This window comes from Trematomus bernacchii, unplaced genomic scaffold (assembly GCF_902827165.1).
Source record: "Trematomus bernacchii unplaced genomic scaffold, fTreBer1.1, whole genome shotgun sequence".
Classification (NCBI taxonomy): Eukaryota; Metazoa; Chordata; class Actinopteri; order Perciformes; family Nototheniidae; genus Trematomus; species Trematomus bernacchii.
In genome coordinates this window covers 3,803,212-3,857,830 of record NW_022987803.1, presented here as the reverse complement: position 1 = coordinate 3,857,830, position 54,619 = coordinate 3,803,212, and the positions used below count along the sequence as shown (strand labels likewise).

Sequence of the window (54,619 nt, the reverse complement as noted above, 5' to 3'; positions counted from 1 at the left end):
GGATAATGGCCCATTTCAGACTAATATATAATAAATGACTGTATTGTGATTGTTGATGCATCACGGTTGGTAAAGATGGAGTTAATTGAAATTACTTTGTATACTGTTGCTGGATATTTAAACCTATAATTGTATGTCAATGTTTATTTATTAGTTTGTTTATATTTAGTATTAGCTCAATCTGAATCTGGTCACTAGCAACTAAACCTGTCCTATACATCTAGTGAAGTAAAAAGTACAATATTAGCCTCCAAAATGTAGTGAAAGATAACTACTTAGTTAAAGTACAAGTATTTCTACCTCAGTACTGTACTTAACTCCAATATCTGAGGAGGAATGTACTTCATCACATCCCAACAAGGCATTCAGACATGAGTCAGTCTTGAAATCCACCTTCGTCTTGCAAAGACAGGAACAGCTAGGTTATAGCGCCCTCTAGTGGACACGGAGGTGATCACCAGAGGCTTGAAAAGAAACACACCTGGTTCCAGTTATTGTGATTGCTGCTCAGTTCAGACTACATCAGCCTGTGCTCACTCAATCTGAGTGTCTCTGGGTCAAAGGAAGGATCCCTCAGTAGACAAACACATCCACACCTTAGTCAGAGTTTTAAAATAAAGAGTCTGTGTGAGAGACTGAGGCGCTATGGATCAATGTGACTGCACAAATGAAGACATTGGAGGCCATGATGGGAGCAGTGACTCCCTGGAAGAGCTTCAGGATTCAAGGTAAGGACCGCATGGTGCACTTCGATAACTAAGTTAACTTTATTTGTAGGATTGTGACGATGAAATATCTTTGTCCTTTTAGATCCCTCCCATAGACGTATCTTTAATTTGGGATTTGAAACCTAGTAGCCAGCAAACTAGCTAGAGGAGGACAATCCAGAATTGTCTGTATTAATAACATTTTAAACGTTTTAACTAACTGTGAACTGCTTTATTAAACCCAGGGCAGCAGATACAGCTGAGGAGGAAGAGCTGAGTGTGTCCTTCCAGTCAAAGTACTTCAATTTATGTGAGTGTATCTTTCTCTGCGCTATTGAGTGGTTTAATAGTGTAACCTACAGCCATGTCATGTGACTTTCCTTCATTTCCTTGTTTGCTCTGAAGACCCTCTGTACCAGGACTACCAGGACTACTGTGCAGGCGGAGAGAGTGATGATTTGAACAAACCATATAACATTTTTTTTGTGCTCACTAACAATCCCCGAGGAGCTACAGACTCTATCAGACTGTATCTGCCACAGCAGCAGCGCTGCAGTAGCTTTCAAAAGCAAAAGCTTTCAACTATCCATTGCTGCGAATATAGGATGCTTGACTGTTCGACCCTTTGGCAAGATCTAGAGGAGGTGAAGGCGTCTGGCCTGCTCAGAAGGTTGACAGACAGAGAGATTCGCCTTCAGGAGGTGAGTGGAAAATTCTGCATCCAATCCTCCTCAGAAGCAGCTCACAGATTATTGTTAAAGGCCCAGTAACTTCATTAAAAGCTGGACACTTTAGTTTTTTGGAAATGTTCCCAAAACGGGATTAAATATACTATTTTCCAGGGAATTATTTTAGCTGTGAAACTATACAAATTTATTGGTGAGGTTTATTAGTCTTGCTGACAATAAGAAACCAAAATATCCTCCTACTTTTGCAGAGAAATTCATTGTCACAGAAATGTATAAATAATGAATTCTTCTCTTTTTCTCCCTCTGAAGTTGATGTTTGAGTTGATCGGCTCTGAAGTGTCTTACCTAAACAGCCTTACTATTGCTGTCAAACACTTCTATGCTTCGAAGGAACTGAAACAGTCCCTGACTCCAATGGAGCATCACAATTTGTTTTCCAACATTTGTCAAATAATGGCAGCCAGTAAAAAGTGAGAACTCCACATATCACTACATCTTTTTTTTTTAAGTGTTTACGTCTGCTAAATTAGAGTTTTTGTCACTTATAGGTTCCTTATGGATCTGGAAGGCCAACTGGAGGAGAGTGTGTTGACTTCTCAGGTGGAAGACATTGTGCTGCAGCACTGCCCTGAGTTTCACAGGGTCTATGTGCCGTATGTGACCAACATGAGGTACCAGGAGACGATGTTCAATCAGCTGCTGTAAGTCTCTGTACATTACATTACTGCTGGCGCTCCACAACACCAATAACTATACATTCAATCTCTTCCATTTCCAAGGCAGCAGAACAGAGATGTTCTGCATTTAATCAAGAACATTGAGTCACACAGACTGTCAAAGACAGATCCTGAAGTCATTCCTTGTACTTCCTTTCCAAAGAATTACACGTATTAAACTCCTCCTTCAGGTTAGCGTCTCATGATATTTTAATTGTTTGCATGCATATACATATATTTAACCAGCACAATGTGTTTCAGACGGTCTGAAACACATTGTGCCTTAGAAGAGGTCTAAATCAGACCTCCTCTAAGGTTTGTATTGGGTTGTCTTTCATTTCAGAGCATCCTGAAACAGACCAAACCAGACGCCGACTCTAAATCCAATCTCGAAAAAGCAATAGCAGCCATCCACGAGGTAAGAGTTTTACAGGGTCTGTGAGCAATCGAAGGCATGTGATCAGCAAATAGACTCCAAAAATGTGAAATGTTATGCATCTTCTCTGACCCACAGATTGTAACAGAGTGTGATAAGGGGGTCTGAAAAATGGAACACATTGAGGAGCTGGTTTATCTGGACAGGCTGCTGGATTTTGGCAAAATGAAGGTGGAGAGTTTCTTAACACAGGTTACAAAAAACAGGATTAAGTCTTTTATCAAATCTGACTGAATGTCTCTTCCTCGTTGCAGTCTGTCCCTCTGGTTGTAAGCGGGCGTGTTCTGCTGCACCAGGGTCCCATGAGACACAGTTGCTTCTCAAGTGTATACCTCCACCTCTTTAATGACCTTTTGGTCATCTCATCAAAGAAGTATTGGTTCCAACACGCGGGGTTCAGTTATGGATCATGCTGAATTCCCCAGACATGTGAAAGTGAAGCATGTTCAGACTGAGCTCCTGGGTCTGCCCCAGACTCCTTCCTGTTGCATCTAAGTCACACCGGACAACCCACTGCCATGAAACTTGCTGCAGAGTGGACATTTTGTATATGTCTTTAATACTAATAAATATCCTGTAGTTGATGATTAATTTATTATTAGCTTTTTATGATTTGATTGCAGGTGGGATACAGAGGTGTGGATGAAGTTGCTGCAGTGTAAACGGTAGAGGATTCATGACTCTGCAAACTAATTTTAAACTTCGATTTGTGGTTGTTTTAAATTGCACATTTCTAATATAAACATTTGATAACAATTATTGTATGACTTTTTAAATGTATCTTCCACTTAACTCCCCCTTTTTATAATCTTAATAAGGGCACCATATGGCATAAGGATTTAAACATGCACTTGTTTTTCACAATTTGACACAAGGCAAGTAAAGGGAAACTTTTTGTATTACTTCTTGAGAATGTATTTATTCACTTGTATTAAAATGCTACTTAAAATTGAGAACTGTATGTGCTCAAACAGGCATCCAGTGACATGAAGAACACAAAATAATAGACACGTCTGCAGGTTAATATAACCATAGTCTCAGACAATCTATTATTTCTCAGTTTAAACATTCTCCTTATGTTCCTCCGACCTGAAACGTGAGCGATGGAGATGGAAGGTGCGAGGAGTAGAGGCAACGGGCATAAAACGTGATTCAAGTTGTCATATTGAATTGAAAAGCTTTATCAGTACATTGTCATGCCTGTGCATCCTCGCTCATGGCTCCTCCACTGAGCTTATTCTCCTTGAGAAGCATTTTAGGAATGTAATCATCCTTTAACATGGCGTGCAATGTTCACAGGCAGGAGAACAGACGAGACAACGAGGCACATCAGAGAAACTAGAGAATGCAATTCCTGAAGAAATTGCTAGTGGGAATGCTTTATGCTGAAAAGCTGACGCTAAACTGCTATGCCGAAATGTAATGTGTAAGAAGAAAGTGAATAATTTAGATTGAAATAATACATGAACACTGGGGGCTTGAATGTGTGATGAGAGAAGAAAAGAAAGTAAAAGGCTTGGAAAAGCAGTAGAATATTTGAACTGCAAACCTTTGAACTAACATGATGGCGAATGATCTGTTGCCATGCCAACGGCATTTGATGACATCCCATAATACGCTTAGATGCGTTGATGGCTGCATCGTTACCAAACCTGTGAAGTTTTGGGCCGTTTGGAGCATTTTCACTGAAGTTATGAGAACCATGTTTCAAGGCGAGCATTGTGTTGCCATGGCAACGGCATTTGAAGAAATCTCAAAACTCTCACGTAGATGTCGTCATGGCTGGACTGTTAGCACACGTGAAGTTTGAGCACTTTTTGAACATTTTCATAGGAGTTATACATTACATTAGGAGATTAAATTACTCTCTCTTCTCTTGATCGCCCTCTCTCTTCTCTTGATTGCCCTCTTGATCTTCGGCATATGATGACACCCCATAATTGACGTAGAGCTGTTGAGGGCAGGACCACTAACCTTTATCTGAAGTCTGCTGCTCTGAGCATGTCAGTTGGAGTGATGACATCGTGTTCCATTACACAGGTGTTTATAGTTGAGCTAACGAGCTCTGTAGAGATCATAGGTTTCCATTGTTCTGAATGAGAGATAAACCTCTTACATGTGAACGTTTTGTGGAAGAACAGTAACAGATATCTGTGAAATTTCAAAACGTGAAGCATGTCAAGGAAGTTGAGTATCTGAAGTGTAATGTTTGTGTACTTTCGGGTTAATAATGTGGCCTTTTTGGCAGTTTAGCTAAAGGTGTGCGGCTGCTGCTGTGAGGAAATATCAGCCTGAAATTACAATGGGCTTTAATGGAGACATGTTGAACGTTTTTGTCACTTCATGCCCTCAAGAGGCATTTTGTTTAATTATTTTGCTTAATTATTTGTCATTTTTCAAGCTACGAGATGTTTTCCTACGTTTGTCATGAAAAATTATGTCTCAGGAATGTAGGGTTTGGGAATTATGGCAGTTTAAAAAAAAAATATGAAGGCAAATTTCAAGATTTCCTACACTCTAGCTGTGACAGTCCGTCACTGACCTCCCCCCCCCCCACACGCAGCACTGGTACGCTCCACGTCTCCTGGAAGTTCCTCACATCTCTCTCTGCCACGTCACAGTGCATGAAAAGGTCAAATCTGAAGAAGACATTAAGGCCATAGCAGTTATAGAGTAAGTATTCAGATTAACTTTCATAACATTCATATTTTGTTAAAGAATGTTAGAGGATACTTGGTGCCAACCATTTAGCGATTTGGTTTGACAGATCATCAAAGGAGGTCCTGTCAGTGAAGGAGAACAGGAAGAGGACGGCGTCCACCTGCTCCTTACAGGCCTGGAGACAGGAAAGTGTGATTTAACATAACGTCTGACAGAAGACATCAGGAATGTATGTTTAGTCCATTATAGAATAATGTGAGCGTAGTGTGCAAACACACTATATCACCAACACACTGGCAGCAGATGGTCGAATCTACGCAAGGCATTCTCCCCACAGTCCCACAGCTGCAGACGGAAGAAAAACACTCTCTTAGTTTTACCGGCCTGTACACCACCGTTGTCTCAATACCTTGAACATAAATAAAATAAAATGTGTGGTCTCACCTGATCAACCCTTTACATGTGTAAATTATTCTTTAAAAAGAACTGACTCTCATTGATCTGGGTCTACCTGTGGTTTCATAGTGCATGTTAGGAATATTCAAGCCTGCAAGACGTGCAGCCAGAGCAGAGCAGCCTTCCCCACTCCACTCTTGCCGGAGAGGAAGATTTTATAGTGAACGGTGTCCACGGCTACATGTGGGGGCATCACCGGAGACTCCAACAGGCCTGTAAAATCATTTATAAAAGAAACATCTAAATACTTACATTTGTAAGATACTGATATTCCTACTTTTAAAGTGTATTTATTATACGTACATACATGGATCAATAATTGTGTTATGTTGCAGGTTTATGTCCATTTGTTTACTTTCACTGTTGAATTGGTGTGTCACTTTTTGTATAATTCCACAGGACAGCATGTACGTTTTGTCTTCTGGTTTTGAGTGATAAAGTTCATATGCCAAATAAAATAGTAGGCTACACTTCAGCACTTTTTAGTGTGTCTTGTAACATCCTTTTTGAAGTGTTTTATTCTTTTTTCCTTCTGCTTGCCCGGTAATTCAAACATTAATGTGTACTTTGTTGTTGCATTGTATTATTAACACTTCATGGACACCTTATTTTGGTAGCCAGTGTAGATTTAAAAAAGAGAAGGCAACTGTATCTGCCAGCCACTTTGTTAGATTGTACACCTCATTTGTTTAGTATGAAATGATAATGATTGTATCTGGTTATGTCTGTAACATGTCAGACAGCATGTATTTTCTTGGTCACAAAAATGTACTGTAGAAATAATTCCTTGTGTTGTATAATCAAACGCTGGTTACACAAATGGCATGCTGCTTTAAAAAAACAAAACAGATTTCAACTAAAATGCTAAAGTTTATTTGTCCTACCGAAGTTTTTGCGCCTCTTCTTGTGCAGTATTTTGCTGAAATATTCTTTGCTGTCTTTACACCAATGCCAGTCTGCCACAATGATTGATCCGGAGGAAGGAGAAACGTGTGCCATGTTGTTGCTGCTGCTGCTAGAGTTAGCATCACATTGCTATGTTCAGTTTATCATCCAGAAAGGACGAACTGTAGCGGAACAAGACAACTCGTGAAACCGGAGATGCTATCAAAGAAATGTAAACAGTCTTTTCTCACAACGAAGTGCTTTAAAACTTGCAAGTAGAGCCGACAAAACAACATGTTTTAATCTTAAAGTGCAGCCAATCAATTAGAACTTCCGTAAACTAAAACATCCCTTGACAACCGCTTGACGTCACTTCCGTTCCCCATGTAGTTTAGGATGTCTCCTTTAGGTGCTTCGATAAATCGTGTCTTTGGGCTTTATCTGCCACTAACATAAATACAAAATAAAGAGTCGTGCCTTAAACAAAGCAGGCACTGCTTTTGAGTATGCTTAAGGTTAACCTCATAACGTTTTTGCAGACCTTAAAGGATAATTAATAAATGTTACGCTGCATGAAACATTAAATAAAGTTTTTTTTATCAACACAGTTTTTACATGTTTACACACCAAGAAATGCTGGCAAGACTTTTTGAATATTCGTCATTTAGTGTTCGGGTTTCTACAAAAACCATGACAAAAACTCAACAAAAAAAATTAGACAGTTGTGTTTTAATTATAAATTTGATAAAGTTGTTGGCAACATTTTTCATTCATATTTTTGTTTTTTTCCCCTGAAAGATGTTGATGTAAAAATGTTGATCAAGACCCTTTTCATAAATCTTTATTTCTTTTATGTTTTGCCTTTTTTTGGTCATATCAACTATATAGACTGACTTTGTATTACTTTTTTTGGTTAATAATTTAAACATAGGATGAGATAGATAGTTAAGATAAAATAATATATACTTAATTAATCCTAAATTGGGAACATTTTTAAATTTCCCAATTTGGGATTAATAAGGTTGTTTTGCAGCAGACATGTTGATACAATTAACAAATGTTGTGCGCATTTATTTCAACCGTCATTGACATGTTTGACCTACATGGTTGTATCGCTTAAGAGTATCATTGAAAATCACTCTTTTTTTATAATTGAGTGCATTGACCAGTATTAGCAGAGGTGGGAGTAAGTCCTACATGTGCAAGTCATGAGCAAGTCTCAAGTCTTGACCTACAAGTATCAAGCAAGTCCCAAGTCACTGTGGTGAGAGTCAAGCAAGTCAAGTCAAGTCATTGCTCAGGTCAAGTCAAGTCAAGTCAAGTCATACGAAATTCTGATGAATAAGCCCAGTTTCCGCATTTAAATCAGTTAAAAGACAGTGGTTATGAAAATGGATTTAACCCACACTATGATCTTCATTACATACACAGTTAATCATTTGAAATCTAATTTAGACCGATGACAATCATATTAGATTAATATTAACCCTAGAACTGCAGACAATATAGCTAGGATTTAAAACTCAGTTCATTGGGTTAATTTTGAAATTGCTTCAGTTTATCATCATAACAGATCAAAAAGTTCAGATTCATTTTACAATAAATCAAGGAATTATGCACTTCTACAAACAAAAACAACATAATTAAAACATTTAAACAAACTACTAAAAGTAGATGAACTACATTATTCAAAAGTTTACAGTAACTTCTGATAATAACACAGGGGAAATAAACGAGGCATCTCTTTTCCTCTCTCTCTCTCCCTCTCCTGACAGCCCGTCAGTATCGGGGTTAGTACAAATGAATCCCTTGGCGGTTCTAGTGTTCATTTACTGTTTTGTCTTCTCTTTGTAATGCTTAATCGATTTGAAACCAAGTCTAACGTAACTTAAACTTAACGTTAGCTTTCTAGCTAACACAACACATTAACTTACCTTTCTCTGGGTTTGTTTTTGTAGTGACGAATGAAGTTGGATGTTGTGGTGGTCGTGTCACTGATCTTTATGCTGCAGACCCTGCATACCGCTGTTCTCTTCTTATTAGCATCATCGACAACATAATCCTTGAATCCAAACTTGACTATTTGTGGAGTAACGCTAGCCGCTGCCATGTTAACTGACACTCCTGCGGTCTAGTGGGTTGCCAGGTTTGCGCGCACACACGGCGCTATAATCACCCAATCACATTTTTCGAAAAAACTAAACGTAATATCTCACTACAAAAACAAACGCAAATATTTAATTTTAAACAGTCAAGTCCTTTCAAGTCATCTGTCTCAAGCTTAAGTCAAGTCTCAAGTCATGAATACCAAGTCAAAGTCAAGTCAAGTCTTTTATCAATGTTAGTCAAGCAAGTCTCAAGTCAAAAAATATGCGACTCGAGTCTGACTCGAGTCAAGTCATGTGACTCGAGTCCCCACCTCTGAGTATTAGGGATCTTTAATATGTTCAGTAGTACTTCTCGTCCACCACCAGAGTTCACTAAACTCCAGCGTTGAGACGTTAAACACAGGGAGGAGATGAAAACAGTCTGTGAGCTCTGACAGTCAGGGCCCCGCTGCTCTCCATGCTCATGGTCACAGATATCTGGGGTCCACACTCAATGGCAGTTTGCATCGATGGCAGAAAGTGTGTGTGACTGCAGTCACTGCACCATCTTCTCCCAGCTGCAGAGAGAATGAGGACAGAAATTAATGAGTTGTACTCAAACCATTGTTTAATTTTACACATTTCTTTAATCATATCTCTTAAGTATGAGAGGCTTATGCTTCTAAATTGAAATGTATTAACATTATTTTCCTATTTCAAATGTACATGGCCAAACAAAAAGGATTTAAAATTTGGAGATGTTCTGTAGCCCATTTCCAGTAATCCATTGCATTAAAGCCATTATTTTAACTTTATTATTTTTGAATTAATCTTGATCAGCATGTATTAAGCCTTAAAAGAACAATCTACAGTGCAATACAAAATACTTGAATGACCTTACATATATCAAACAACTGTTTAGTGGACACATGAACAGGTCTGTTATTTACCTAGCTAGGCCGACTGTGTGGCTCACCTTCTCCGCTTCCACCTTTATCCGGTTGTTCGAAGTTGTGATGACAACATCTTCTGGAGAAAATCCACTCACATCGAGGGTGAACTGGAAAAGGTCTCCCATGACCTGGATCTTCCCTGTTGGATATGAGTGCCCTAAAACAAAACACAATAATTACTAACAACAGCAATCTAACAATTACTCATCTTATTAAAAACCAGGTGAATCAAACATACAATATAAAAAGGGCAAAAAAGTAGTACAAATATTATCAGTCTTTGTTTATCAGACCTGTTGTTGTTTCTATAGGTCTGCTGAGAGCCTCCATCTTTCTCTATGAAGCTCAGCGCAAGTTCTTTCAGGAAGACTGGGTATATACCCATTCAGGTCATTCCAAAATTGGAGGACATTTCATGTCCCACATATAAAAAATCAAATAGTCCATGCCCAAAAAGCTAAAACATGCACTTGTGTATGTTAAGTAATGTAGCCATTCAACCCTTATGCAACCCTGTTACTCTAATTTCAACCCTGTTACTGTATCATTTTCTATTCAAATAATCAAATTAAACCAGTTTTATCCAAAAACGACATGAAGATTTAATGTAAATGTGACTTTCTTTACTTAAAGGTGGGGTAGGTACGGTATTTGTTCTTTCTACAGTTAAAAAGCATTTCCATGTGTAGATTATAAACCTGTTCGTTGTAGCTCCTGTTTAGAAATTCCTTTTTATTTTGTGTCAAACACAGTTTGTGTTCATGCCCTTTTAAAAACACCCATTTTCATTTTGTAATCTGTTAAGATATTGTCATGTCGGTGCATCATATATCAAGGATGGATTTGAATGCCTTTATTTGGGTCAATTGATCAATGAAAAAAGTTAAGAATCTGAATTTCCCAGAGCACTGATGTTGAAAAATTGCTAGATTTGTTCAGAAAACTGTCTGAAACTGAAAAAAAGGACAAACATTCAACCACTTATTCAGATTTGAACTAGTTTGTATTGAACTGGGACACAGCTAGAGATCACATCCCTCAGTGTGCACGCATAGACGTGTGCACGCAATGTTACCATGGCAACCAGTTATCAACAGGCAGCTTTTGATGCCGCGTTAGCTGTATCAGCACACATTAAAACTAGGGTAGTGAAATAACTTTCTGTCGGTCAGAATGTCTGGGGCTCACGCAGAGAGCGTGATTAAAAACATTATCCGTGAGATAGTGCAGCAGTGTGCCGCGAGAGGGCACGCGGTGTCGGACACTCTGGTGGCTTTCATGGTCAGTAAAGTGTTTACTTACATGCTAGTCAAGTTAGCTACCGAGAGTTAGCTTTACCAGTGACGTCAGCCAACGCCTGCTGTATGTTAATGCTTTAGTACCTTAAGTTAGTACTTACTTACACATTGTAAGCAGTAACGTCAGTAGCGGCTCCAGAGTATTTTTGTTGGGTAATCTATGGTAGGGCTAACCCATACAGTGGTGGGGCTCAAGTCAGTATTTGCAATGTAATTACATACACCCTTGACAGTGAAACGCCACGCGTGAGGTTTAGATTATTTCCCTGTCTCAATCCAAATTGAACTGTATGAAATAAAAAGGCACATTTGTCTTGTAGTAAATAAAAAGGGCGACCTGGAGCCAATCCTGCAATTTCCCCACAGGTGAAAGAGTTGACATGCTGAAAACCCAACCCCTGCAGGGGGGTCTGGGGGGATTCTCCCCCAGGAGATTTTTTGAAATACTAATGTACACTAACATAAAATACACATTCTGGTACTCTCTTGAGAAGAAAATAAATAAATCTATTACTACAGATTTAATCTTTCCAGATCTTCAAAGACTTTGTAGTCGATGTACTGGGAAAAGTACCTCATTGACTCCAGTCGGCACGGGCTGTAGAGTCATCTTGACTAGTTTTATGGATGTGGTCTCCACTTGACCATGCTCATAGAAACAAAGCTTGCATTCCTGAGGCAATTCTCATTTTTCATGGCTCCACTTAAAATAAAAACAACATTAAGACATGCGTCTTACTCTGGGCCCACAGAGGGCCAAGTCTTTCCTGCTCGTCCCTGTCTGTCTATATATCTATATATATATATGGGTATATATATTGTTTATGACTATGAGATAATGTTGTCGCGTCAAGTAGCATTTTACTCTTGTAGACAAACAAAGTTCTATAACAAAAAAATATTGACTTTTTTAAATATTTAGGATAGTTTTACAAATTCGTACCTTACACAGTTAGTCCGCTTGTGGATTCTTTTAGAGATGCATTATGTAAAAGTTCTGAAAGGTAGCTAACGTTTTTAAATTAAATGTAGTGGAGTAATAGAAATATATTTTACCCCCCCCCCAAGCAGTAAACCTAGGGGAAACTCTGAAAGTACTTCAAAAATGTACTTAAGTAAAGTATTTGAGTAAATGTACTTTTCACAACTGCCTGTAAGGATATAATGTCTTTAAACGCTCCTCTTTATCCTAGCCTGGCCCATAGGTGACTCTTTACTCCAAACTGAAAACGTTCTTTTCTTCTTCTTTGAGGTGAAAGCTGTTGTGCTGGACCCAAGGAATGGTTTCAATGTCGATCGAACACTGACCAAACAAGATGTCCAGAAACTGGAAGAGGTGAGATACTAAACTGGACTTAACTCCGACAGCCCCATTTGAGTTGGTAACATGGTTGGGAGGGTCACTTTAAACATGTATTCTGTTACAATGACTAGTTACCTGTGATCTGAGTATCACAATATACTCACATAAAAGCTATGTCATCTGACCTTACGTCTCCAAGAGAAAATATATATCAATAAGATGTTTTTTCATAGTGTTATTATGTAAGACAAGAGAACAATGTGAACAAGTGAAGTGTTTACCAGCCGTCTCCACACTGCCAGGTAGAACATGATGCTGTTCTCAGGGCTGGAAGCAACCGTTTCAACATACTTTCATGTGTTTCTAATATTCATCTGCAATATATCCTGCAGCTGTGTCTGGGTAAACTGATGGAAGAGTGCAGCCCGTCCCTAGACACAATCAAAATGCAAGTGTTCTTCGACATGAATTACACCTCCCGGCGTAAGTGTTACCCACGACATTACAAACTGATGCCATCTTTGTCATTATGAATTGAGTTTCTGGTGCATGGGTTGATCCTTTTAAAAAGTAATGATAATGATCAATTCATTTTTGGGATTATTTGTTTGATTAGTCTATATCTGAAATGAGGGAGAAATGCCCAACCAACATTACAAATCCCAATAAAACAGCAAACAGAGATAATATTTATCTTTGTCTTTAATAAATGACTTAAACAATACATTTATTATCAAAATGGTTGCTGCTGATAGATCTTCGGTTAATTCTACCACTCGTTTGTAAGCGTGAAGAGCATTATATGTTTTTCACTTCTGTATGCAGGTTGGTTGAACCATGCTGAAATCAAAAATCTAAATATGACCAAATCACCCTGATGTAAATCCTGCTGCCTCACTTTATACCTAAGCATATTTCCTTTGAAGTGATGCACTCTGTAAAGAACTGTCTAGATGTCAAAACCACATTTATTTTTATTTATAATCGGTCAAGACTTTTATATTTTGAACAGGTATTACAAGCACATAGCTTAAACATGATCATTACATTCAGTGTATTGTTCCAGGTACAGCTCAGATTTGATTTATGCTTAGGTTGCAGACACTGAATGTTTGATAGACGCCTTTATTTGGTCATGTTTGGTTTATAGAAATGTCTTCATCAATAAGCTGTGGACAGGCTTCTGACTGTAGAAAGATCTGCCTAAGGGGAGCATACGTATAACAAATGTTTTTTTCCCCGAATGGCTTTAGCTTGGAAATAATTAGATTTCTTTATTCTTAACTCTTAAAGATGAACCCCCGGACTAAGCAGGTACTTGTGTTTGTGCAGGAGAGTTTCTAGAGGAGATCCACCGGGTGCTGGAGTCCAGGCTGAGCTCAGTGAGCAGAGAGATCACTGACAGCAGAGTGAAAACACGAGAGGAATTTGACGCCTTGTATTGTAAAATCATCACGTACATCCAGCTGCGCTCCGGCATGGGCTCACCTACAGATGACACCGCCCTGAAAGAGGCTACAGGTTTCACTTCCCAAAGTCTTTTCAGTTTCTGGGGAACTATTGGCAGTTAAAGTGCAGTGACAGCGTAACACCTTGCTGGAATGCAGGCTAAAGGGCGGTGCCACTTAAAAAAGAATTAACAAACGATGTTTCAGTCGATTAACCAGAGGAGGGAGAAGTACTCAGATCTTGTACTTGAGTAAAAGTAGAAGTACCAGAGTGTAGGAATACTTTGTTACGAGTAAAGGTCCTGCATTCAAAATGTTACTCAAATAATAGTTAAGAAGTATTAGTATCAAAATATACTTAAAGTACCAAAAGTAAAGAACTTATTGTGCAGATTGGTCCATTTCAGAATAATATGATATGTTCTGATTATAATGATTGATCATTTAAGTGTTATCAAAACTGGTAAAGGTGCAGCTAGTTTTAATGACTTTGATTTTTTGTGATCAAAAGGCAGAAACACAGAACAACATGGTACAACACACAAACATACTGTACCACGTGAAAGAACATACATACAGCTCCCTTACAAAACAAACAAAAACATAATTAGACAAAAAAGAAAGAAATAAACCCACCAATAGGCAATGAGTAGCATTAAATGACATACACAAGCAAAATACTGTAAGTAGACATAGGAATCACAGCCGACTTTTCAAAGCCGCCGCCGCCCTGCAACCCACACACTCAGACCATCCTCTCTCACCCCACTGATACGAGCTGTTATCAGTACGCACTTTGAGTTGCTCTCAGCTTTATAATCAAGCGTTGCCTTGTAAACAATAAATGGCATGCTCGTGTTTAAATGTTGAATATTTGACAAAAGGTGACTTGCCAGCTTTTCAGGCTGATTTGAGTGTATCCTGACTCTGAGTGTTGTGTTCCAGCCGCCTTGCAGAGCGTCTTCCCTCAGACTGAGCTGGGAGCCTTCATCGTCCTCCTGAAGAGAGACAAGGAGCAGCAGCTCAGAGAGCTCACCATGATCGTCACAGGGATCAGACTGTTCAACAAAGCCAGCAAGAAGGGAGGCGAGGAGACTGACCTCCAGGAACTGAGTATAGTACACCATGCTACACACAAAAATACCTGTTATCACCGACAATGTTATTCAGGGGGGGGGGGGGTGGGGGTGCTAGTGGAGCCCGCGCGTGAACTGGGAGCACCGGAGCCTTGCTGCGGCGAAACTGTGGCACGCTTAATTGCGCCGCATTTGCGCATCAGATGAGCCTCCCTCCGCAAGGTGAGGCCCCCTCCGCGAGGTGAGGCCCCCTCTGCGAGGTGAGGCCCCCTCCGCAAGATGAGGTCCCCTCCGCGAGGTGAGGCCCCCTCCGCAAGATGAGGTCCCCTCCGCGAAGTGAGGCCCCTCCGCGAGGTGAGGCCCCTCCGCGAGGTGAGGGCCCCTCTGCGAGGTGAGGGCCCACGCAAGTATCTTGCCCAAAGGACTCTTCAAAGTCAAAATCAACTTATTTATCAATAATTAAACAAGAAGACCGAAATGCCTCTTCTCAGCGTCCCAAAGATTAAAATATATAAAAATATATACATATATGTATATATACATACACACAAAAAAAAAAATGCACATTGATTAATACATAGAAATAGCAGTCTGGTATATTAAAACAGATGAGTATATGACAGTGAATGAGTATATGAAAAGCAGTACAAATATATATACAAGTAGTCACTTTGACATGTTGAAGGACGAAGTTCAAATCTGAGCCCCAAGTGTTGATTCAAAAGATCTTACCAAATGAACACATCTTAAGTGAATCAGAAAGGTCCATACCTCATCCTTTAGTTGTCTACGATTTTTGGAATCCAGACCATAGAAGTGTTATGTTTCATCAAGAATAAGTTAGCTTTTTATTTTGTGTCATCAGTCTAGGTTATTTTCTCTGCTATGTCAATACTGCGTTTGGTAATTATAGTACCTCCTTTTCTTTCTCTCCTCAGTGCCTTCCATTCTTAATGAAGCTCTTCCAGTCACCAGTAAGAGCATAGAAAAGGAGCTGAGTGTGTCACAGACTCTGGCGTGGAGATACACCTCCGTGCTGGAGAAGGAGTCTGACAGTCAGCCTGCAGAATGTGACCCCCCCGCCGTCCTGCTCAAACAGGCTCTCTACAACGTCCGGCAGCATGAAGTCTTTCTCAAAATGTTACTGGTGAGAAAACATTAAAAAACGCTTTGTATCAATGTGGCATTTTAATTTATCGAGCTTACATTCATTACAATTATTCTGTCAATGAATATGATGAACAGCCATTTTTTGCAGCTTATTAAGTAAAAGAAGTAATTTGTTACATCTCGGAGTAGCATGTATAGTAAACAAATCAATTGTTTCCCTTTACCAACAGGCTGATGCATGTTTATGTGCCAAGCATGTAGAAATGCTGCAGACTGCACTCTCGTCACAAATGAAGCTGCTGAAAGAAACCATACAGGCAAAGACAGCTGTACCCACTGCAAATGTTTTTGTAAGTGTCTTGGTCTTGAAACTTAACACTTCAAATAACTTAAAGTGGAAAAATGTTCATAAAATGTATGGACATGTGCTGCAGTACCTCTTTTCACCCTCTGTCTGAAACCAGAGCCCAGTCTGCTCTGATTGGTTAGCTGGCCGGCTCTGTTGTGATTGGTCAACCGCTTAGAAATGTCCCGCCCCTTAACATATCACGTACAATGTGTTGAAGCGCTAGCCAATAGAAGCGCTACTGTTGCATAGGGATGTCACTCTGTTACAGAAGTAAACAAAAGAGTCAAATGGAGCTGTTTCAGGCACGGGGGGGGGGGGCTTTGCAGACCATTTACACACAATAGAACACACTACAGGAGAGGGAAACCCCCAAAAGCACAATAGAGCCTCTCTAACTTATTTTGTTTTAGCAGAAAGTTGATATTATGTTTTATATTGTTCATTCTGTAGATATTTGATCATATTTTAAACCCACGCCTTGTTAACATTCTGCTGTAACAAAACCATTTCCCACTTTTGGATCAATAAAGTATATCTAATGTAATTTTCTGTCACGTCTTGTTATATTATGTCTTACCCATTTCTGTCCTTGCTCATGTCTTCCAGCCGCGCTTTAAGTCCCTGTCAGAGCTGTGGTCTGCGCTGCAGGATGAGGCTCAGCTGCTGAACATCCTCAGGAGCATCCTGCTCAGCCTGCAGCCCTTCACTGCCTCTCAGGCCAAGATCTTCTCTGAGGCATGTGTGGACGGCCTGCTGGAGGCGGCAGAGGTGAAGACAGACCAACAGAGAATGGCTGAGTCGGCAGGTAAATAACAGTTATAGTATACCTGCCTCTAAGGCTCTGGTTCCCAAACTATGGTTCCTGCTCCCACTAGAGGCCCCTAAAACGTTGACAGGTTGTCGTGAGGCCTTTTGGATTAGAAGAATTGTAATATCTCATTCATTTGTGTGAAGAAAACTGAATGAAATTGTTATTAGGATAAGTATTTAACATTTAAACTGAAGATGAAGATCTGAACACAGTGTAAACACTTAATTTGTCATAAAAAGTATATTAATGATGATGAACAAGGAACATAACACAGACAGAGAATTGTAATAGTACATCCTAAAAAATAACAGGACATCTTGTCTATGATGCAGTGTGATGCAAACAGGAAATAATGTGCTCAAAGTGTGTCCAAATCACTAGATTTACACAACTTCCTTCAGTTATTTATTACTTTGAATATCACTGCCCCCACTATCAGTTGTTCTGTACTGATACTATTATGCACTTATTATAATATGAAATATGTATGAAATATTCTTACAAACCTGAGAGACAAACATCTCTGAACCATGTTTAAGTTAGTGCTGATCTTAAATGCATTTGTTTTCCTTGTTATTTTCCTTTGTTGTTGTTATATCTTGTTTTAACAATTACTTGTATCATTTTTATTTTTAATTATATGATCCTTATGTGAACTCTTATCTGTACTGTCCTGTATTTCACTCTTACTCTGTTGCTGCTTTAACTACTGAATTTCCCTACAGGCATCAATAAAGGTCCATCTTATCTTATCTTATCTTATCTTATCTTATCTTATCTTATCTTATCTTATCTTATCTTATCTTATCTTGTGTATTCCAGATGAGCGTATAGTCCCAGCTGAGATGAACACACAGGAGTGGCTCCTGCCTGAAACCACAGCCAGCTTTGATGAGCTGCCGCTGCAGTATAACGGAGTCTGTGGCTACTCTCTAGTGACCAGAGACGGGCTGCTACTCCCAGGTACTGTTCTCATGATACACCAGTGTGTAAGGAATATATGGATGTTGTCCAGTCTCTCCACGGCATTCATTGTGTTGCATTCGCTTTAACTCAAGATGTGATTTTAGACGCAAAAGAACAATTCTAACTTTGCCTACTTTCACACTTTCGCACATCTGGCCAATGTTTACATGAAGTGGACCTGATTGTTAAAATGTCTGTTTTTGTCATGTTCCTAGTTTTTTTGGTTGTTATTTTTATTTTTGTTTAACTTTGCCTGCCCCTGCAGTTTTTGTGTTTTTTAACAGCTTTTTATTTTAAAGGTCCCATGTCATGCTTTTCTGGTTATTACCCATCCCCTTGTGTGTTATGAAGGGTTTGGGGGTGCTAGTAGAGCTACCAGCGGCGAAACTGTGGCGCGCTTACACTGTAGGTGCGCCGCGTTTGGGGGTGCGGGTGCTAGTGGAGCCTCGCAGATGGGGGTGCTGCAGCCCCCCTCAGCACCCCCATCTTATCTTTGAAGGGTTACGCACCGTTTATGTAACTGTCTGTTCTTGAAGCCTGTGTCTCATCATTGACTCCTCTGTTGCAGGTTACCCACACATCGGAATCTTTAATCACAAGGAGAAGCTCTATGTGTTTAGCTCCAAAGAAGCAGCATTAAGATTTGCCTCCAGTCCGGGGGACTTCATTGCAGAGGTAGCAGAGAAAGCCAAGCTCTCCCCTGAACTCATCCAGCTCCTCCAACTCCACCGACAGTTCTCCTGCGTCAGTCCTTACTCAGAGGTCAGCAGCCTTCAAGCACTCTCAATGCACACACTCATTTATTCTGTTTATGTACATATGTGACATATTGCCAAGTATATTTGTCTCATTTCTAGTCAGAATATGTCTTTACACCTGATATCAGACATAATAATGTAAGAAGTAACATTGCAGTGAGATATAGGGTCTTGTTTTAGATGTCAAAAGGTTTTTAAGCTGCTGTGGTATTTGTAAAAGATGGATCACCTTGTTTCAAAAATAAATCTTACTTGATTTAAAAAACCACATTTTTATTGGAAATCCACCAACTAACATCATATGGCAGAACACTGCATTTCTGGCTAATTTTGTAACGACATTTCCTGATTCTGGTCAAATATAGTTCAAAATAAGTTTCCCCAGGTAATTGCAAGATCTGATTTATATACATATTAGGGCTGTCACGTTAACGCATTAATGCAATTATTTTTTAACGCCACTAATTATTTTAACGTGCGATTAACGCATGTGTATTTGTCCTCGGCCCGCCCCGTAGTTTCAGAGCCCAAAGGCTTGACGTTGTTGTTGTTGTTGTTGTTAGTTGGATGGTGGGAGATTCTAGCGAGAGATATGGATACAAAAAGAGCTGAAGTTACCTACTGTAACTCCAGCTTCTATGAGTATTGGCGTAGCCCTCTAAGGCTATCGCTATTGGGTAATCCCCTGCGCACCCGCGCAGCACTGAAACACTTGTAGTCCACGCCCGCCCGCAAGGTGGGCCCCACCCTCGGGCTCCCTTCCGGTATAAATAGGAAGGAGGCCCGACAATCTGCTCCCACACAAAAGAACTTTTCTTCAGCTATTCGTGGGGCCCAGAACTTAGAGGGCTACGCCAATACTCATAGAAGCTGGAGTTACAGTAGGTAACTTCAGTTCTATTTCGTATATGGCTTCGCCCTCTAAGGCTATTGCTATTGGGTTAAGGGCGAAGCAAGATGTAGTCTGCGCCCCACTGGGTCGCCCCGGTACAAGAAGCACAACCACACCTGCTCAGATAATAACCCATGCCTATTGCGCCAAGCGAATGGCGCATCACAGTCCCTGGAATATATCATAACATGAATATTTACCATGAGAGGACGAAGGCTGGGAATAATACATACCCGTCCGCTGTGAGAAAGTAGAGACGAAAGTCACACTTTGCCCAGTGACAGAAGGAGGGGGAATAGCAGCTCTCTGCGTGCAGACAGGCAGGAGAGCACACAGCTGGGTCCCCAACATCACACACTCTGACAAGACATTCCGTACGAAATGTGTCAGGGGAAAAAAGGGGGACGTCCCTCTCATAAGAGGGAAATACAGGCCACTCTCCGTGTGCCGAGGCAGGAGAGAGGCGCACAGCTGGATCCCTGACGTCACTCACTCTGACAGGACACTCAGCACAGGGTGTGTCAGAGAGGAATGGGAGACATCCCTCAAATAAAATTGAATAAATGAACAGGGAGAAGACCAAGAAGCAGCAGTGCAAATTTCTTCCACTGACATTCCTCCGTGCAAAGCCGTGGAGGAGGAAACATTCCTCTGGCTTTGAGGAGGGGGAAAGAAGCCAGCCAGGGTGATCACTCTTGACCTAAAAAAGTTTGTGATGACCTTAGCCTTAGGCATGAAGCCGGTTTAGCATAAACGGCTGTCCTCCCTGGCGATTGAGGTAGGCTGCCGTGGCCTGTTGGCTGGGCGAATCAACACATGTTTGATTGTACAGCAACGGGGCGAAGTGCTGGAATACTTCCCAACCCGGAGAACAGCTCCAGCACATTTACCCCTGACGCACGGGGTCGGTGCGTGGGCGAATGAACCACCTCTGGAGACCCCTCCTGTGGGGGAGACCCCGGGGAATCCCCACGTGATCAGCTGACGTCATGCTGAGCAGCTGTATCACGGAGAGGGCTGTCACCACGCTGTGGGATGTGACACGCTGGATAGGGAGCTGTCAGTTCCTCCACTCGCTGCAGCGAGAGCCGCACTCTGTTGCTGAGTTTTATTCCACTCGCAGATAAATGAATGTCTGGGGGGGAAGAGGACAGCTCGAGCGAGCTATGCAGTTTATAAACCAATAGGTTGAAACAGCAGGCTTCTGCAGCGAATGACCCACCTCTGGAGTCTCCTCCTGTGGGGGAGACCCATGGGGATCTTTGAGCTTTGACAGATGCGATACGAGATGTAACGTCTGTAAAGCGACTTCCTCATGCTGGATCGAGCCAGCAAATAGCAAGGTCGTCCAGAGAAAAAACTTCATTCTCATCCCTCCTCTCTGTGTAGTGGCTCCAGCCTTCTCTACACAAAATGCGAGGAGCCAGGGAACATCCAAACAGCAGACGATTGTCTGGTCTGATATTCCCTGAAAAGAGAAACGCAGGAATTCCCTGTGTTTCGGGATGGTGGGTATGGAAGTATATGCATCATCCTTCAGGTGGAAGTGAACCAGTCGTCCTGGTGAACACATTCCAGCACCTGTTTGATCGTCAGCATGGGAATACTGACAGATCAAGGATGGGTCTCACTCCCCCGTTGGAGAGGCTTCTCTGTGATATGCTGTAATGGTCGTCATGACCGTGCTCTGTAGGAGGCATATCTGGGACAGAGGAATGCCGCGAGCTATGCAGTTTATAACCCAATAGGTTAAAACAGCAGGCTTCTGCAGCGAATGACCCACCTCTGGAGTCTCCTCCTGTGGGGGAGACCCATGGGGATCACCGCGTGACCAGCTGATGCGAATGCCAAGCAGCTGCGTCACGGAGAGGGCTGTGCGGGTTTTAGACACGCCGGAGGAGATCTCGCTGCAGTTCCTCCACTCGCTGCCGCAAGAGCCGCGCTCTGCTGGCTGAGTTTAATTCCACTCCCAGATAAATGAATGTCTGAGAGGGGAGAGGGCAGCTTTTCTCCAAATTCATTATGAAACCCAGGCTTTGACAGATGCGATACGAGATCTAACGTCTGTAAAGCGACTTCCTCATGCTGGATCGAGCCTATAGCAAATAGCAGGTCGTCCAGAGAAAAAACCTCATTCTCATCCCTCCTCTCTGTGTAGTGGCTCCAGCCTTCTCTACACAAAAATGCGAGGAGCCAGGGAACATCCAAACAGCAGACGATTGTCTGGTCTGATATTCCCTGAAAAGAGAAACGCAGGAATTTCCTGTGTTTCGGGATGGTGGGTATGGAAGTATATGCATCATCCTTCAGGTGGAAGTGAACCAGTCGTCCTGGTGAACACATTCCAGCACCTGTTTGATCGTCAGCATGGGAATACTGACAGATCAAGGATGGATCTCACTCCCCCGTTGGAGAGGCTTCTCTGTGATATGCTGTAATGGTCGTCATGACCGTGCTCTGTAGGAGGCATATCTGGGACAGAGGAATGCCGCGAGCTATGCAGTTTATAAACCAATAGGTTAAAACAGCAGGCTTCTGCAGCGAATGACCCATCACCTCTGGAGTCTCCTCCTGTGGGGGAGACCCATGGGGATCGGACGCACATGCTCGAGATGTGTTGTGGTCGTCATGGCGACGAGCCACGTCAGAGCCCTCGCCGCCGCAGCCCGTGAGGCAACCCAAGGTGGGCCTGGCAAAAGGGCTGTGAGGGAGCCTCCACACGCTGCGTTTCACTCCGGCTCTCATCATGAGGCATGTACACGCTCAGGGGATGAGTGGAGGTGTGTGTCGTGACGTCCACATGAGGCGTCATAACTGCGCTCATGGGTTTATGTGTGGAGGAGACGTATCTCGGACAGAGGAATGCCGCAAGCTCTGCGGTTCATTAACCGATAGGTTAAAACCAGCAAGCTTCTGCAGCGAGCCCTGCTGTCTACTAATCAACAGATTGGTGGCAGCTGGCTTAGTTAGCGAACTCTGCAGTTTATTAACCGATAGATTAAAAACTGCAGGCTCTTACACAGAGTGGGGGGTGAGAAAACTTGATACTGATGACTCAGACAAAAAGTTTGGAAAATGAACTCTCCTTTTATTTTCCACACAACCCCAACACGTCAAAAACGTCTCTGCTTCCTCGGAGGCTCTGGTGGAGCAGACCAAGAGCGGGAGTGCCTCACTCCCCGTTGACCCACCGCTGGAAGACCCCTTTGTCTCTGGGGTGGCGGGGGAGCGGAGACGTGGGACGGAGCCCCTGCAGCCGCTGAAGGACTCTGACGCCGCGGCTGTGGGCGTCTCTCCGCCTGCCGCTGTGGCCGGGTCGGACGCTGCGGCTGCTGCGGGCGTTGATGCCGCTGTGGCCGCCCAGCAGGCTGGAGCCAGCTGACGTGCTGGCGGATGTCGTCCGCCTGTTCTGCAGCAGACTTCATGGACTCCACCATGGCGTGGAACTGGGGTCCGAACAGCCCGTCCGGGCTGATTGGAGCGTCCAGAAGCACCTTCCTGGCCGTCTCTGTAAGTGACGCCTGCTGCAGCCAGAGGTGGCGCTGAATCTGCATCACCCACGCGGCGATCCTCGCCTGGGAGACAGCGACGGACGCGCACAGTGTGAGCGCCGTGCTGGCCGCCTTGCCGATCTTCTCCGCTTCATCAGCGGCCAAGGTGGTGGACCGCTCCACCAGCGTCACCACCGAGTTTGAGAGCAGCGTGATGTTGTTCGCCGCCGCCGCCGCCTGAAAGGCACACTGGTGCACCCGGTCGGCCTGGCGGGCGACATACTGGTCCCTGGGGGAGGCCAACGTAGGGCGCCGTCCGGCGATCACGTTGGCCTGTCTCACCCCAAAAAACGCCGTCAGGCTCGGCTTCAAAGAAGGGGTGGCTGGGAAACCAGCATCTGTGAACCCCTCCACCTTGGTGAGGGGAACAAATGTGGCCACCGGAGCCTTCAGGGTCCTCGGGTTCGCCGCCGCCCCCTCCTGGTACCTCCTGATGGCGGGGAAGCGTGGCCAGACCGGGTCACTCCTGACCGTCTGCACCCGCAAAAAAACTCCGGTCATATCGTCCGGAGCACACCTCTCCTGAGCTGGGGGAACGGGGAGACCTCTGCATATGATCTCCGGTAGTTCCCCCAGGATGCCACCTATCACCGGCAGCGCCGTGGTGACGGAGAAGGGGACCGCGTGCTCGTCCGCCAAGCCGGCACCCTGCTCCGACTCTGTCTCCCCCGTCTGGGGGAGAGGAGGGAGGGGAGAACCGTACGGTGAACCGTGGAGGGAGGCGGGGTAGGAGTCGTCCGACACCTGCCCGGCACTCGGCTCCAGGGACATGAGGCCGCCGTCCACGGGCTCGAAAGCCTGGACGGGCCAATCGTCCTCCTCGGCCGCAGCAGCGAGAGCGTCCGCTCTTCGCTTCCTGTCGTCCGCGGGGAGACGGGCACAGTGTGTGCATGCGACCTGCTGGCTGAGAGCCGCGTATGCGTGCTCTGGCCCCAGACAGGATTCGCACATCGTATGCTGGTCGTAACCCATAATGTATCCAGAGCCACATGAGGGACAATCTCAAACACAATTGCTGCTCATGATTACTCTGTTAATAAAAATGTCTCTTGTGCTTCAGTAACGGGGTGCTGAAGAAAAAGAGGGAGCAGATTGTCGGGCCTCCTTCCTATTTATACCGGAAGGGAGCCCGAGGGTGGGCCCACCTTGCGGGCGGGCGTGGACTACAAGTGTTTCAGTGCTGCGCGGGTGCGCAGGGGGATTACCCAATAGCGATAGCCTTAGAGGGCGAAGCCATATACGAAATAGAACAAGCCAAGCACACCGCTGATGCTGACAGCCCCGCTCCTGCCGCTCGCTTGCGGCAGACCACGCTTGAAAGTTTGCCGGGGAGACGCCTGGACAGTGACACGGCGTCTACGAGCAGCAAGCTTTCAACAGCGATAGCTAAATAGGTGGCGGTGGCTACAGCTTGCAGGACAATTAACATTGTGGAGCACGAGGGACTGTCTGAGATCATTCGGATCGCATCCAACGTGTCGACTGCACATCACAGCGCATTATTTTGACCCACAGTGGGAACGTCTCATGCTTTGACTGTTATAAAGACAGAGGAGCGGCATTTCGCCGACAACTGTAAACAGGCTTGTCTGTTTGAGCAACTGGCTCAGTGCAAATAAGTAGACAGGGTTGGGAGAGAGTGTAAGAGCGAGAGAGAGGTTCCAGGTTGTTGTGTTGAGAATATTCAGGAGAATATTTGTCATGGTTCAGAGGTTGTTGTATTGAAAATATTCAGGAGAATATTTGTCATTGTTCCAATGATAATAAACAAACATTTGCATAAAGCATATTTGTCCACTCATATGTTGATAAGAGCATGTGCGTAGGAAGCATCCTGAATGTGGGGGGGACATTTTTAACGGGGGGTGTGGGGGCGAAAAAAAATATAGATTTCCTGTATTCTGGTGCATTTTAACAGGTGGTTTGATACTTTTATGTGGCTATACTAGCATGAGGAAAATGATGGGTACATTTTGTAATTTCATCCAGTAGTAAAGAAAGGAAACATATTTGATTATTAATTCAGAGCCGTCATTGAATTAATAAAAAGCAGTTTAAATGCCCATTTTTTGTACATTTATATACAACAATAAATATTTGTGAGTGCATTGAGAGATATTGTTGTGGAGAGTCATTTATATATAAATTGCAAAATACATTTGTGAATCCTTCTGTGAGCATTTATTAATATTGAGACTGATCTGACTCCATACGGATGTTAAGTTCACCTAGGAATGGTATCATTGACTTAAATGTTCAAATAAATGTTGCTCTTCTGTCTATATTGGTCATATGATGCCCCTTGACTGAAATGTTTCCTGTTCAATATCCCCACTGATTTCCTTAAAATCCTGGGATGAGAGTCCACATCACAATTTACTCTCAACTGTCATTTCCCTTTCATCACTCACCTCAGCAATGGACCTCTCTCCACTGTCACTGTATTCTGCCTCTGACTCACTCTCAAGTGCCTAGATGTCAAGAGAGGTGGTGAAGTGATCATTATTTATTGAGCAGTATACTCTTTCACATTGAATCATAACAAGTCATACTGAATGTAAATACAACTGACTCTAAAGTAAATCCCAGTCTGTGACATTGGACATTTTGAAGACTCAAAGTCCCAAGCAGTAGGTAGAATATGCTATGTAATGTGCACAGAAAATAAATAGTTAACTGCATACTGGGATGGAAATAGCCTATAAGCACTCAGTAAAACATAAACACACACAAAAAGCTTCTGAATGATAAGAAGTATAATTAAAACATAATGCACATTACCATTTTGAGAGAGAGTACCTAAGTTAAAGAACTCAGAAAAGAATCTCTTATCGAACTGAGGCTCCAGTAAAACACACTGACTGCGTCTCTACATGGACATCAGTAAGCCGTTTATGAGTATTATCCCGGTTATGATCATATTGGGGATATGGTGTTTACATGAGCACAGAGAGATCGGGTTATTCATGTTCCCTGTTTACATGATAAATACTAGTAACCTGGCATTTCGATGCCTTTTCTAAACTATTCAGTATTTGTATCTCTCTATCATGACATAAAGACGAAACTCCTCTCCAGAAGTGAGACACCGCCATCACTGTTAACTGATTAACTGCTACCAGCTGATGACTTACTTTCCTCTTCTTTGAAAAAAATGTTCTTATGTCCATGTTGTCTGGGGGAGAAAACATATCAAACCAAGAGATCGTCAGCTTTGATTTTCGCTGTATTAACCATTTCCTGAACATTTGGTGTGTGTGCCTTACCTCCGCTACCGGCATCGCTTCATACAACAGATCTGAGCTGTCCAACTATGACAACACTCCTTGAACATGCGCGCGCTACTGTATGTGAGAATCTGCCTTGGTACAAAGTAGCAGTGAAAACATGGTACGGAGTTTCATTGATTTGGGCATTCTCTCAATAAGCAAGTGGAATGGATTTCATTTGATAGTGAAGCACTGACACAGCGCTCTACAAAGTGCGGCGAGTGGATAGACCGATTCACGGACTTTGCACATAGTAAAAGTGGGGGGGTCTAAACTAATCATTTGAAAAAGTGGGGGGGACTTGTCCCACCCTCATATAATGGCTGCGACGCCCATGGATAAGAGTATTCAAAACTTGAAAAATATTCCTCTAAGGTACATTTAGAACAGATACAAAATGTGCGATTATTTTGCGATTAATCGCGATTAACTATGGACATCATGCGATTAATCGCGATTAAATATTTTAATCGACTGACAGCCCTAATAATTATCCAATCGTATTTCAAGAAATCTTACCAAGCTAGTTGTCACTTGTTCTATTGGCAGAATTGTTTTACTTATTACAAGAGAAAAAACATGTTTTCATGATTTTTTTACTTCATGAAAACATGTTGCAGCCACTTTTTCCACTATCTGATTATATTGTGTTGCTGTGATTTTGCAGTTGCAGCCAGGAGAGAGTTTATTGGTGAAGCCTATCACTAAGTGTGAGAGCGGCACACAGACAGACATCCACCCATTGGAGACAAACATCGACAAGTCATACGAGTGGAATGAGTGGGAGCTGAGAAGAAAAGCTATCAAACTGGTGAGACAGAATACAATACGAATGAATCAGGGAATGGGAATGTGACGTTATCAGGTCGGCCATCTTTGGAGGATATGAGTGAACGCAACTTATTGACTTTATCTGTACAGCGAGCAATGTCGCATAACTGTTAAACTTTAAACCTTGTAAACATGTTCAGAAGGCACTCTGTGACAGCTAATCCCAAGACAAGCAAACAAAAAAAGGACCAAGGGTTAAACTTTATTATTTTCCAACATGCAAAGGTAATGAGGAAGACGTAGCCGACATCGGCAAGAGACGGAGAACGTGAGGGTGGTAGAAATCTACTGACTGTTACTGCAAGTGTTGAAAATAATTGCTGAACTACAGTAACACAAACCACTACACACGGAAATCATTTCAAACATGAAATCTAGCAGAATATATCAATATTCCGATAGACTATTTATTCATAAACCAATGTTTTTTTAGCATTCAGTTAGCATAACATTAGCTTCTCACCTTTGTCTGGATGAAGGTCTAGTTGTCATTGAAGGTCCTGTACCCCCCAGTTTGTTTATTAGACATGGGTCTTCAAACATTGAAAATGTTTTAATTGGTGTAGGGGCTAACTCCAAACGGCAGAAAGGTGCAAACATCAGTAGCAGTGATCGGTCCATTCTTATCTTAATTCATAAACACAGATGTAATTAACTTTAATTTAGTCAAATAAAGCTTCTCTGACTCAGTCTCAAGATTCTATTTTAAGCATTTATCTGTAAAACTGTTGAAAGATGACTGATAAGAGCTGATAGATATTGACGCCTCATGTTGTTGCTATAGCCGCTATCCTCCAAAGATGGCAGCGCCGCCCTATTGGGCACAATGGTTAAGAAAAATAAACATTCACAATACTTAAGAATCAAGCTATGTTATATGCAAAATAAATGCGGCCATTTCATTTTGTAACATTATCCCAGGCTGATCTGCGGACCAAAGAGACACGGTCGATGCAGACTGATCTGAGCCACATGAGGCGGGAAAACGTCACGCAGACCTGGCCGCCCAAAGATGCTGCCACTCAGAGCAAGAGAGACGGGGACAGCAGCGTGCCCAGACCTCAGGTGTACCTGGCCGGCCTGAGGGGACAGAGAGACGCACACGTGGTCAAAACAAACCTGACCCGGCCCGTGGACCAATAAACAGGGATCTGAAAGAAAAAAAACATCAAAATAAAAGTTAGTGTAAGCATGTTTTTGTTTTTATTCATTCTGCTTTTGATGAGGACTGGAGGACTTTATAAAATACAAAAGCATAGCCAGATAATGTACCGGTTAAAGTGTTCCTATTTCTTTCGTTTTATGCAGTATATATGTAGCGAAGGATTTCAGAGCGTTTCAAATTGGAATGTTTTAAATGCATGCACATTCGCAGGCTAGTAATCTGTGTAGGCTGGAACATAAGACAAGTACTAAAACTGAAGTCTACCATTCTTTATTGGTCTGAAAGTATGACAAGACTGTGTTTTTGCACCAGTGTTTTTATGTTTGTTTCACCCCCTTACTTGGTCTAAATTTGCTCTTACATTAAAACAAAAAACATGAATGTTCAGCAAATATGTATTAACACCCTTCTACGCTGTAAACAATGTCTCAGAATACTGGTTTACATGAATAACTGCAGTGAATATACAAATAATACACACTGATAATGCATTCCAAAATGATAATGTTGCTGATTTGATGGTGTGTATTCTCTGATGGATGAACATCATCTAGGCTTACCCATTCATTTCATATGGAGGTCATTTATGACTGGGAACAAAGTTGAATAAAGCACTCAGAATTCAATGAAAGTGGTGATCAGCAATATTACATGTTCCAGCGCCTACTGTGGAGGATATCATAAGACGTTGAAGCATCATGTAAAACACAATATTTATGATTGATGAAAGTAGTACATTGGTAACAAATTGGCCCTAACACGACAGGAGGGTTAACAGAATGCTTAACCAAGGAAGAACAAATAAGGAGAAAGGCAACAACCCGCAACACGGAGCTCATTATAAGTTATGAATACATTTCAGTTCATTTATCTGTACCACTCTGGGCTTAGCAAATCAAAGACGTATTGAAGGGCGTTAGTGTGTCCTTCAGCTTGAATATGGTTTATTGTTCCAGTGGCCTTCATATTCTACAAGGCCTGAAATAATTCCAGTATACAGTTTTAATTGAAGCTCGATGGTGTTTAAAATGTGACTGGTTATCTCACTATAAAAATAATAAGATCCAAGCTGTTATAAAGCAGAAATATGCATTAAGAGGACACTTAAGACACTGAAATGCAGCCACTGAGAAGTATATGGTTTATGCTGATTTGATATTGCACTACAGTTACAGTCTCTTGCCTCACTTTGTGTGTCATGGTCACATCACTAATCCTTTTCAGCAAATTTGGGTTGTTTTCATTGTTTACAATAAAGATGCTTTTACTAAGCTCTCTGTTTTGTCCATCCCGGTTTGGCTTTGTCTGACATTTGGAATAAGCCACAACAGATGTCTCAGCAAACATTACATTTGATAAAAGCGCTCTCAAATCTCTGGATGATGGCTTCTCTCTCCTGCAGCCGGTCTGTTTTACAACTGATATTTCAAAATCCTTCTTTACTGTTTTATTTGAAGACTTGTTTTTGTCATTATAGAGACAGATTTGAAAAGGTGCCAGAGTTTAGGCCCGAAACCTTTGGAAGAATCTAGAAAAATCACTGCCCTCCTTTAAGGGTTATTTTCCATTAGGTTGATTTTGTATTTGATTGTTTTCCTGTTTTTTGTACTTTTGTACAATTTGCCATGGTGGTTTTGAAAGGAGCTATACAAATAAAGTTACTATTATTTTCATTCATACAATTATGTTGGCAGTAAACCTAGAACTCGGAAGCACATTTCATTCACCCAAAAAAGATAGCTTATATTTTCAGTTTATCTTCGATGGTATGCTCCTGGTTTTACTACAGAACTTAGTTTGGAAAAATGTTGCATAATATTGGTGAATATTTCTGGGGAATATGTGAAGTGCTTTTGTTGAGGCTACACTGTATTGCAGTGAAGTGTTTCAATCATTCACAAATAACAATTCTGAAAATCAGGATCACAAAATGTCACAAAATATATATATATATAGATTTAATTCTTATTTTATTATTATTATGAGTAACTACCTCGTTATTCTGATAATGAGATGGATTTCTCAATATTACCTGATAGTAACTTATAATTACGAGATAAGGTGTCTATTTCTTTTCTTTTGTAAATGCAATGCACTTCTGTAAAGACCAACTTCTATACAAAAAAGATGTATTATCAAGAATTCTGCAAACAGGATTTATTAAACCACTATGTGAATGAGAAGAGATACAAGAGATGTAAATGTATAAAAAGCTCAAATTCTATCTGAGATTGACACTAAAGTCTGTGACAACAAAGTGTAAGTTAGAACAGCACACCACGAAACCCTGAAGATTTCAACAAATAAACAGCTGCTGTTTGAATGTGTGTTTCTCTGTATGTTCATCATTTGCAAACTCTAACACAATAAGCAAGCCACACACCCAAAACAGAATCCAGATGTTCAAAACGTGTGAATCTGATACCATTTTTGAAATGGAGCCATTCTTAACACAATAGAGAGGAGAGAAATACTCAAGTACAGAATGTATTTATTCTAAATGTAACCATTTTCAACAAGAAATATGGTAGAATGATGTCTGCATTGGTGTCATATTTATGGGACCAAATACACAGCTTCTACAGGTTTTTATCATCATCAAAATGAAGTGATGGAAACTCGCACACTTTAGGAGCTTTGAGTCTGGGATGCATTGCACCATCACGACAACAATGTGAGAGAAGAAGATGAAGCCTTTCCATTTGTTGAGCATCATGCGTCTTGAGGAGTCCCTCAGACCATTAGTCTGCGTACCGGCTCATAGAGTCCTGCTGTTGTGAACCCGGAAATGTTGAGTATCCTTGAGTACTCCAAAATTGGCCAAACCATTTTTTAACTATTATCTGGATATGCAAAGGAATGCTAAATAACACAACTTAATGTCTAATTGTGCAAATTGCCCAACATATGCAAGTTAGCATCCTGCAGTTTCTATGTGCTGGGGAGAGAGGGATGAAGGGATGTATGGATGAGCGGATAAGGGTGTCGCAGGTGTGTACCTACACTGAAAGAACTTAAACGTTGACTTGAATTAAATGTATTATGTCACTATACATTTCTATCACAAAACTTTGGAGTACTCAACATTTCCGGGTTCACAATGCTGGTAACTAGACTAGAATGCTTTTCACTTGCTTGGTTGAAAATAGGGTGATGGGAGTGAAAGATGGACCTGTTCTTACATAAAAAAACATCAAAACTAAACAAAAAAAAACTGCATTTAGTATTTCATTGATGCACTGCCAGCAATTTCTCCCAAGACCTCGATTGAAGAGTTTATAAAGCCCCAAACAGGTGTGAAAAGTCTGATTGGCAGGTAACCTGGAGATTAAGTCACATTGGGTCATTTGGTCCTTTGAGGTTCTGTCCATTCAAAAACATGCAGACCAAGGTAAAGGAGAACATGTTAGGGGTCTGGTCCGCCTGAAAATCTCTACTGTGCACTAGTGTTCTTTGGATTGAACTGTTCCATCTCCTTTCTTTCAAATTTCAATACACAAAAGCTTGCATTTTTAATCTCACTTGTTTTACAAGTGTTCAGACTTGGGTTACATCCCATGTGTGTTAGGAGTAGATGGACCAGTAGATGAAGTTGAAGAGGATGTAGGCTCCAGGAAACATGACCCTGGAGTATTTGTCTATGGCGTGTGTGTCGATGGCGGCGCTGCTGTAGGTCCCGGAGCTCACATGGCCGGTGATCTGGTCGTTCTCCATCAGCTCCACCAGCATCCTCTCCCGCTTCACCCCATTTCTTGGCATGCTGCCATAATTCCCTGTTGTGTTGGCATCCACCTCACTGTAGCTGGCTGACATGGTGCCAGGATGGGCCAGACCACAGGTACATGGCATCTGCAAGTACACACAAAAAACACAGATGTTCACAAAGAAATGGTTAGGAATGTTAAACAACTTGTCACTCCAGATAGGAATGCAAACTGCAACGATTTGGTTTTCATAAATTGTTTAAATTAAGTGAATATATTCATTTAGGTTCAGGAGTATGGCCACGCCCACACCTAAACCCCATCTCTAATCACGGTCATCAATCCTTACATCCCGACATCCCTTATCCGCTCATCCCTCAATCCTTACATCTCGTCATCCACCAATCCATTCATCCATACATCCCTTCTTCCCTCATCCCTACATCCCTTCATTCAGATGTTGGGATGAAGGGATAAAGGAAGAGAGGGATAAAGGGATGAAGGGATAAAGGAAGAGAGGAATGAAGGAATAAAGGAAGAGAGGGATGAAGTGATGTATGGATGAGCGGATAAGGGTGTCGCAGGTGTGTACATGTACCTACACTGAAATAACTTAAACGTTGACTTGAATTAAATGTATTATGTCAAGAAATGTCACATAATTGCAGAGGTGGCAAAAGTACACACTCTCTTTACTTAAGTAGAAGTAGAGATACTTGTTAAAAAAAGACTTTGGTAAAAGTAGAAGTACTGACTCAACTTTTTACTTAAAGGAGAGGTGTCATGCTTTTCCGGTTATTACCCGTCCCCTTGTGTGTTATGAAGGTTTTTATGCATGTAAACGGTGTGCAGAGTCAAAACCCTCAAAGTACACCCTGTAGCGAGTAAAACTCTAACACAGAAAATACCTCCCCAAAACGCCTCGTTGGAGATACGTCACTGCCCATTTGAGTCTTCCGGGTACGGCATGATGTAATCCCGTACCCGGAACAAAATGGACCAATCCGTGGAGCCGTTACGTTACGTCCGCGGAGCCGTTACGTTAAGCCCCCGCTGATTGGTCCAAATTGACCAATCCACGGACTTCCTCACACACAGGCAGCTCTGCTGATTTCTCCTCCCTGGCTGCAGGCTGATAACAGACAGTTGGGATCGCGGCAAAATTCTCTCTGCAGACCCATTCTCACAGCGTTTATCAACCTTTTTCTTACTCAATATCAAGCCACACTTATTGTTTTTACTTCGGCTGTGACTTTGTGTGTGCTCAGGATGAGTTTGGCTGTGTTTCGCTATGTATCCTAAACAAGGAAACAACACCTCCACGGAGCTCAGCGCGATTCACAACGTCCCGACCAATCAGAGCACACTGTGCTCACAGGGAGGGTGGGGGCTGGAGCTATTGGAGCTACAACGAGCCGTTAAAGGCAGAGAGTGAAATTCAGTGAATACACATAGTTTACAGAGATGCTGTATGAGAAACCAATGTGAGTTTGGACAAATGCACAGTATAAATCTATTTTAGTAGACCTCAACAATGGAATTATGATCAGTGGAAATGGCCATGACACCTCTCCTTTAAGTAAAAGTACAAAAGTACAGTTTCTGAAATGTACTCACAGTAAAAAGTAACTTTTAAACTGGCTGTTTTTGTGCAAAGCTAAGTGAACCTTACATCATATTAATATAATATAATATTAATATAAGTGAAAAGGAGCTTAATTTCAATTTATTTACTGCCATTCTGAATGTATTCAGCGTGAACAACAAAAACAAAGTACCTGTATTTGCTGTCGCCAACATTGTAGATGGATTACTTTGCCTTAATATAGGCCTAAACAAGGCCTAAGATTATATATAAAGCGTCTTTGGGTTCAAGAAAAGCACTATAGAAATATAATTTATAATTATTATTATTATTATAGTGCATTCGCCACGAATCATTTTGTGCGCCCACAACTTCGAACATCTCACTTAAGTAAGGCCATGGATGCGGGATGTCTTGCTGGTGGTCTGATGAATCGCCTCCGTTGATGTTATCTTCATGTTCAGTCCTGTCGCTGACTGTACTAGCGTTACTCATGGACATTATGCCGTTAGACCTTTCTCCCTTAACATCTCTGCCTAGCTGTTTCGTCCTACGTCTTTTACGTTGTTTTCGTCTGTCGTGCATGATCTGCACACCATGGCTCGTCTTCTCTACGTGTTATTTTCACATCCATTTAATCAGTCTTGATGTCGGGCCCGTTTTGAAAAAGTAGAAAGTACAGATATTTGTGTTAAAATGTAGGAAGAAAAAGTCGTCAGAAAAATAAATATTTAAAGGTGGGGTAGGTAATTTTGGAGAAACCAGCTCAAGTGCGCTAGAATTAGAAAATACACAGCCGGAAAAAATCTGCCACTTCCTTACAGAGCCCCTCCTCCAACACACACGAACGCGCACATGACCAATGAGGGCACGAGATAAGTTTGTGCACAGATGGAAGGCTGACAGGCAGGTAGGCCATCCAGTTGTTTTAGCCGAGCCGGCTAAAATGATTTGTCGTGCTTTTTACAGTACTACGGCTTCCACAGATGATATTTTTTTATGGATTTTTTTGTCAAAGCACTTAAGATATTCATTGCTATCGGGATGTTAAGAGCATTCCATGGAATATAACAAAAAGTGTATCTCGAGCCGGTTTCTCAAACTTACCTACCCCACCTTTAAAGTGGACCTATCATGCTATATTTGAATAATATATTGTAGGGCCATACCTATATAAAACATGTCTGTGAATTTTTTTTTTCAAAATACCAAACAGATCATGCATTTTAGCCATGCCTCATTTTGCTCTATTTTGCTCTCCTCCAGCCCTGTCTTTGCATGAGCTGCAGCTGACCACGCCCCCCTGCAAAGGAGGGGGGCGAGGCACGAGCGTCATGTTACCATGCTGTTACCATGCTGTTACCATGCTGTTACCATGCTGTTACCATGCCACGGCAACCTCTCATTCCCCTGATAGGTGGAGAGTTGGCCATATAGAGTGGCGAAGTCACGCCCATCTACTTCCGGTCCATGGGACCCTATTTCGGAAAAATTATGTATTGAAGTCAATGGAGAGAGAAAACTTATCTTTCGATCCCGTTTGAATTGTGCCATGAATTACACATATGATGTTTGTCAATCTTAAAAAATCATTTCCATGTCAAAAAAGTCACAATTTGTCGTAAAACTGTTGAAATATAAGACTATGAAAAATACGCAACTAGAAAGACTACAAATAAGTGATGTCACTCATAACTGATGTCACAATTGTTTTCCTCCACTAAAATAGAGATAGCTAAGATTAGATAACTTTAAAAAGATGCCTGTGTGCTTAGTACCAGGTTGTTATCATACCAGCAATGGGTCTTGCTCGTTCTTTCGATTCCCGTCTGATGAAAGGACCAGGAGTGGCTGGATCAAGTTAGCTACCTAGCTAGTAGCAAGCATGATAGGTCCCCTTTAAGTAAAGTACAGATACCTGAAAAATCTACTTAAAGGTGGGGTAGGTAATTTTGGAGAAACCAGCTCGAGTGTGCTAGAATTTGAAAATACACAGCCGGAAAAAATCTGCCACTTCCTTACAGAGCCCCTCCTCCAACACACACGAACGCGCACATGACCAATGAGGGCACGAGATAAGTTTGTGCACAGATGGAAGGCTGACAGGCAGGTAGGCCATCCAGTTATTTTAGCCGGGCCGGCTAAAATGATTGGTCGTACTTTTTACAGTACTACGGCTTCCACAGATGACATTTTTTAATGGATTTTTTGTCAAAGCACTTAAGATATTCATTGCTATCGGGATGTTAAGAGCATTCCATGGAATATAACAAAAAGTGTATCACGAGCCAGTTTCTCAAACTTACCTACCCCCAGTGGCGGCGCCAGGGTATGGCTGGGGTAGGCTACATCCATACCAAGAAATGGCTTAGCCCCACCATGAAAAATGATGTTAAAGTAAGCAAAATAAAGTCCGCCAACTTGTGAGTAAATTGCACAGACAGCAGTTAGTAAGATTGATTTCAGTAGCCACTTGTTTGGAAATACCGAAGACTAGAAACTATTTTGAAAACTTTTGTCACGTAGTGATCGTCTTCTCAATAAAACATCTTTGATAATGTCTTCTGGCCAATCAGAATCACGATAACGGCGTGGTGTTGTTGCAGGAAGTCCCGACAGAGAATACTTTTGCTGTAGTACATCTCTATATACATCGATACAACATTACGTGTTGATGGAAATCAACACGTAATGAAATAAGACCCCACGGTTTGATGATTGATAGGTGTGTGGGCTGTCTTTCATTTTGACACACAGAACAATGGGGGCTATCCACCCTTATCCACAATGTAAAGTAATTCACACAGCCTCTTCCCTCTTCTCTCTGTGAGGAGCAGCAGGTTCAGCTTTCAGAACAAAGTAACACTAAACAAAAATGGCATTCATTTTTTTAAATGTGTAGTAATAAATTGCAGGATTGGCTCCAGGTCGCCCTTTTTATTTACTAAAAGACAAATGTGCCTTTTTATTTCATACAGTTCAATTTGGATTGAGACAGGGAAATAATCTAAACCTAACGCGTGGCGTTTCACTGTCAAGGGGGGCGATATAGCGTGTATGTAATTACATTGCAAATACTGACTTGAGCCCCACCACTGTATGGGTTAGCCCTACCATAGATTACCCAACACAAATACTCTGGAGCCGCCACTGCCTACCCCACCTTTAAGTACAGTAACAAAGTATTTCTACTTCGTTACTTCCCACCTCTGCATAACTGTATTAGGTTAGTTGAAATCAAGTTGAACCTAATACTTTTTATTGAACAATATATTATTGCTTTCAACAAACCTAATGCAGTTATATGAAATCTGTTGACATAATACATTTAATTCTAGACCATGTTTCAGTTTTTCCAACCAACCAATCCGTCATTAGAACCGTTAACGTTTGGTGCTCTAAAACAATGTCTTCAGTTAAAGCACCTGTAGGCATCTATCAGCATGGAGATGAGTGACTGGTACTAACCCTCTCTCGGAGTGCCCTCTCTTTGCGTTCTTGTAGAGTGGACAGGTAGTTGACAGCAGCGTACTCGATCACCGACAGGAAGACAAAGACGAAACTGACCCAGAGGTAAATGTCCACAGCTTTTATGTAGGACACCCTGGGCATGGAGGCGTTGACTCCAGTGATGATGGTGGACATGGTGAGCACCGTGGTTATACCTATAACAGGATCACAAGTTCTAACAACAACACCGACTATCGTGGAAATGTATCATTTTAGTGTCATTCAGTTATATTTTGCCCTGGCTGAGCCTCCGAGGCTTCTTCATACCTTTAAATAAACGTTCTATTTCTGTTTTCTAGCTTTCAACAGAGTGTCGCCTTGACCATTGTCAGACAATAATCATGTGGATGTTAGGTGTGTAATTAGTTACCATGCGTGATGTCTCTGCCCCTCTGTCTACCATTCAATAGACTGTAATGTATGTAATATTGCTTTGATTGGCTGTATCCGTCCCCTTCCTGTATTTCTGTATACGTCTCTTGTCTTTTTTTATAACTGGTGTCAGATGTTGTAACACGAGCTGCTGCAAACATCTGCCCTTCCAGCTGGAAAATATTGATTCTGTTGAACGCTTTGACTTTTGACTCTATTAAATAAAACAACTTTGTCTTAAACATTTACCTTTGTTCATTTCTTACCAAAAGGGGATTTATTGTGGAACTCCCTCCACACTAACTAGTAGCCCAGCACTCTCACCTAGTGGCACCCTGGCAGGGACGGCCCTGCGGTCGATCCAGAAGGACACCCAGGACAGCATGACCATCAGAGTGGCAGGGAAGTAGGTCTGCAGCAGGAAGAAGAAGACGTGGCGGCGCAGGGTGAAGTTGATGTACAGACGGTTGTACCAGCCTGGAGGAGAGAAGAAGTTAGAATGCACACAGCGCTACTTCAAGCCTAAATTAAAAGACGGCTCTGGACTTTGGTCGGCACCTGTGCTGCTGTAGAAGGCCAGCTTGGTGGTGGTGTGGAACTCTTGGATCAGGAACTGGGAGAGAGATATTTTTTCGTCTGTGTTTAATGACCTGTTCCCTTTCTTCCAGTACAGCATCAGGTCATCATCTGTGTACGCATCTGGAGAGACAAAGAGCAAAATGAAATATCGTGATGTTCATTGTATAGTAGCTTATATGAAATAACACCAGGGTGACGAGTGACATGCAGTGAGAACACACTGACAAAACGTTTCTCTTTATCTAACCTAATGCAGTTATGTGAAATCTGTTGACATAATACATTTAATTAAAGTCAACGTTTCAGTTTTTTCAGTGCATGCTCCACAGTCTCTAGCAATGTAACATTTCATTGATCTAAAACATGACACAAGGAGAAATATCTCACTGCTTCTGCAGCTATGACAAGACTTTACAGCAGTCACAGGAACGATGGGAGGGGTGACTGCAGAGGAGAGGGAAGGCCACATGGAGCTGATCACAGCCGTCACTTACAGCTCTCGATCTCCAAAGAGCATGTCTGCGTGTCCAGAGGGAAGCGACTCAGGTCCATGCTGCACATGGATGTGACTGTCACCCTGCAAGACAAAACCAAGCTGTAAGGATATGACAAACGAGTTTGGGGAGTGAGTAAAGTCATATTTATATCATTAAGAATAACAACTTCTCTGTAACTATATTTTTGTACTGTATGACCTGTACAATAAAAAAAAATACTCATAATAAATATGAATATGAGAGTATATAAGATCTTATACTTGCACATCCTTATGTGAATGAAGGCCTCCAAACCCTAAACCCCTATAGCTTCTTGCTTCTTATGTTTTTTTCCAAAAATGAATTATTAATGAATTTGAGTTAGGACTGATGGCTTGCTAGTCTCTTTTATTCTTTTTGTTCCTGTTCCTTTCTCTGTGCTTTTGGATGCGTGCTTTGGGGCTTTTTGGTGCTGGAGGACCCATGATCATGACAACAGGAACTAAACTCAGAAACTAGTTATCTTTGCATTTCTGTTTGCCTTTCCACTGTATGTGAAGACTCATAAAGATGAGGTGAATTAGTGTTGGACAGATTAGAGAAGACTACATCAAAACGTCGTTTATAGCTACACTCAATGTGCTGAGATGTGGCTAAATAGTTGCAAAGACGGTCAGTGATAGATTCCTAATGTTCTTGCTTTCAAATGTTTATTTGAAATGTTCTGTAAAGCCCAGTAACGTTTTTGAAGTGCACTGAAGTAGCATCCCACACATACATTTATATCAACCAAAGCTTGAACATTATTGCAAACAAATGTGCGTGCAGAGTAAGAACACCAGTGGACATCTATGGATGTCGTTAAGATGACTGATTGTGGAATGTCCCCTCTTCACTCACTCTGTAAATCAGGGACAGAACTGAGGGCTTAAGCCAAAAGTAAAGATTTTTCAAACAAGCAGAAAGAGGATTTTTTCTGGCTTGAAAGAGAATTTGAAGTTCCGCTCCAAAAAGTGACACATTTCTTTTTTGTGTCGGGCTGCATGCCCCATGAACCACAGGTTTTCTTCTCTGCTCTGCAACAGCTGTTTGCTGTTTCTCTCAATCGCCCCATTCTGAAGCGACTTCACTACTTTTATGACGAAGCAAACAAGCCTTCATGTGTCTCTCTTTATGCGGCGCTATACTCACATCCCCATGACTGTGAGGAAGACTCAGTTAGAGCAGAGGGATGTCAGTCTGTTGCTTGCAAAGCCAGGTCTGGAAAATGGTTTGAATTAAATGATTATATTTTAATTTGTATCAACAGTGACACAATCGGGCAGCTAGCTGTATTTATGGCTTGGTGTATGTTAGGCCCTGTCTGTGTCTATTGACAGATTTGAGTGTAACAGGTAAAGTGCAGGAGACTGGGGAAGATGTTAACATCTCAAATCTCAGAACTTGTAAAAAAAATGAACAGACCATATTGACTCATTATTGTCAAACTGTATGAAAAAACTGAAACGTCAAATTTAATTAAATGTATTATGTCAACACATTTCACATAACTGTATGAGGTTAGTTGAAAGCAACAATATTAATTTGAACCTATTAAACTTAATATAAAGGACATTTGTTGACATAATACATTTAATTAAAGTCAACGTTTCAGTTTTTTCAGTGAATAAAGTGAATTGAATTGTTTATATTCTGTATAGGTTTTCATATATAGGTTATTTTAAATAATTGTTGACCCCTACATTTGTTTCGATCAAAAACCGTTAAGAACCTTAAGAAGCAGAACACGAATAATTCAAATCCAAACGATAGCCCCTCTTGTGTTGGAATTGTAGTAAGCAGGCTCAGCAATAAAAAGACCTTGAAGATCTCTTTAAACCCTTGGATAATGTTCATGACACTGAAGCTGTTTATCATCAGTCATCACTGTGCTGCTGTTGTTGGAATCTGTGCAGTACTGCATCATGGGAAGTGAAATGGCCCATGGGCAAGGTAAGGCAGAGAAGGGCTCATTAGGGAAATTGACACATTACTATCACCAATCATGAGGGATGAATTATGTTACTAATGGTTACATCATTGCTTCATATTACAGGTCCCTGGTGCAGTGTAACCTGCAGAGAATTACCCCTCCATATTCACAGAGCCTCAGAGTGGGTCAGAGGTTTCAGCAGAGATTTGGTTTTACGGCACAGATGATAAATGAAAATGACTTAATCCAGCTCATAGGATGAGAGGAGGCTCCACGCTCTGCAGCGAGCTCTAACATCCTCACTCACAATCTGCCTTAGTCTGGAAAATCTCCAACCAGCACCCATCCCACACAGATTAACCACGGCCATGTGAGGAGCATGCTTATGTCTAACCATAGAGCACAGCAACAGTCAAAATGTGGACATTGTACTTAAAAAAATATGTTATGTGTACACTATAAACATTAAACATTGACTTCAATTAAATGTATTATGTCAACAGGTTCCACATAACTGTTGAAAGCAATAGTATTAAGTTGAACCTATTATTTTTTATTTAAATTTAATTTGATTGCTTTCAACTAACCTAATAAAATTATATTAATTGTTTACATAATACATTTATTTAAGTCAATGTTTTTTTCAGTGTGTTACAGTGTTGTTGAAATATACATATTTTCACCTATTTATTATTATTTTATTACAGTACAATGTGAACATTTTTTAAGTCTCTATGGTTATGTTCCTTTTTTATTTATTTATTTAAAATCTAAATGGATTATGAAATCTAACCCTCCAAGGGATAATAAACCATTCTGATTGTGTTTTTTCAGTGCACCAGGTAGCAAATGATTACTGTAATATTCGCCTGCTATGAATCACATACTTCAGATATTTCAGATTACAGAGTGAATGTTGGTGAATGCAGATTTGTAGATGATGTCATCATATTAATATTTTGTGTCCATCAGCCCTATGCTCGAGCGGTCACAACAGGAGGCAGATGGCCAGCGCTCCGCCAGGCTCTGTAATGTGGATTACAAAATCGACTCTCTGGGTTCTGCGCCTCCTATCGCTCACCAAAATGACGAGGTCCTGCTCTGAAGTATTAGCAGTCGTAATTGGCGACGTTATCCCCTTAAATACACATCCTGTGGCAGCTGGTGCCACTGTGTTCTGCAGGACAGCCGTGGCAGTTACACTCCTGACCACCCACTGACATCATAACCTGCCCCACTTCAAAAGTATTACAGTTGCCGGATGTATCAGTGAGCTTGACACTGACCGCTATAGTTCATTATTAATGTGTAAACAAAACAAGTAAACACTTAGTTTCTGCATTTGGGACAGAAGATTAGTTTGAAGTTATGCAGGGAGAGATGGAAGAGTCAGCCACACTGAGCTGTCCCTGCACACCGATATACAGAGCCCTACAAAGAGCTACAATAACATCATAATAAAAGGGTTGAACAATACAAGTATTGCACAAGGATTAACATTTCTCCCAAAACAGCATTAGCTTCTTTGTTTAGCACTACCCCTCTCATTTTGTATATATTGACTGTTGTACCTTTTTATGTATGCCTCATAATGTGTGTATATGTATATACTGTATGTGTCTATGCTAGATAATGTATGTGTATATATATATATATATATATATTATATACTGTAAGTGGGTGTACAGGTGTGTATTTATACGTATATGTATTTTTTATATATTTGTATTTGTAATCTTCGGGATGGCGAGAAACAGCAATGTCCCTGTCCGTATCACACACACAGAGACATTGACGATAAGGCTGACTTTGATTAACAGTCTAATTTCTGAAGGAAACAAATACTCTCTTTCCTTTGCACAATCCTCCCATTGACAGGATATCTTTGTTGGAAGCTGTTGTTTCGAGGGTGAATTATGGCGCGTTTCCACTACAGCGCGGAGCACGGTTTAAGAGGGCTGTGACGTCAGCGGCCCGTCTTTGGTTGCGTTTCCACTTGGCCTAGTACCGGCCGGCGGGTCCTAATTCACAGTTTTTCTGGCCTCATAAAATCGCGGGTCTAGGGCCAGAGACAACGAGGCTGAGTCGGGCTGAGTATGCTAAACTAGAGAGAGCGTCGCTGGCAAGGGGGCTACAACTACAACAAGATGGACATATTTGACCGTGATTTAATTGTAATACACGTTTCAAAATGATGCCGAAGTAACAACATACTGATACCGGTTAGTAAAAACCATGAATTAATGCTTTGACAAGTCTGCAGACAGACGGCAGGCGAAAAACCTTTTAAAATGCGTGTTTTCTAAATGGAGATTGGCTAAGCTAACGCAGTATATGCTCCGACCGTCCACACTCACAACAACGGCCTATACAGACATAAATAAAGCAGCGATTGTATTCGCCATGACACAGGCAGTCTGTGGTTTGTACTTGTTTAACTTTTGTCTAGTTTCTGAACAGATATAAGGAGCTGTGAGCTCTGAGTGCTAACAGCTAACGGCTGTGTTGTTTTTCTGGGGTTCTCATTGAAGATGATGTCACGGCTCCGCCTACACTGCGTTACTATAGATACTACCCCAGTTCCTAAACTGTAATGGAAATGCGCCATAAAGTGAGCCAGCCATACCGAGCGAGGCCGAGCGAGGCCGTGTAGTGGAAACGCGCCATAAGGTCACTGAGAATGTGTTCAGCCTTATACAGCTGTTCAGCTGACAACCGACCCCCCCCCCAGCCACCCTGATCATGCTGCAATGCATAACTCTCCTTAGCAGAGAGGATCTATCTAGGGCCGTCCCTCCCTACAGGCCGATCATGCAGACTGCGTGGGGCCTCACCTTGCGGAGGGGGCCTCACCTTGCGGAGGGTGCCTCAACTGAGCCGAAAATGCTCCACTAGCTTTTTATAATGTTGACATGACATGTGAATTATATTATACTCATTTGTTGGCAATTTGTTGTTTCTGAGCCGTATTAATTAAGCATGTTCTTATTGCTCGTTATTTCTGAGGCCTTATCTGAATGCCTTTACTGAGAAGGTGGTACACTTGATTTCTTTGAATGCAGCATTAAAGAACTGTCGTAGCAGTGTTTGAACCTGATCCTACTTAGGTTTGTTTTAAATACAGACATTTTAATATCCTTTAAAAATGTCACAAAAGTAGTTATTCCACGGAATAGATTTATGTAAAAGTAACAAACGTTGCCAGTGTGCCCTTTTTTGAATTGGGGCCCCTGCCCCTCTAACATCCTCTGCATGTGCTAGCCACAGGATATCCACTGCACAGCACCAGATGCAGTCGGTAGGCACAGGCTTTGAAGGGCCTCTTTAATGTGATGACAATGCAGTCAGGTTTTATTATAAATGCAGCGTATATATTCCGGATAGCTCAGTGATTAGAGCTGCAGCCCATATGTGGTGTGCACTGCAAAGTACGCCGAGCCCACGTCATCCTGTCTGTCTCAGCCTAAAGGCACTCTCTAGCCCAATAACAAAGAGAAAATGTTGCATAAAGTTCCCAGAAAAAGGGAAAAATAACTCTAATGAATTGTCTTTCAGGGCTTTAAGGTACCATGTCCTCATGAGATTAAGATCAACTTTTAATAATCCCCCAGAGGAACCGGGGGTTACAGCAATTACATACAAAAGGTGAGATGACAACAATAATTCAATGAATGAATGAAAATAGCTCCTGTCAAACCTCAGGCTGACATGCTTCCTATTGGTCAGGATGTATGCACAGAGCCTGTTTCCATGGCCCATTGCTTGGCAATGCCCATCCTTGAAACCCCTGTTAGTGTGTGTATGTGTTTTCTTTTCTTTCTGGCTCTCTCTCTCTATCTCTCTCTGCCCTGTTTGCTGGTCTCCTATCAACCACCCCTGCCACCTGTTCACCACACTATGAAAGCCAGCTGCAGCCTGCACTCATTCCTTGCCGGATTGTTGCCGTGAACCGTTTTTTGCGTGCGTCTCTAGCCTTTTGCCAGCAAGTGTTTGCCTGTTGGCCAGTTGACCTGCTCTTGCCTCACTTGTTTTGTGCATCTCCCATGAGGAACCCAGGGCCAGACACACTCCCATGTCCGGCCAGACCTCTCCTCCCCCTGGAACACCTGTTTTTCACAGCCACCACCAACCAACCCCCACTCCCAGCTCACTTTTCAAGTCTGATTCTGGGTCCCCACATGTGACATTGTTACATTTAGTTTTTACAAAACACTAACTTTTCTACCTCAGCCTACCAGTGTTGGGCAAGTTACTTCCAAAATGTAATACAGTACATATGACTTATTACTGTCTTTTTTAAGTAATAAGTTACATTACAATATTACTGTCTCTGAAATGTAATGAGTTACACTACTTTTATATTACTTTTGAGTTACTTTCACCAAAATAACCTCAAAAGAATGGCTAGGTATTTTAAATGCAAAAATGTAGTTTAGTGCAGCTCATTATACATCCAGTGAAGGGCAATGTGGTATAGCATAACCACTGTGTCCTTAAGGCTACTAACAACTTTTATTACACGGCTTAGTTGAATACTCGATTCTGATTGGTCAATTAAGAACATGTGAAACGTTGTTAATACAGTAGTACAGACCGCTGTCAAGGACTATAATGACCGTTGCTAAGGAGGATCAAGAAAGAGAAAGGAAAAGAGGTTAAAAGACAGAGCGCTGGACGTCAGATAAATGAACAGAAGAAGGCAGAGAGGAAGTAAACAATAACAGGAACACGGTATGGGCTACAGACAGGAAGTAAACACTAACAGGAACACGGTATGGACCACAGACAGGAAGTAAACACTAACAGGAACACGGTATGGACCACAGACAGGAAGTAAACATTAACAGGAACACGGTATGGGCTACAGACAGGAAGTAAACACTAACAGGAACACGGTATGGACCACAGACAGGAAGTAAACATTAACAGGAACACGGTATGGGCTACAGACAGGAAGTAAACACTAATAGGAACAAGGTATGGGCTACAGACAGGAAGTAAACACTAATAGGAACAAGGTATGGGCTCTGCAGTGTTTAAGGACTTGTTAGTGGATCAGAAACTGTGAACAGAGTTGGACAGTGCTGCTGTAAAGTTGTTGTTGTCGCAGTTCCATCCATTGGTGCGCCGTTTCTTAACGGAAGAAATACGATCATTTTTATGTCAATAAAATCATTTCAATTAATATTGGGAGTCGAGTCGTTAGTTTGTTTAGTATCTGGCAGTGTAATAAGCGGGATAATGTGCAGCGACTTGGTCATTATGGGGAAAAGAACACCCTTCAGGATGATCAACCAGGTTTACTAATCTACCAGCACATTTTTCTCTGGTGTGGGAATGTCTCACGATGTTGGTGAATTCTTAAAAAACAAAACACCACTTAATTTCGGGTTGAAATGTGTTGTAACGTGCGTTACTGAGAATTGTAACGGGTATTATATAACTCACATTTCATTAGTAATGCGTTACATTACTGCGTTACAGAAAAAGTAATACATTACTGTAACTCCGTTACTTTTGTAACGCGTTACACCCAACACTGCAGCCTACAACATTGTTTGTCAAGTCTTTTTAAATTTCCTGAATTTCGCCAATAAAAATGTAATGTCCAATTTGAAAATGTAAAAAAAGAAACCCACTAAATGCCAGTGGCAGGTGTTCAACAAGGAATTGTTTCAGTAGTTATAGTTTAATTTCCCAGAATGTTGGAGCATTCCTTTAAACTGTTCCTGACCTAACAGCCACTTTGAGACTTTACATGTTTCCTTGGGGAGTTACCGGAGGCTGTAGAGGACTTTTCCATCGGGGTAAACTCGTAGCATGACGTTGTCAGTGGTGGTGTCATGGGTGAAGGACCTCTTGGAGTGGACGAAGAACATGTCAGGTACCCAGATCTTCTTCACCAGGCGGCCATCGAACGTCATGCTCAGGTTGTTGTTGCTTTTGAAGGCCAGACGTGCATCTTTCCAGTAGTGCCTTAGATACAAGGTCATGGTAAAGTCCTTAAACAAAAAGGCAAAGTCTGTTACAATATAATCGAAACTAACAACAAACATGCTTTTTCTTAATAAACATGTGTTCCAGACATACCATATCGACCTCTGAAATAGCATCCAAACTCTCAACCTGAACATCCACGCCTACAGAGACGGCAGGACCTGGAGAAATAATTTAGGGCAGTTTACAAAGATGCAATGACCTAAATAACAGCAGTGTCAGAGTGTCAGAAACAAGCTGTGACAGTGGGAGTGCAGATGTAGCTAGGTTCCTGTCTGGATTATCTGTGTTTATTTGGAAGTTGTGACTCCTTTTTTGGTGCTGACCCTTTTGCTTAAAACAATGACTTTATCCAAATCCAGAGCAGCTGGGAGCAGATTTCCCAAACACTGGCACAGAGCCAGCGGAGTGAGTACTCTAATCCTAATTGTTGTTGTAGTGCATGCTGGGGATTTTCATCGTTTTACTTTTTTAAACAGGCCAACAGTTGTTCTAAAATGTAGAATGGAAAATCAAAAAATCATGAACCATTTTTAAAATTCTGCTGATGAATTAGTATAAGACTGGGGTTTTTGTTACTGTGAATAATGTCCTTGTTCAGAGTACAGGTCTTACTTGAGTCGTGACTTGAGTTATTGAATTACCTTATTGTATTTTCAAAAGAATAACTATACTTTACATGGCTACATCACACTCAGCTGTGTTGATTGGATAACAGGACAGCATCTGTCATTTTTGTAAATTCTTTAAAAACAATACATGTTTACATATTAATGCAAGTTACCTTACTTTTATGGAATAGTTTTACTTTTATCCATGACGACAATAGTTCCATCAGGAGACTTATTTTGCTTAGAGAAAGATTTGTATTGACGTGTGCACGAGATGATAGAAATGTGAAGAGTCTTTGGCGATAAGACCCCGATTGTCTTATCATATATCTTAAGGGGGAAGTGCATCCGTAAGTAGAATAAGATGTTGATGGGATTGGATTTGAAGAGGAGATGGGAAGAGGATGCTGAAGATCTGGATTTGACAAGGAGTTCTGATACGGAGGGTGGAGGTGGATGGGAGGAGGGGAGCCGCAGCCTTAGCGCCTGAAATGACAGGAGAACAGATTTAAAGTTCGATAGCAGCGTGATGATTGGCTGTTGGAGATTGTGGCGAACTGTAGTTGGTTAAGAGTGGACGCCTGTAATCAGCTGATTAGATCCAACTGAGGAGTGAGTGAATGTTCTTCCTGACTGAACTTACACTTTAGCTTTATTAAAAAAAGACTGTTATATAACCTGATCAAAACCGCCTAACCTTGACAGCGTAAATCAAAACCAAGATCTTTCCCAAGAGTAACGCAAAGGTGTTCAGAAAGGTGTTCAGATCCATCCCAGTGCCTTCATTAAAGGCAGATCATCCCAGTGACTGGAACCAGCTATTTTACGAAAGGGGCTCATTCAATGCGAGACAAAAGAGACATTTATAGTTCATGAAAAAGCCATAGCGCACAAAGATAACATAAAAGATAGGGATTTGTTTCAGTTACTGAAGTTGTATCAGTGATTTATAGTCAAACTTTTTATTTAATTACAATTTAAAAAAAACAAACACATTCCCAAAACTCCGGCTTTAGTTTTAACACATTCTTTGCTGCAACACACAAATGGTGTTATCATAGACTCTTCTTTCGGGGGGGGGGGGCAAGCTCAGTGTTATAACTGTGCTGCACATTGCAGTGACAGTATGAACTTCCATTCAAAACCCTAACATTTAGTGTAATAAACATATAGTGTGAGACTAGAGCCAGTATTTAAGACTCATTGAAGTTTGCCGTTAAACAAGATAATGCTTTCCTAGAACTCCACGGGGGATTTTAAACTTAAAGGGAAAATGCACGTGTGGATATTTATTTAAATATCGGGAGATATTGTAACCCACAGCTGAAGACTGTGGCTGCTTGGTAATGAATCAGTGGCCCACAGCAGCATGGCTCAGACATAATCCCGCTCTGTTATGTCATCTCTACAAGCCAGTGCTCCACAGTGAGAGGAGTGTGTGGATCAGATGAGGGGGGCGGGGGTTTAGTGTAACGTCAAAAAAACGTGGAGGATGAGCCTTACCTCCAAATCCTGGGCGCATTGTAAAGTCGTGTTCCTGTATCCTCAGCAGGTGCTCTGACTTCGTACCCCAGGCTTTAGTTTTATCTGAACTCCTCTTAGTCATGGGGCTAATTTAACATTTTGGGGAAAAAACCAATTCAAAAGTTAATTTCTAATATTAGATTCTGGGTCACACAGAAAGATCTATTCTGTTTACATGTTGCACAACACATGTCAATCCCAATGTCTACCAAGTTTGTTCTTTCGTTTCTCTTGCAACGAAGGACATTTGTTATGCTGTTTCACTATGTCTTTGTTGAATATTGCACATAGTGTTGCACATAGTGTACAGTAGATGCTCATTGGTAAAACACATCAGCCCAATGCAAGCACTCAAAACTGAAGTCCAATTACTTACCTACATCCACCCAAAAAAATATTGACATGGAAAATATGCCTATAAGGATGGGCACGTCCTTTATAAAATGTTATAAAATAATTAAGTCCTCAGTGTCAGAGGCATGTGACCATCATGTCTGTAAACTGAGAGGGAACCAGAAGCATTTCCATCAGATTGACTCTGTCTGTGTTACTACTACTCGGTTGAGAAGAGAGGGCCACATCAGTACAGAAAACAAAACCAAAAAATGAAACCTAACTGTTGACAGTGGTACAAATTCATGTCACCATTCCTTCCATTATCTGCACATCAAATCAATCAAATTTGAAAATTATAGCAGTAACTTTAACCAGCTGTTGATAATCCAGCCTTGGGAACGCTGGTGTAACAAAGTGAAAACTAACTGTAATTGTCAGGTAATATTGCTTTCAAGCTTTTTTCCAAACAGCTGTGCTATTTAACTTAATAATGAAGCCTCTTTGAATTTGAACATCAAAGGGTTACTGTGACAGTGTTCCATTTTCTGCTCTTTAGCTCGCTGTCATCGTATTAAGTTTATGAAGCAAAGTCGCATAATCTTATGAATTTCCTAACTTTGTGGGATAAGAATGGATTATATTGAGCTTAGTAAAATACATGGAAGCGACCCATGCTTCTCACTAGACCCTGCAGACAATAGTGTGATTAAATTGTTGACCATGTGCCACTAAGTCCTTGCTGCTTAAATCTCCAAAATGTGATCTTGCTTTCTAGCCCCTGTTATATGTCTAATTGGGCTAAATAAATAAAATAATAAAGAAATGCGTCATACCTTACAATCTTTCTGCTGGATCCTTCTGTTACTGGAATTTCTCTTCTACATCTGAAAGGGGGGAAACATTTTATGATTTTATGCAAGCTTTATGCAATGTTTAGAAGCACTTTTTGGGTGATTCTTGATTGAAATCCTAAAGTAAGAGGGACCTGTTGACAAAGAGAATAGAGTTGTTTCTGTTTCTGTGACATTAATCATTCTTATTCATTTCACTTATTCATTTACAGGAGGGAACATTTAATCAAATAAAGTGAATTTGCGCTATGTGTCTGTTATGAACACCTAAAGTTGCAGGGATAAGGAAACCAGATCATTGACTCCCTCCCAGATGTCTTTGGGTTATTAGATAACACAATAAGCCTCAGTGTCTCCATTTTAAAACCACACTGGAGCATCATGAGATGCTGAGTCATCCGCTGGCTTGCGGAGTAACCAATTACATAATCAGGATACCAAAAAAGGTACAAATTTCACACAACTGTTTTAGGTTAATTAAAGTCAACGGTTCAGTTTTTTCAGTGTGTTCTGTAGGATAATACTTTAAGTGTGAATCTATACGCCTACTGCCTGAATCTGCTTTATGGTTTTCACTTTCTTTGCTTCATTTATTCTTTTTTAATTCAGTAGGTGAACCTATATGTTCATAAAATAGTGTGTGTGAGCTTAATGAATTCAACTTAAACAGAGCATTTTCTGTCAGCTCAGATTTTTCTTTTTAAACTGTAGTATCTAAACTGTAGTAAATAAAAATGGATTGTGTCACGATCGGTCTGTGTTTTATTTTGTATTGTCAAGATCTGTCTTTGTTTTCCCGTTTTACTTTGAAAGGTGTTCACCCCCTGTCTCATGTCTGCATTTGCTTCCTGTCTGTTTTCCCTCCTGTGTGATTGTCTCAGGGAAGGTTTCTCATTTCACTTATTTCCCCTCCTCGACTCCTCGGTCCTCCGGTAGTGACCCGGAAATGGATTTCAGCGAGCCATGTTGAAGGACATCTAATTTCTCTAAATGCACATCGAGGACCGAGCATCGAGCATCGAGGAGGCTCTCTGGAGGAGCTATAACCGAGGATACACTGATGGATCCTCCGCGGCTCCTCCGCGGATGTTTTTCCGGCAACAGAGATGTTTAAAAGAGTCGTGACGCACGGCCGGACTTATCTCAGCCAATGACAGCTCTGCATGCATCCCCTGTATATTATTTTATTAACTGCTTTCATCGCGACGCGATGTTTACAGTGAGAACAGCTGTGAGGTCCGTGCAGAAAGCAGAGCAGTGTGTATAATATATATCACTCAGTATAACAGGCCTACTCTCTTTATTTGCTTTAGTTTAGTAGATATCTACAAACAAAGAGTCGATATTTTTCTAAAACCATTTAGTGCTTCACATAATAAAATACACAATGGCTGTAGCCTGATATATATGATATGCTTTAAGAGCTGTAGGTGTGTGTGGTACAGTGTGTAGGTGCGTGTGGTACTATGGCAAGCCATTTGAGTATTTATTCCATATCCTTGATATCAGACGGCAGCTGCCTGCACTAGTTGGCTCTTTGATTTCACTTGTTAGATATATGGTCACACTAGTTTGGCACTCTGCTTTACTAGTTAAATAAAACATTACACTAGACACTCTTTTTCAGCAACTAGTGGCACTTTTGTCCGACTAGTTAGCACATAAGCCTTACTAGTTACGCCAGGAGCACCACTTGTAGCACCAAAGTCCCAACTTGTAAGCTTTTTGATGAACTAGTGGCCCTCTGACCGTACTAGTGACGCTAAAAGTCTTACAAGTTAATTAGTGCGCTGCAAAAGCTCTGACATGTTAACTAGTTACACAAAAGAAGCACAACTAGTTAACTAGTGGCATACATTTGTCTGCACTAGTTAACTAGTAGCACCCAGAATCACTCACTAGTTAACTAGTAAAGGCAAAATGTTCACTAGTTAACTAGTTGATGCCTCTTTTGACCTTACTAGTTAACTAGTGGGGCTCAAAATGTCTACACGTTAACTAGTGAACCCTTGAGTGAGATACATTTAAATTCAACTAGTGAACTAGTGAGGCTTAAAAGGTTCACTAGTAGTACTAGTTGGTCCCAAATGTGCACTCGTCACACTAGTTGCACAGCATGCTAATGAGGAGGAGGGGAAATAATGCATCGAGGTCTCCTATTGGCCCTAAGCTATAGAGCGCCACCCAGCCCAATTAGTTTCTTTAAGAGCTTAAATACAGTGTTTTAAAATACAGTCATATGACCATATTTACAAAAATATAAAACAAAAGTATTGTTGTAATTATGATCATATGACTGTATATCAAATTAGGTAAGAACATTGAAGACTTTGTTAAAATTTGAAAGTTGCTTTAGGACTGCAGACAGGAATATAGATCCTCTTTAAAACATTTTATTAAACTGCAATTTGAAAGGTGCTTGGATTAGAATAGCACTAATAACAGAGGGACATTAGTAGGGATGTAACGACACCAAAAACTCACGGTACGATAATATCGCGATAAAAAGCCCACGGTACGATATTTATCGCGATATTGAAAAATAAAGAAGAAAACAAATTGTGAAATATTCTTTTTTTATACATTTTTTTTTTTAAATAAAGGTTTTTAAAAAAAAAGTGTTTAAAAAAGCTTTTTTATAAAAAAAATTAAAAATCGCGGTAGATTTTGTCAGTCTCACGACGGTATTGAGATATTTATTTACCGCGATATCGCGATATTTGATATATCATTACATCCCTAGATATTAGTGATGGATAGAAAGAGAGGAAGTAACCCTCTTCGGATCACAGCTTTCCTCAGAGGCTGAGAAATCGCCGTGACTTCCATAAATATTAGGAGACAAATATGGAGAGGTTGTTTATCTTCATGCGGATCTATCGTTAACCTGATTTTAAGATCTGTCCAGTGTTTCTGCTTTATTCATTTCATGAGCACCGACTGACCAATCAGAATCTGGGTCCCGCCTGTTTCATTTGCATATGGCTGACTAGTGAACGTGTTGGCCATATGAACGGCAACTAGTTAACTAGTGGATACATATTGCAGCTTACACGTTAACTAGTGAAGGCAAAATGTTCACTAGTTAACTAGTTGAAGCCTCTTTTGGTCTTACAAGCTGACTATTGAGGCTCAAAATGTGCACTAGTTAACTAGTGAGGTCCAAATTGTCCACTAGATACACTAGTACAATTGTTTTTACCTTACTAGCTAACTAGTTACACACACTTTATCTCACTAGTTAACTAGTGAAGCCTTAGAGATTACAGATGTTTTTCTTACTAGTTAACTAGTGGAGGGCATTTTTTGCACAGGACATGATCAGCATAGACTCTCCCAGAAAAGAAAGGGAGAAAAAGCTAAACACCCCAACAAAGGCTGCAAATACTTATTGAAATATTTATGACAACCATCTCATCTCTACTACTACAAGACAGAGACACCCACAACATTACAGCCCAAAATAAAAACATTCAACTTAAACTCAGAGTAGTGTTGGGTTGTTGTCTTGTATTCACCATGATGTGTGAGAAGAGTCATGAGGGCCGATTACTGTGAAACTCTTTTCCCAGTTCAGTGGCAGTGCTTTTACTTAATTCATCAGCTTGGACGCAGTGAAACCGAGAAATGATTAATCATGTGATTGAGGTCAAATGGCTGATGAGCTGTCAGAGCACCGTCTGGCTGGCATCAACGCCTTTAACCCTGGAGCCAAGTTTATACGAGGACACTGAGTTTACCATCAGACTGCAGGACAGCAAACATTGAAATGGACAAGTCATACCAGGGAACACAAGAAGAGTGGTTGTTGTAGAAATGTCTTACACAGTGTGATGGAAACTTCTGAAGCAATGGAGACAGGACTCAGAGAGACAAGGGGAGAGCAGGAACTTTGATGGCAAACACTGAAAGTTTATTTGGAGCTTCGGCCGGAGAATTCACAAGACATGTGCTGTGCCACGAGGTGTCACAGCGGTTGCCAAACCAATTCTGAAGATCTCTACCCCAGACCCATGTATTTAGCTGGTTCTGAGAGAATAATCAACATTGTGCATAACAAGATAAAACAGGCAAAGCACTATAACACCTCTATCAGCTGACGCCAACAGGCAGGAACAGGGAGAAAACACACTTACGCAGCGTCCACACGGCGGCATGCGTTGAAGCTTGACGGCGGGCGTGTCTGAAGCTCGACCAACAACCAATCACATGAATCTCCCGCCCCGGACACACAAGCACGCAGTTTGATTGACTAGAGCTTGTACTGGCATATGATTTGATTGGCTGACGCTTCCACCGAAGCTTCAAAAGTTGAACATTGCTCAACTTTTGAAGCGAGCAACGCGAGCAAAGCTCCCACAATTCAGTTCGGCAAAGCGTGACGTCACCCCATTCAAAGTGAATGGGCAGAAGCAATGAAGCTTCAACGCACGCCGCCGTGTGGACGGGCCGTTAGAGCACATCAGCCAAGGCTACAGGTGCCTGAGCTCAGTGAGGTCAGTACAAATTGATAAACTGGGTCAAAGATGTGGGCCTAGGAAAATATTTCCCCAACACATCAGTGGAGTTTATCAGTTGTCAGTCAAATACAGTGTCAAAGTGTCAAGTGTTTAAACATCCTAAACCAGTTGGACGGCTCAAAAAAATGGTACAGTCATGAAATGTGATGTCCTGGGGTTGGAGCT

At 41.5% G+C, this 54,619-nt stretch overlaps 3 protein-coding genes and 2 pseudogenes across 5 annotated transcripts; 2 read left to right on the top strand and 3 right to left on the bottom strand.

Moving 5' to 3' along the window:
* The first annotated feature begins 568 nt into the window (after positions 1-568).
* On the top strand, positions 569-3,304 carry LOC117498526 (ephexin-1-like). Of its 3 annotated transcripts, none has more exons than XM_034150679.1 (9): positions 569-728; positions 958-1,017; positions 1,113-1,408; positions 1,706-1,866; positions 1,945-2,097; positions 2,176-2,303; positions 2,456-2,530; positions 2,627-2,719; positions 2,803-3,304. In XM_034150679.1, the coding sequence occupies exons 1-6, from the start codon at positions 668-670 to the stop codon at positions 2,288-2,290; spliced, it is 846 nt and encodes a 281-aa protein (XP_034006570.1). In that variant the 5' UTR covers positions 569-667; the 3' UTR covers positions 2,291-2,303; positions 2,456-2,530; positions 2,627-2,719; positions 2,803-3,304. The 3 variants fall into 3 exon arrangements, with proteins under 3 accessions (XP_034006570.1, XP_034006571.1, XP_034006569.1); XM_034150680.1 differs by having other exon boundaries at positions 953-1,017; positions 2,180-2,303; XM_034150678.1 differs by having other exon boundaries at positions 953-1,017.
* A 1,966-nt stretch (positions 3,305-5,270) lies between these two features.
* On the bottom strand, positions 5,271-6,664 carry LOC117498594 (annotated as a pseudogene).
* Positions 6,665-9,051: 2,387 nt separating this feature from the next.
* On the bottom strand, positions 9,052-9,920 carry LOC117498592 (annotated as a pseudogene).
* An 843-nt stretch (positions 9,921-10,763) lies between these two features.
* On the top strand, positions 10,764-29,193 carry cfap206 (cilia and flagella associated protein 206). The gene is made up of 12 exons (XM_034150661.1): positions 10,764-10,871; positions 12,141-12,224; positions 12,584-12,674; positions 13,524-13,712; positions 14,585-14,752; positions 15,654-15,862; positions 16,056-16,175; positions 16,781-16,979; positions 17,808-17,948; positions 18,520-18,713; positions 27,089-27,232; positions 28,174-29,193. The coding sequence occupies exons 1-12, from the start codon at positions 10,764-10,766 to the stop codon at positions 28,393-28,395; spliced, it is 1,869 nt and encodes a 622-aa protein (XP_034006552.1). The 3' UTR covers positions 28,396-29,193.
* Positions 29,194-31,981: 2,788 nt separating this feature from the next.
* Positions 31,982-49,957, bottom strand: LOC117498511 (gamma-aminobutyric acid receptor subunit rho-1-like). The gene is made up of 9 exons (XM_034150655.1): positions 49,917-49,957; positions 48,727-48,833; positions 46,706-46,773; positions 46,394-46,617; positions 38,662-38,744; positions 38,147-38,287; positions 37,913-38,065; positions 37,175-37,371; positions 31,982-32,266 (listed from the first exon to the last, which is right to left on the bottom strand). Exons 2-9 carry the CDS (start codon positions 48,827-48,829, stop codon positions 31,982-31,984), a joined length of 1,254 nt encoding a protein of 417 aa, XP_034006546.1. The 5' UTR covers positions 48,830-48,833; positions 49,917-49,957.
* Positions 49,958-54,619: the final 4,662 nt, after the last annotated feature.

Excerpts from the sequence above, each read along its gene's own strand:
- LOC117498526 (XM_034150678.1), top strand. The coding sequence starts at position 646 with ATGGATCAATGTGACTGCACAAATGAAGACATTGGAGGCCATGATGGG. Across the intron at positions 1,018-1,112 it reads GTCAAAGTACTTCAATTTAT|ACCCTCTGTACCAGGACTAC; the intron begins GTGAGTGTATCT and ends TTTGCTCTGAAG. Across the intron at positions 1,409-1,705 it reads GAGAGATTCGCCTTCAGGAG|TTGATGTTTGAGTTGATCGG; the intron begins GTGAGTGGAAAA and ends CTCCCTCTGAAG.
- LOC117498511 (XM_034150655.1), bottom strand. The coding sequence starts at position 48,829 with ATGACTAAGAGGAGTTCAGATAAAACTAAAGCCTGGGGTACGAAGTCA. Across the intron at positions 38,066-38,146 it reads GGCCTTCTACAGCAGCACAG|GCTGGTACAACCGTCTGTAC; the intron begins GTGCCGACCAAA and ends TCTCTCCTCCAG. Across the intron at positions 32,267-37,174 it reads AGAGGGCACTCCGAGAGAGG|ATGCCATGTACCTGTGGTCT; the intron begins GTTAGTACCAGT and ends GTGTACTTGCAG.
- cfap206 (XM_034150661.1), top strand. The coding sequence starts at position 10,764 with ATGTCTGGGGCTCACGCAGAGAGCGTGATTAAAAACATTATCCGTGAG. Across the intron at positions 10,872-12,140 it reads ACACTCTGGTGGCTTTCATG|GTGAAAGCTGTTGTGCTGGA; the intron begins GTCAGTAAAGTG and ends TTCTTCTTTGAG. Across the intron at positions 16,980-17,807 it reads GAGAATGGCTGAGTCGGCAG|ATGAGCGTATAGTCCCAGCT; the intron begins GTAAATAACAGT and ends TGTGTATTCCAG.